The sequence below is a fragment of the Schistocerca serialis genome, chromosome 1, assembly GCF_023864345.2.
Source record: "Schistocerca serialis cubense isolate TAMUIC-IGC-003099 chromosome 1, iqSchSeri2.2, whole genome shotgun sequence".
Taxonomy (NCBI): domain Eukaryota; kingdom Metazoa; phylum Arthropoda; class Insecta; order Orthoptera; family Acrididae; genus Schistocerca; species Schistocerca serialis.
In genome coordinates, this window is record NC_064638.1 from 167,831,539 (window position 1) to 167,903,627 (window position 72,089).

Here is a 72,089-nt window from a genome sequence, read left to right on the forward strand (position 1 = left end):
GAGTAGGGGAAATCAACATGAAACTTTTTCAGTTACAGTCCACATGGGCTGTAGATACACATTGTATGTTTTTAGTGCAGTTGTTTCCACTCCCTGATGCATCGTTGCTGATTCATCAACATGATATCACTTGAACTAATTTTTCTTTTTTGTTTGTTATTTGATTTAGTGGCCCATCTTGACTGGACTAGTAAATATGCCCCTCATAAAAATGCAACGAATATTGAGTTAGATTAATTTGGAAACACTCTATTGCAGAACCAAATAAAATAATTTTGTTCGACGTAAGAGACAGACCCATGCTTTCCATTGCATTAAAGACACAATGAACAGTATTTGTCTGTGCTAAATGCAGTTACAAATTGAAAATATCTCTCGAAACACCCGACTAAATGCACCTGAAACTCCTACGAGGGAGAGCCTGCACCTCCGATCATTACAACAGTGGTACTGTTATTAGCAAGGATCCAGATATTTTTCATCAGACTTATACACTCACTAAGGCAAACTCGCTCGAACAAGTTTCTAGACGGATGGTGGTCTGTGTTAATAGGAAGGCTCAAATGGCTCTGAGCACTGTGGGACATCTAGGTCATCAGTCCCCTAGAACTTAGAACTACTTAAACATAACTAACCTAAGAACACAGTCAGGATTCGAACCTACGACCGTAGCAGTCGCGCGGTTCCGGACTGAAGCGCCTAGAACCACTCGGCCACCGCGGCCGGCTGTAATAGGAACGTTGTATCTGCTGCTCACCTGCTATGGTCGAGCTTACCTGAATGCGTAGGTTAGCAGATAGCAAGATCTCTCGTGATATTGACGTCTCGCGTCTTGTAGTTGGGGACCGCGAGGCCGACAGCTCGGATGTACCTCTGGACGGTGTGAATACTTTTACACTCGATCTCCAGGAAAGTTGGAGGGCGACTGCGTGCGGTGCCTGCCACTCTCTACACTGGATGGCCTCTGGCGCCGCTCCAGCTGGGTGACGCAGGGGTCGCGCGAATTTATGATGCGGATCACGGACGATTCTTCTTCTTCATTTTTTCTTCGTTTTTGCTTCTTTTAAATATAGTACACACTTCCTCCTTCATTCCTATCATCGTGTTTGCAGTTAGCAGCAGTGTAATTTTTTTCAAGTCATCAGTCTACTGATTGTTTTCATGCGGCCCGCCACAAATTCCTCTCTTGTGGCAAACTTTTCATCTCAGAGCAGCCCTTGCAACCCACGTTCTCAATTATTTGTTCATTGTTTCCAGTCTCTGTCTTCATCTACAATTTTAATGTCTACAGCTCCCTCTAGTAACACGGAAATTTTCCCTGATGGCTTAACAGATATCCTATCATCTTCTTCTTGTCAGTGTTTTCCATACATTTATTTCCTCTCCGATTATGCGCAGAACCTCCTTGCCTTATCAGTCCACCTAACTCTGAACACCTTTTTGTTGCATCACATCTAAAATGCTCCGATTCTCTTCCGTCTCGGTTTTCCCACCGGCCCTCACTGCCATACAATGTTGTGCTACAAACGTACATTCTCAGAAATTTCTTTCTGAAATTAGCACCTATAGTTGATACTGGTAGACTTCTATTCGCTAAAAATCCCGTTTCTGCTGTTGCTAGTCTGCTGAAGTTGTCCTTGTTCCGTAGTGTGTTATTCTGGTGTCTAGACAGCAGAATTCCGTAACTTTATCAATAATAATGATGTTAGATTTCTCGCTGTTCTCATTTCTGCTGCTTCTCATTACTTTCGTCTATCTTCGGCTTCTTATTCTCAGTCCATTTTCTGCACTCATTAGACTATTCATTCCATTCATTAGATCATCTAATTCTTCTTCACGTTTACTCAGGTCAGCAATGTCATCAGCGAATCTTATCAACGATATTCTCTCTTGAACATTACTTGTATTTCCATTATTGATTTTTCGATGTATAGATTCAACAGCTCAGGTGGAAGACTACTTCCTTGTCTCATACCCTTTTTAATCCCTGCACTTCGTTCTTGGTCTTTCACTATTATTGTTCCCTCTTCGTCCTTGTGCATATAGTATAATACTCCTCTTTCGCTACAGCTCACACATACCTTTCTCAGGATTTCGAACGTCTTTCACCACTGTCGAATGCTTTTCCCAGATCGACAAATCCTATGAAAGGGTTTAGATTTTTTAGAACTACCTGTCTGGTGCCTTCACCTTTTCCAAAGACAAACTGATCGTCATCTAAGGGATCCTCAATTTCCTTTCCCATTCTTCTGCATATTATTCTTGTCAGCAAGTTGATGCATGATTTGTTAAGATGATTGTGCGATAATTCTCGTCCTTGACAGCTCTTGCAATCTTCGGAATTGTGTGGACGATGTTTTCCGGAAAGTCTGATGGTACGTCGCCAGTCTCATTGATTCTACACACCAACGTGAATCGTTCTGTTGCCACTTCCAAACAGTTATTTTTGAAATTCCGATGCTATATCATGTGTCCGTTATGCCTTATTTGATTTTAAGTCTTAATTCTCATTCTAATACTGAATGCCGTAGCTTTCTCCTATCGATCCCTGTTTCTTCTTCTATTACATCAGGTAACTCCTCCCCCTTGCAGACGCCCTCAATGTACTCAACCTCCAGTCCGCTCTCTCCTCTGCATTTAACTGTGAAATTCCCGTTGCACTTTAGCCATCTCTGCGGTGCGGATGGACTACATGAGCCAAATAACGCTACTGCTCATGTGCTACATTATTCCACACAGCCCTTGCGCTCATCCTACTGAGGACCTTCCGTGGTCTGCCAGTGAAGTAACGATCTTGACAGCGGTATGGCATGTACCATGACACAGCTGCGGAAATTACCGACATGGTGCTTACATATGGCAATGCGGGTTGCAATGGGACAGCAGCTGCGGGGTTGTATGTAGAATGTTTTCGAAACAGACGTACCCCACATCATTCCACGTTCGTGAGAATCGAAGGACGCCTCAGAGACATCAATAAGTTGCATGTAGGTATTTTCTGAGGCGTGTCCATTGTACAGTAAAGAAACAGCACAGTCTGCCTAATACTTGCTAATACTATCCCCAATCTATCTTTTGTTCTCTGGTAGATGTCGAAATGTGGTTTGCCTCGTGCACACTCCAGTTAAACACTACAGTTGGAGAACGAGGTGCTTACAGTATTCGAGGAAGACACGGACACCAGCACTTGGCACACCTGGGTAAAAGTGTCACGTGGCCTGTTATCTATGAACAGTGGATCAATCCATACCATCTGCAGAAAGCCCAGGAATTATGGGAGGAGGACTACCCTTAATTGGTACAGACGTATTTACAACAATGCATACTCCAGCCACAATGAGGAAACTTCGTGCTACTCACAGATGAATGCATGTTTACTTGTGACAGCATATTAAGCTTGCACACTGCAATTCATGGATGAATGCACGTTTGCTAGAGACAGCATATTAAACATGCACGACATGCATGTTTGTGGCAGGTGACTCAAAATCACCAACACAGGGTCGATATTAATGTCTGGGCCGGGATAGTTGCTGACCATATCATTGGACCTTTTCTATTGACAAAGTAACAATATCGGCCAAGCTCACATTTATTAAAGATGTTTCGTCCATGCTATAGGATGCAGTGCCACTAAATGTTGCCGGCCGGAGTGGCCGTGCGGTTCTAGGCGCTACAGTCTGGAACCCGGCGACCGCTACGGTCGCAGGTTCGAATCCTGCCTCGGGCATGGATGTGTGTGATGTCCTTAGGTTCGTTAGGTTTAATTAGTTCTAAGTTCTAGGCGACTGATGACCTCAGAAGTTAAGTCGCATAGTGCTCAGAGCCATTTGAACCATTTGAACTAAATGTTTGGATAGACGCGAGGCTGCAACACGACGCAGCTACTGCACACTTTGTTGTCGATGTGGGGATCACCTCATCATTTCGTAACCCAATCGGAAGATAGATAGGGTTGGACGAGCTCCATGACCAGGAGGGTCCCTACATCTGACACCTTTCGACTATTTTCTATACGTTAGTATGAAGAGTACAGTGTATCAGTAATGTAAGTGGAGAACCTTACCGCTCAAGTTCACAGAACGATTAAAATAACTCAGAGAGAACTATTTGTCGTACAACTTTGTGCATAACGGTAAAGAGAGGTGGACTACAGAGTGCTGCAGCAACTGTCGTTTTAGGGAAGCTGGACAGAAGCAGAGATGGTTAGCAAACAAGTTAAGACAGTTAACAGCAGTTAACAGAGGATTTAATTAACTGTTACTTTCCCTAGCATACAAAGACTCATTACAAATAGTGCAGCAACACATGAAGTCCAGTTTTACGGTAGTAACAAGGATGAGGCTTTATAGACTGAGCACAAACGATGGTGTCAGGGCCATGACAAGTTGCTCTGTAGCATCACATAATGAAGAGGCTCCAAGCGCGAGTCGGGCGTGTGGCTGCCGCTGGCCGTCCTGTATCGTGGCAGCAGAGGCTGCTCATCGCTCAGAGCCGCTGGAGACGTGGCTAGCAGGCGTGCACCATTGGGTGCACCAGATCCCACACGACTGCTGTGGGCGTCTGGTGAAAACTTGCAATTCTGTTTCCATCTTTGAGACCTGTGCGGTGACGTCGATACGTGATACTACACCGCACATTTAGCTAACGTGTGTGTGGCTCAGTAGTGCAGATGGAGGCACAATACTGACATAGAAATACACAGTTGGAAACCCGTTTGTAATGTTGACAGCGCGATGTGCTACTCATATTTACTGACGTAATGTGGAATGCACAACCATTTCAGATTTCGACACTCTCCAGCGCCCAAGCTATGCATTTCTCGATATGGGTTTCTTCTTGAAAACCTATCAGTGTGTCTTCCCGCACAGCAGACTAAGCGTTGTTGTTGTTTCTGCAAGACCTTTTATATAGAGAGATTAAAGCAAATTGTTGCACGGCAGTATTGTCGTATCTCTGAGTATCCAGCAACGCAATATCAAATTCACAGATATTATGAAAATCTTTGTTTGGAATTTATTGCTGGATGGTGATAGAATCCTGTGGTGAAGATATTTCATTAAATAAACATTGAGACCAACATAAAAAAGTTCTGCATATGCAGAATTTTTCGTAATGCAGCGAATGAGAACTGATAGGATGGACAAAATGAAGTGAATACATCCAGCTCCTGATGAATGCATTCATTCCGGACTGAGTAAATCTGGACTTGGCTGTCCACCAAATGGAAAAGTTCTGTGATCGCGAGTATCACGACTGTGGTGACACAGTTTCTCAGTCGACACCGACATCTCTAACTGGGGGCACACTCACCGCAAAAGTTAGACGAATCTTACAAACGAGAGACACACGACTACCAAGAAAACAGTAGCACACAACACCATTAGAGTTCTAACCGAACCGTCCTACAAAAGAAAGGATTCCCAAGACAGCATTCGTCTGGCAGTTCGGTAAACTGAAGGACATCCGCTCTGCACAAATGACACCAGTGAAGGAAGGTTGGATGAGCTATGACTCAATACCGAATTCGTCATTCGACATACTAACGCAGGCTAAGAACTGTTTGAACACTGAATACATGAAAAGAATAGTTGGCAGTCTTTAGTGAATCTAACCGTTCACTGAGTATTTTCTGTCTTTTTAACCGTAATAAGCTTGTTCGTGAAAAAGACCTTCTAGTTAGTTTGATATAAGTTAGAACAGGAACAATTCCTTTATCAGTCTTTATAGAGCTCCCATCAGTAATACATTGAAGAGCCAAACAAACTGATACACCTGCCTAATATCGTGTAGGACGCCCAGGAGCACGCAGAAGTGCCACAGTGCGACGTCGTATGGACTCCGCTAATGTCTGAAGTAGTGCTGGAGGAAAATGACACCATGAATCCTGCAGGGCTGCCCATAAATCCATAAGAGTACTAAGGGGTGGAGATCTCTTCTGAACAGCGCTTTGCAAGGCATCCCAGATATGCACAATAATGTTCATGTCTGGGGAATCTGGAGGCCAGCGAAAGAGTGGCCAGCGGAAGTGCTTAAATTAAGAAGAGTGTTCCTGGAGCCTCGCTGTAGCAATTCTGGACGTATGGGGTTTCGTATTGTCCTGCTGGAATTGCCCAAGTCCTTCGGAATGCACAATGGACATGAATGGACGCAGGGGATCAGACAGAATGCTTACGTACGTGTCACCTGCCAGAGCCGTATGTAGACGTATCAGGGGTCTCATATCACTCCAACTGCACACGCCCCATACCATTACAGAGCCTTTATCAGCTTGAACAGCCCCCTGCTGACATTCAGGTTCCATGGATTCATAAGGTTGTCTCAATACCCATGCACGTCCATCCACTCGATACAATTTGAAACAAGACTCGTCCGACCAGGCAACATGTTCCCAGTCATCAACAATTCAATGTCGGTGTTGACGGGCCCAGGTGAGGAGTAAAGCTCCGAAAGCCCATATCGAAGATGTTGCGCTGAGCGGTTCGCACTCTGACACTTTCTGATGGCCCATTATTGAAATCTGTAGCAGTTTGCGGAAGGGTTGCACTGCTGTCACGTTGAATAATTCTCTCCAGCCATCATTGGTCCCGTGAGTGCAAGATCTTTTTCGGCTGCAGCGATGTTGGAGATTTGATGTTTTACCGGATTTCTGATATTCAGGTACACTCGTGAAATGGTCGCACGGGAAAATCCTCGTTTCATCTCTACCTCGGAGATGCGCCGACTATAACACTATTTTGAAACTCACTTAAATCTTGATAACCAGCTGTGGTGTGCGTACTGTAAGACCGTCGGTACACACACCGTCAGATTATTTGACTTGTCGCTCTAAAGAAGTAGGCGAGTGTCAGCAATATGTCTCGTGGTCTTATCGTGACGTGTTTATCTTCTGCCGTTAGGTCAGACGGTAGAAATGCCACTTGCACGCGTAGAGTAGCAGATTGACGGTGACCAACTTTAAACAGAACTTGATTAATTTTCACACACATTTATTAAAATAATAACAATCATAAACCTTACTTAACTTGATTCTGGATGCTATTTACAATTGACGATCTGAAGTTCCTTTGGTGTTGGTTCGTTAATCTCATTCTCACATATCTCTGATACTTGACAAAGTTTCTATACATTTATTTTCATGGCTATGTACAGGAATATGGTAATCTTATTAGGTGCAGACAAATGCAGACTAATGCAGACTGACTAATTGGAGGTCTGTACACTCGTTATAATACCTGGTGCGTTCAGGTATCGCTGCGCGAGTGTGATCCGCGAGGAGAAAAGGTTCTACGTTAGCAGCAATCTCATTGGCTGCGTTACATATTAATACGCGGATCGGCGGAAGCAGAATTTGGTCCGTCTCTATCGCAGCGCCATCTCGTAGTGCGGAGACGGACGAGCGCTGCGCCTGCGTTGTTGTGCTTAGCGGGGCGCGCTCTAGTGGTAAAGTTATATACGCGCTGACTACGCGGAATTATGTACACAACACCTGCCATTGTAGCAGCAGTTAACCAGTCTAACAACTGCCTGTTTACGTATCTCGGTATTTGAATGCGCATGGCTATACCAGTTTCTTTGGCGCTTCAGTGTGGATCTACAGCTGCATCACAGGCCGCAAGCCACTTAGGAGGAGAATGCTCCCTGTGCCACTAAATAACTTACCCCCTTTTCCTGTTCCACTTGCAAATAGCACATGTTAAGACTGTCTGTATTACCTCCAATTTCTCGAATTTTCTCGGTGTAGTCATTTCGCGAGACATATGTCAGAGGGAGAAATTCCTTGTGTGACTCTTCCCAGGAAGTGTTCTGCGAACTTTCAACAGAAAAACTTCCTGTGATGCACTACGTATCTCTTGCAGCTTCTGCCGCTGGAGTTTGATGAACATCTTTGTAGCACTCCTTCCCCCCCCGCCCCCAGACTAAACGATATTGTGATGAACATGCTGCTCTTCGTTGGGTCTTTTCTATGTATTCCGTCAGTCCTACCTGATAAGGATCAGAGACTGACGAAAAACACTCGAGAACTCGTCGAACAATCGTATTGTAAGCCACTTCCTTCGTGGATGAGTTACTGGAACTTGGTGTTGGTGGACTTCCTGTTTGTATTTTTCTCACAATGGTAGTGCTGTGGGTGATGCTGTGGGAATTAGTAAATGAGTTTTGCTATTTGGGGAGCAAAATAACTGATGATGGTCGCAGTAGGGAGGATATAAAATGTAGACTAGCAATGGCAAGGAAGGCGTTTCTAAAGAAGAGAAATTTGTTATCATCGACTATAGATTTAAGTGTCAGGAAGTCGTTTCTGATAGTATTTATATGGAGTGTAGCCATGTATGGAAGTGAAACATGGACGATAAATAGTTTAGACAAGAAGAGAATAGAAGTTTTCGAAATGTGGTGCTACAGAAGAATGCTGAAGATTAAATGGGTAAATCACATAACTAATGATGAGGTATTGAATAGAATTGGGGAGAAGAGGAGTTTGTGGCACAACTTGACTAGAAGAAGGGATCGGTTGGTAGGACATGTTCTGAGGCATCAAGGGATCACCAATTTAGTACTAGAGGGAAGCGCGGAGGGTAAAAATCGTAGAGGGAGACCAAGAGATGAATACACTAAGCAGATTCAGAAGGATGTAGGCTGCAGTAGGTACTGGGAGATGAAGAAGCTTGCACAGGATAGAGTAGCATGGAGAGCTGCATCAAACCAGTCTCAGGACTGAAGACCACAACGACAACGTGGTAATTGACTTCATTTCGTGGCAGCATTTTCCTAGCTTCAATTTAAAGAGTAACTAGGAGTCTTCCTATGAATCTCAGTCTGGTATCTGCTTTTCCCGCTACTTGTTGTATGTGGTCATTTCACTTGAGGTCGACGTGTATAGTTATTACTAGGTACTGATTCCAGCAATTTCTTATCGATAGTGTAGTTATACAGTAGTGGATTTTTTCCTGTGTATTCCAAATACGTTACATGTATTTACGTTCTGGGCAAACTGCCCGGGCCTACGTAATTCATCAATCCTCTGCAGCTCATTCTGCAAACTGATACTGTCTTCTGCCGTTGCAACTTTCTTATAGGCAACTGCATCATCTGCGAACATCTGGAATATAAAGCGTAAGCTTTATAAATATGTTTGTTACAATTTAAACACTTCATTGGTGTCTTGTAGCAAGGTTTGGAGTTTTGATTGGTACAGGTGGAGCTTGGTGTTGATGGAATTCCTGTCTGTATTCGTCTAACAGTTGCTCTGACTGTTCATGTGGTGGCAACAGTTATCTATTTACAATGTAAGGAGTCTTCCAAATTCATCGACAAATATTCTTTTTTTTTTTTTTAAAGAACATTTTTTCCACCCTGTATTTATTTCTCTCGACAGTACAAAGGTATTTGTAGGCAGAAGTATCAAAAATATTGTAGAAGATGATCACTGGCCATCTGTTGGATTTCCTCTTGAACGTATAGTGCCAATAAGCTGGTCCAATGTGTCAACTGCTCCCTTATTTGCTTTGTGGTCTAATATCATTTTTGGTTTCTTGTCTTCTCTGTTGCTTATTTCCTTACTGTTGTGCATTGTGCTCGTCATGACAACCAGTTTGTTCTTCCTCGGAACGTAAGATACGACCGTAGCATCCTTAATAAAACAGAACATTGTAGTTTGAACATCTGTGCTTGATGTATTATTTGGGAGTTCAGGCTTATTTTTTCTCACTGTTCCCAGCATGGTAAGCTGTCTTTTGATAACTATTTCAGCGACATTATAGCAGGAAAGGCTCTACATCTTTCTGGATCCCACAGACTCTTTGTTGCTTCACCATATGATTTATATACACGAGGTAATAATAATAGGCCAAGATAAGCTTCAAGTGTAATTTCACCTAATGCTTCCCAGCTGTCATACAATCATCGACCCTCAATATTAGTCATTTCCACCACAATACTCCGAATATTAGCGTTCGTTGTAACTTGAAAAGAAAATTTTATATCACTTACTTTGGCTATAGCGTATCTTGGCGGATGAGGAGTCAGTTTTATAATGTTTGCACTAAATATTCTTCCAGTTTCCAGAAAAGCTTCTAAGCTCTATGTGATTTTTTTTGTCTGTAGACAGAAACAGTTGAACATCTTTCACATTATAATTTGTTGTGTCAATATCGGAAATGTCTTCTGAATCAGATGAAGGATGAATGTGTAGCAAATAAAGTTTTACCAGTGGGAAGGAAAGTGATTTCAGCTTTAAGGTATTTAGATTGTTTGGACAAACAAAGCCATCAAGTCTGGAGAAGTAACATTTAAGTATTAAAAAGAAAAAAATTCCTCTTCAAGTCATATTGACCAGAATATAACAGCAAGGTTAAACAAACGGATTCGCAACAGAAAAAAATGGCAAGTCATTACAGAACTTTTTATTGCTTCCACTAGTGTGTAATTTCACGTATCACTTTTTTCAGTATGTTGCACCCTGTATTTCATGTTACACCCTATATATTTTTGGTGCACCACTTACGAGCCGAGTTCTTCTCCCTGTTTACCCGTCCAGCGAGCCATTAGACTACCAGGTAACCAGGAAAACAGCTCTGAGTGCCTGTAGTACACTCTTTAAACAAGTGGCCGCTCAGTTAAATCCGTTTATCGTCGACAGCCGTCGGGCGCAGTGTTGTTCCACATGTATAGAGGGTAACTGTCGACAGCGACACCTTGGGATTCTCGTAGGAGACGTGGGCCACTTGCAGACCGATGCCCTTGGGACGACCTGAGCAAATAGCGCGCCGCTCTGGCGCCAGTTTGCTCACCGAAATTGCCTGCGCCAGGGAAACATTAACAGCCTCACTAACTACGTGCACACACGAGACTTCGTTATGGCACACGTCTAAATTACTGGGTTCTTCTCTGCGGCCACACCGCGTCTTCTTTCACTCTCTCTCTCTCTCTCTCTCTCTCTCTCTCTCTTTCCACCTCTTCTAACTCGGTTTATTTTTTCTCTGGCGATCCTTCCATTCTACGTATGTTCTCGCAGTGGAAGTGAGCCTCGCTCTCTAGTAACGTATGAAAGAGAACAAACAGCGATGAACAGGAGGACAATTAATGCATGAAGAAACATTTATATCACCGTGATGGATATCAGGCATGGCGTCACAGCGATTTAACTGCAAAAAAATGAAAACCAAAGAATGTTTCGTCATAGGGGCGTCCCATTGTTAGGCGCCGTGACAGCTGAATCCCTTTTAATATTGATAACTACATTCTTCTTTTTCTTCTTAAGCCTTTTCCCATTTATTCTAAGGGAATGTTTGTAGTAACGGGTGGCTGGATGTCACTCCGGATGCAACTCTCCTAACCTCTACCTATCATCAATACAGCCTATAGGTCTTAACAACCAATTGGTCAATCGACTGATTTTTCGTCCAGTCGGTTTTTTCAATCGAATGAAGCAACCGAAAGAAACAAATCCCTAGGATCACGTCAGCTATTTGATATTATTTACCCTCCGGGCTCGAGTGCTTTTACTCAATGCAAGACGACCGATTCACACAAGCCCCTGACAGTTATGGCAGTTATATGAATGGTTTCACTCAGTCTCCGAGCTTTAGTGTTTTCATTTACATAATTTTTAATCCTTTTCGGTTTTACTCGTACGTGAACCATGACTAGGGTTGCCAACTGTTTTTAAAGACGACGTTACTTATTTCAAGACGATCTGAATAAAAAGTGTACGGAATTTATAAAAATCAGATATTTCCTAAATGTATGTGTTATTTTACTGAAACACGAATTTTTCGTTTTCCTGGCGTTAAATGTGTAATTTTTATCAGTTTTAAGAGGTTAATAATTCGCGATGCATTATTAATTGAGTTTAAATAAATGAACAATAACTTCTAATTTAATTTGTTAAAGGTCTGTCCCACACTTCCTGGCAGCTGTTACCCACCACCGACAATTCTGTTTTGGTAAATACTGAGGTGATGGAAACAGATAGCATACAAGATAATTATTTTAATTGTTTGGTGGTTAGGTATACTGGTTGATTTGATACTGCATACTACCAACCGCTCTCCCGTACCAACCTCTTCATCTCGTAGTAGAACTTGCAACCTACTTCCTCAATTATTTGTGGATTTGTTCCAATCTCTGTATTTCTGTACAGTTTTTACCATCTATGGCTCCCTATAGTACGATGTAAATTACTCCCTAATGTCTTATCATCCTGTCCCTTCTTATTGTAAGTATTATTTTCCATACATTCCTTTCCTCGTCGATTCTGCGGAAAACCCCCTCATTCCTTACCTTATCAGTCCACCAAATTTTCAGCTTTCTTCAAGATATTAAATGCTACTATTCTCATCTATTCTGGTTTTCGCGCTGTCCATGTCTCACCGCAATAATATTCTGTGCTCCAAATGTACATTTTCAGAAAATTCTTCCTGAAATTAAGACCTATGTTTGATATCAGAAGACTTGTCTTGGCCAGGAATGCCATTTTTGAATGTGCTAGTCTGCTTCTCATGCTCTCCTTGCTCCGTCCTTCATGGGTTATTTTTCTGCCTACGTAGAAGAACTCCTTAACTTCATCCATTTCTGCTAATTCTCATTATTTCCACAGGTTTTCGTTTTCCAGTTAGTCCATATTCTGTACTCATTAGATTGTTCATTCCATTCAACAGATTCTGTAATTCTTCTTCATTTTCACCGAGAATAGCAACATCATCAGCGATTCTTATCACTGACAGCCTCCCGCTTTCAATTTTAATCCCACTCTTCAACGTTTATTTCCCTAATTTGCTTCTATGATATACAGCTCAAACAGTAGGGGCGAAGGACCACATCGTTGTCTCACACACTTTTTACTCTGACCATTTTGGCTGTGGTCCTCCACCCTTACTGTCCCTCTCGGGTCATCACAATCTGCCCTCGGTCAAACTCAGATAGATAACGTGTCTTCCCCATTCTACACATGGATACCACGCTCACAGATACTGCATGCACCTTGCGTGTGCCTGACTAGCACTAATTTCTCGCCAGATGACGCTACTATAGCCTGAACGGGCTTATATTGATAGTGGGTCGGTGGTCAAAATGTTCTGCTGATCAGTGTAGATCCACTGTTCTCGCTCAAATCCAACAAGTTTCTTATGATTTGTTCTCTCTCTGGTCACTGTCCAGTATATTTTTTACTGGTGGGTAATCTTAGGCTTTCTTCCTTTGAGGAGATATTAAAATATTTCGTACTAAGTTCACTTCACCATATATATCAACGCCAGAGATCAGTGAACCATTTCAGTTTGGCATCGTATCAGTTTGTTGTTTTTAATTCTGGATGATCGATGACGATTGAATTAATCTTTCCGCGGATGTAGTGGAATAAAAAACATATTCAATAAAATATACAATACAAATACATTTCTATTTTATTTCCCATCATAGCGTACGACAGTCACCACCCATTAAAACCTTTAAGTGACGTTATAACTTTGATGCGCTACTACTTTTTAAGATTCAACGTATTTTACGGGCAAACAAGCATCATTGAAGATGGGAGCCGGGAATATAATTTAATACATCTTACAGTTCAGTGCGAAAGAGGCAGTTAATATTCATTCCATGTTTTTTCCCCCAAAGCCGCCTTCTTCCTCTGCTTTCGTATCAGTCTAGCGAACAAATTGGTCAATGTCACGTAAACTAATGGAAACTGATTGGTGCGAAGTATCTCAGGGACGCTTTAGTTTCATTTACAGAAATAAGTAACGAGATAGAAGGCGCTTAGCGTTCGGTCGTTCTGCCTACGGGAGACCGGGCACCTCTAATCTCACCCAACGAACAATTGGCTTCTGGAAATGAACTAAAATGGCCATTATGGAGAACCCTCAACCGCCTACGAAGTGGGGTGGGCAGATGCAACGTAAACATTTGTAAATGGGGATACCGAGACGGGACGGACACGTACCAGTGCGGACAGACTAAAACAATGGACCACCTCCTGGAATGCAGCAACATGGGGGAAGTGTGCAGGAAAGAAGATCTGGCAAACGCTACAGCAGTGGCAGTTAAATGCGCTGAATTTTGGCGGGACGTGATGTGATATATATACTGTGGTTCAAATGGCTCTGAGCACTATGGGACTTAACATCTGTGGTCAGCAGTCCCCTAGAACTTGGAACTACTTAAACCTAACTAACCTAAGGACATCACATACATCCATGCCCGAGGCAGGATTCGAACCTGCGACCGTAGCAGTCGCGCGGTTCCGGACTGAGCGCCTAGAACCCCTAGACCACCGCAGCCGGCATATATACTATGTTCGTCTGTATATTGTAATGTGACTCCCCATTTTGGGTTTGTTTTATTTATACATATGTGTATTGTTGTGGGTTGGCAGGAGAGCCAACACCGTGTTTCTAGAGGAAGCCGAAAGGCACGTGTTTTAGCTCACGCAGGCTGGCGTGAGGTCTGGAACAGGACAAGGAAATTAGAATTTAGAAAAAACGGACGTAGCTGGTGGAATACTTAACTTTAATCCGTAAATGGTGAACGTCGGTCTTGACGGTACATTATGCACAGTATCAATAGTAACTGGTAATGGCGCCTTGCTAGGTCGTAGCAAATGACGTAGCTGAAGGCTATGCTAACTATCGTCTAGGCAAATGAGAGCGTATTTTGGCAGTGAACCATCGCTAGCAAAGTCGGTTGTACAACTGGGGCGAGTGCTAGGAAGTCTCTCTAGACCTGCCGTGTGGCGGCGCTCGGTCTGCAATCACTGATAGTGGCGACACGCGAGTCCGACGTATACTAACGGACCGAGGCCGATTTAAAGGCTACCACCTAGCAAGTGTGGTGTCTGGCGATGACACCACAGGTATTGTATTTGTATGTATATGTAATATGTGGGCTGTCTATGGCTTGGACATGAGTAAATAAATAAATAATATAATGACCAATCTCTCTTGCTTGAAGCCTGAAATATAAATCTGAAAGCTCAACGAATATTTCTTGCTCGAGAAAAATTCGGATACTTGATGGAATTGAAATGACGAACACTGCTATATATGAGATACTATCTTAGCGTCCACTGTTTCGACTGTATGGCCTACACAAGTTTTTTTCTTGCTATCGAATTCCTATGTTGTTCATAAATTAAACGTCTCCTAAACTTCTCATACAAATTAAGGCCATAGAAGCATTGTCTTTTCCGAATGTGCTTCGGGCCAAAATGCGATTCTGGTAGCTGGAGTCGAAGGTTTCTGTTTATCAAGCATTTTGCGTTCTTGTGGTGTTACTTCCATACAAACTTTCATCCCGTAATGCACATTTCCTTACACCTAACCGGGAAGTGAAATACAGATTTCATAGATTTAGCTTTAAAATTTCTCTGAAAATTTTTCATACCGTACTTCACCTTCTTAGGGCTTTCAGTTCCAACAACAGTGAAATGCCTACTTTTTTAATTCTAACAGAGACGCCAAATACAAATTTTCATATAGGCAGTTATCAAACCTATTTCACCCCCTTAGAGGTTGAATTTCCAAAAACACTGGAACGGATATTTTCTTATTCCCAACCGAGAAGCTACATACCAGTTTTCATAGATTTCGATTGAAAACTGCTTTAGTAGCTGTTTAACAACGAATAATTTTCATAAAAATTTCACCCACAATTACACGCCCTAAGAGATTGAATTTTCAATTATTCTGAAACATGTATTTCCGAGTGAGAAACCAAATGCCAGTTTTCGTAGATCTATCTTAAAAATTGCATTAATAGCGACATCAGAAAGCCTTTCATCTCCTATTTCACACCCTTAGAAATGGTATTTCAAACAATTCATTGTTGAAATATGGCTACAGCACAAGATCCACACCGTCTCCAGATTTTATGTTTCTATCGTTAGTGGTTTGGGCTGGACGATGATGAGTCAGTGAATCAGTCTGGCCCTATTTCACCCCCCTATTGGACTGAATTTCCAAAAACAATGAAACATTTTTTCATTTTGAACCGAGAAGCCAATTACCAGTTTTCTAAGATTAAGGTCTAAAAATACCTTCACAACGAAATATGTTCATAACACTTTTCACTGCTATTTCAACCTCTTAGACACTGAATTTCTAAAAACGGTGAAATGCGTATTTTTTATATCTAGTAGACAAGCCAAACACCAATTTTCATAGATTAGGTTCAAAAATGATTGCATAATAATCTGTTCCCTAAAAAATCGATCCGCTATTTCACCCCGTTAATGGTTGAATTTCCAAAAACGCTGCAACACATTTTTTATTTGTAACCGTGGAAATAAACACCAGTGTTCAATAACATACACTTAAAAAAACTTTAGAAGTTACTGAATAATTTTTTTAATTTATGAAGACCATAAATACCTTATTTCACATCTTATGGACTGAAAGACAAGAGAAGAAAAGAAGTTTGTTAACATCGAGTATAGATTTAAGTGTCAGGAAGTCGTTAAGGAACATCATATTATATTCCCGATGTCGAAAATTAGTTTAGTAGTCTTGGCGATAACATTTCCCATATGCTAAACCTGCTGATGGGTTGCATCGCAAAGCCTAGCGTAAGACAACTTCTGTTGTAGTATTCTGATCGTACGGAGGCAAAGTTGCATGTAAAGGTGAAGGATATGTATGATAGAAACGATTAAACCTAATGGATCTTCCTCATTATACATTATGGAGTGTAGCCATGTATGGAAGTGAAACGTGGACGATAAACAGTTTAGACAAGAAGAGAATACAAGCTTTCGAAATGTCCTGCTGCAGAAGACTGCTGAAGATTAGATGAAGTAAATATAACTAATGATGAGGTATTGAATAGAATTGGAGAGAAGAGAAATTTGTGGCAGAACTTGACTAGAAGAAGGGATCGGTTGGTAGGGCATCTTCTGAGGCATCAAGAGATCACCAATTTAGTATTGAAGGGCAGCGTGGAGGGTAAAAATCGTAGAGGGAGACCAAACCAAGAGATGAATGCACTAAACAGATTCAGAAGGGGGGGGGGGTATCCGTGGTTTAGGGGTAGCGTCTTTGATTCATAATCAAAACGTCTTCGGTCCCGGGTTCGATCCCCGCCACTGCCTAAATTTTGATAAATAATCAGCATTGGCGGCCGAAGACTTCCGGCATAAGAAGTCAGCCTCATTCTGCCAACGGTCTTGTCAAAGAGGGCGGAGGAGCGGATAGAGGTTCAGGGCACTCTCTTGTCCTAGGAGTGGGAAATTACCCCTAAAGGCGGAAGAATCAGCAATGATCAACGACATGAGGATGCAGAAGGCAATGGAAACCACTGCATTAAAGACACGTAACGCGTATCCACAGGACATGTGGCCTGTAATTGAAAAAGTGTCATGATGATCTCTCCATTGGCAAAAGATTCCGGAATAGTCCCCCATTCGGATCTCCGGGAGGGGACTGCCAAGGGGGAGGTTACCATCAGAAAAAGATTGAATAATCAACAAAAGGATAACGTTCTACGAGTCGGGGCGTGGAATGTCAGAAACTTGAACGTGGTAGGGAAGCTAGAAAACCTGAAAATGTAAATGCAAAGGCTCAATCTAGATATAGTAGGGGTCAGTAAAGTGAAGTGGAAGGAAGACAAGGATTTCTGGTCAGATGAGTATCGGGTAATATCAACAGCAGCAGAAAATGGTATAACAGCTGTAGGATTCGTTATGAATAGGAAGGTAGGGCAGAGGGTGTGTTACTGTGAACAGTTCAGTGACTGGGTTGTTCTAATCAGAATCGACAGCAGACCAACACCGACAACGATAGTTCAGGTATACATACCGACGTCGCGAGCTGAAGATGAACAGATAGAGAAAGTGTATGAGGATATTGAAAGGGTAATGCAGTATGTAAAGGGGGACGAAAATCTAATAGTCATGGGCGACTGGAATGCAGATGTAGGGGAAGGAGTAGAAGAAAAGGTTACAGGAGAATATGGGCTTGGGACAAGGAATGAAAGAGGAGAAAGACTAATTGAGTTCTGCAACAAGTTTCAGCTAGTAATTGCGAATACCCTGTTCAAGAATCACAATAGGAGGAGGTATACTTGGAAAAGGCCGGCAGATACGGGAAGATTTCAATTAGATTACATCATGGTCAGACAGAGATTCCGAAATCAGATACTGGATTGTAAGGCGTACCCAGGAGCAGATATAGACTCAGATCACAATATAGTAGTGATGAAGAGTAGGCTGAAGTTCAAGACATTAGTCAGGAAGAATCAATACGCAAAGAAGTGGGATACGGAAGTACTAAGGAATGACGAGATACGTTCTCTAACGTTATAGATACAGCAATAAGGAATAGCGCAGTAGGCAGTACAGTTGAAGAGGAATGGACATCTCTAAAAAGGGCCATCACAGAAGTTGGGAAGGAAAACATAGGTACAAAGAAGGTAGCTGCGAAGAAACCATGGGTAACAGAAGAAATACTTCAGTTGATTGATGAAAGGAGGAAGTACAAACATGTTCCGGGAAAATCAGGAATACAGAAATACAAGTCGCTGAGGAATGAAATAAATAGGAAGTGCAGAGAAGCTAAGATGAAATGGCTGCAGGAAAAATGTGAAGACATCGAAAAAGATATGATTGTCGGAAGGACAGACTCAGCATACAGGAAAGTCAAAACAACCTTTGGTGACATTAAAAGCAACGGTCGTAACATTAAGAGTGCAACGGGAATTCCACTGTTTAATGCAGAGGAGAGAGCAGATACGTGGAAAGAATACATTGAAAGCCTCTATGAGGGTGAAGATTAGTCTGATGTGACAGAAGAAGAAACAGGAGTCGATTTAGAAGAGATAGGGGATCCAGTATTAGAATCGGAATTTAAAAGAGCTTTGGAGGACTTACGGTCAAATAAGGCAGAAGGGATAGATAACATTCCATGGGGGGAAGTGGCAACAAACCGACTATTCACGTTGGTGTGTAGAATATATACACTCCTGGAAATGGAAAAAAGAACACATTGACACCGGTGTGTCAGACCCACCATACTTGCTCCGGACACTGCGAGAGGGCTGTACAAGCAATGATCACACGCACGGCACAGCGGACACACCAGGAACCGCGGTGTTGGCCGTCGAATGGCGCTAGCTGCGCAGCATTTGTGCACCGCCGCCGTCAGTGTCAGCCAGTTTGCCGTGGCATACGGAGCTCCATCGCAGTCTTTAACACTGGTAGCATGCCGCGACAGCGTGGACGTGAACCGTATGTGCAGTTGACGGACTTTGAGCGAGGGCGTATAGTGGGCATGCGGGAGGCCGGGTGGACGTACCGCCGAATTGCTCAACACGTGGGGCGTGAGGTCTCCACAGTACATCGATGTTGTCGCCAGTGGTCGGCGGAAGGTGCACGTGCCCGTCGACCTGGGACCGGACCGCAGCGACGCAGGGATGCACGCCAAGACCGTAGGATCCTACGCAGTGCCGTAGGGGACCGCACCGCCACTTCCCAGCAAATTAGGGACACTGTTGCTCCTGGGGTATCGGCGAGGACCATTCGCAACCGTCTCCATGAAGCTGGGCTACGGTCCCGCACACCGTTAGGCCGTCTTCCGCTCACGCCCCAACATCGTGCAGCCCGCCTCCAGTGGTGTCGCGACAGGCGTGAATGGAGGGACGAATGGAGACGTGTCGTCTTCAGCGATGAGAGTCGCTTCTGCCTTGGTGCCAATGATGGTCGTATGCGTGTTTGGCGCCGTGCAGGTGAGCGCCACAATCAGGACTGCATACGACCGGGGCACACAGGGCCAACACCCGGCATCATGGTGTGGGGAGCGATCTCCTACACTGGCCGTACACCACTGGTGATCGTCGAGGGGACACTGAATAGTGCACGGTACATCCAAACCGTCATCGAACCCATCGTTCTACCATTCCTAGACCGGCAAGGGAACTTGCTGTTCCAACAGGACAATGCACGTCCGCATGTATCCCGTGCCACCCAACGTGCTCTAGAAGGTGAAAGTCAACTACCCTGGCCAGCAAGATCTCCGGATCTGTCCCCCATTGAGCATGTTTGGGACTGGATGAAGCGTCGTCTCACGCGGTCTGCACGTCCAGCACGAACGCTGGTCCAACTGAGGCGCCAGGTGGAAATGGCATGGCAAGCCGTTCCACAGGACTACATCCAGCATCTCTACGATCGTCTCCATGGGAGAATAGCAGCCTGCATTGCTGCGAAAGGTGGACATACACTGTACTAGTGCCGACATTGTGCATGCTCTGTTGCCTGTGTCTATGTGCCTGTGGTTCTGTCAGTGTGATCATGTGATGTATCTGACCCCAGGAATGTGTCAATAAAGTTTCCCCTTCCTGGGACAATGAATTCATGGTGTTCTTATTTCAATTTCCAGGAGTGTAAGTCTGGCGATATACCATCTGACTTTCGGAAAAGCATCATCCACACAATTCCGAAGACGGCAAGAGATGACAAGTGCGAGAATTATCGCACAATCAGTTTAACAGCTCACGCATCGAAGCTGCTTACAAGAATAATATACAAAAGAATGTAAAAGAAAATTGAGAATGCGCTAGGTGACGATCAGTTTGGCTTTAGGAAAAGTAAAGGGACGAGAGAGGCAATTCTGACGTTACGGCTAATAATGGAAGCAAGGCTAAAGAAAAATCAAGACACTTTCATAGGCTTTGTCGACATGGAAAAAGCGTTCGACAATATAAAATGGTGCAAGCTGTTCGAAATTCTGAAAAAAGTAGGAGTAAACTATAGGGAGAGACGGGTCATATACAATATGTACAACTACCAAGAGGGAATAATAAGAGTGGACGATCAAGAACGAAGTGCTGGTATTAAGAAGGGTGTAAGACAAGGCTGTAGCCTTTCGCCCCTACTCTTCAATCTGTACATCGAGGAAGCAATGATGGAAATAAAAGAAAGGTTCAGGAGTGGAATTAAAATACAAGATGAAAGGATATCAATGATACGATTCGCTGATGACATTGCTATCCTGAGTGAAAGTGAAGAAGAATTAAATGATCTGCTGAACGGAATGTACAGTCTAATGAGTACACAGTATGGTTAGAGAGTAAATCGGAGAAAGATGAAGATAATAAGAAGTAGTAGAAATGAGAACAGCGAGAAACTTAACATCAGGATTGATGGCCACGAAGTCAATGAAGTTAAGGAATTCTGCTACCTAGGCAGTAAAATAACCAATGACGGACGGAGCAAGGAGGACAACAAAAGCAGACGCGCTATGGCAAAAAAGGCATTTCTGGCCAAGAGAAGTCTACTAATATCAAATACCGGCTTTAATTTGATGAAGAAATTTCTGAGGATGTACGTCTGGAGTACAGCATTGTATGGTAGTGAAACACGGACTGTGGGAAAACCGGAGCACAAGAGAATCGAAGCATTTGAGATGTGGTGCTATAGACGAATGTTGAAAATTAGGTGGACTGATAAGGTAAGGAATGAGGTGGTTCTCCGCAAAATCGGAAAGGAATATGTGGAAAACACTGATAAGGAGAAGGGACAGGATGATAGGACATCTGCTAAGACATGAGGGAATGACTTCCATGGTACTAGAGGGAGTTGTAGAGGGCAAAAACTGTAGAGGAAGACAGAGATTGGAATACGTCAAGCAAATAATTGAGGACGTAGGTTGCAAGTGCTACTCTGAGATGAAGAGGTTAGCACAGGAAAGGAATTCGTGGCGGGCCGCATCAAACCAGTCAGTAGACTTACGACAAAAAAAAAAGTTGCAGTAAGTACTGGGAGAAGGAGAAGCCTGCACAAGATAGAGTAGCATGGAGAGCTGCATCAAACCAGTCTCTGGACTGAAGAAAACAACAACAACATGGATTGAATTTCCAAATATGCCGAAATCCGTTTCTTTTACTTCTTACCAAGAAGCAAAATACCAGTTTTCGTAGTTCCAGCTTCAAAATTGCCTTAATGGTGACATATCCTCACAAAGTCTCTCGCCGCCTATTTCACCCCTTTAGGGATGCAATTTAGAAAATGCCTTCTTATACGACGCCTACAGTATAAAATCAGCACCCTCTGCGAATTTCAAGTTGCCGTAATTAAGGGTTTGTCCGAGGCGATGAGTCAGTCAGTCGGGAGCTTTATACATGTAGGGATTACAATAGTTATTCAAGCAATTTAGTATACAGCGTTTGTATTACAGATAGCTAACAGAATCACAGGAATAAAAAGAAGAAGGAAAAAAATCTTAGACAGAAGAAGGACGGATCTTCATTTCTTCGCAATAGGTAATTACAAAACACCGACATAGATTATACACCAGCATGAGTCGATAACAATGCTACTAACGTCTCTTCACTTAATACAAGGTGATAATTATTGAACTATAGAAAACAAAATCGCTGTAACTTCTGAAGGGTTTGCTTTGGGACTTTGAAACTGCACGGTTGACCGTGGGGCATGATGGAGCTCTATGGTTTGGTTTAGCGATGAAGCCAATTTCCATTTGTATGGGTTCGTCAACAAGCTAAAGTGGCGCATTTTCTGGACAGAGTATCCGCATTTCGCGATCTGTAAGTCTCTTCACCCTCAACGGGTGGCTGTGTAGTGTTCAATCTACAGTCAAGGAACAATCGGTGCGATCCCTTGATGCCACGATGACTACCAAACGGTACGTGAAGGTTTGGGAAGATGATTTTACTCCCGTTACCCGAAGCGACGCTGATTTCGACAAGATGCGGTTCAGGCAAGACGGAGCTCGACAGCTGGAGGAGTGCTCTGGGGATCGCATTCCGGCTCTGGAGTACCGAGAGCATGTCATAACCTAAATCCGAATTCCTGTAGTGACGTTTATCTGTTGAATAAAGTGTGTGCACCCCGTAGTTTGTAACTAACTTACTTTTTTCATATAGTTCAATAATTTACACCCTGTGTATATACATATTTAATACATCGCCGAAATTGGGCACTGGCACTAATCTCAGTTTATTCCAGTGGTAATGTTTAAACAATTGTGCGAAAGCAAACGCGGCTCAAGTAGAGCTCAACTCAGCATGAACATTAAAAGCACTCCATCCGACCGCCGTGTCATCCTCAGTGGAGGATGCGGATAGGAGGGGCATGTGGTCAGCAAACCGCTCTCCCGGTCGTTAAGATGGTATCCTTGACCGAAGCCGCTACTATTCGGTCGAGTAGCTCCTCAATTGGCATCACGCGGCTGAGTGCACCCCGAAAAATGGCAACAGCGCATGGCGGCTGGATGGTCACCCATCCAAGTGCCGGCCACGCCCAACAGCGCTAACTTCGGTGATCTCACGGGAACCGGTGTATCCACTGCTTCAAGGCCGTTGCCAACATGAACATTAACATTAGCATTTTTCAGATTCATTTAGTTTTTTCTTTTTATAAACAACCGCTTTAGAAATGTTGTGTAGCGTTGGCCTTCTTGTGGCAGACGGCCGTCGACCCGTGAAGATTTAATCCGCAGCGCGAGGAACAGCCTTCAACTCTCTCGCGATCTCTTCGTCGTTCATGCTGCATAGAAACAAAAAGCAAATACTTTCTACATTTATATTAAACTGCTACCTATGTACAAAATCTTTAACGGGCGTAATATGAAAATCGTGGAGCGGTACATCGACGTATGAGACATGTGTTTGGGAATTTTGGGAATTTGTGGTAAGGTCTTATGCGACCAAACTGCTGAGCTCATCGGTCTCTAACCGTATGCACTACTTAATCTAACTTAAAATAACTTACGATGAGGACAACACACACACCCATGTCCGAGGGAGGACTCGAACCTCCGATGGGGAGAGACGCCCGGACTGCGGTTAACCCGCGTGGCATATGTTACGCAAACATTGCATGTGCCTAGATTTATCAGTCTAGCAATTCTGGAATGATCTTACATCTGGACGTATGAACTTAAGGCAGCATCGCCGACAGTAATCCACGGCGCGAAACTGGCTTAAACTCGTTGCTGAGCGTCCCTATACCAAACACACACACACACACACACACACACACACACACACACACACACACACACATACAACCGCGAGCGCGCGCACACGCAGTGCCCGAGCGTCGATGTGGTAGCATGCACTGTTACCGGTACGGGGGAACTTTTTTGACTGCATTCTGTAACGTTCTCATATTGTGAGACACATCATTCTGTTATCCCACAGTTTTATTTGTATCGACCAATTCAAGATCTGGAACTGGGGCTGCGAAAAGGGCTCTTCTATGACAAGATCAACCAAACTTGCGGAGTGCGATTTCTACTCCGAAATGCAATACCTACACAAAAATGCTTGAGCTTTTTTATTTGCTATTCGCTGTCGGCGGACAAGCAGGAAATAACGTACTACGAACACAACCTGGTTGATAAGGACCAGAAATGGCAAACGTTCTAATACATACCTTGTAACAATACAAGAAGAGGATATTAATAGCTGACTTAAAATGCGTAAGAACTGGAAATCGGTGCACATTAAAGGTCGGTGTTAATTTCGAATTAACTTATTTTTTTCCTTTATTTCCCTTTTTCTATGTACTTATTACATCTCTTAGCAAATCACTTTGTTTACTGGGCCCAACCGTTATTTAACTTTTGCGAACCTGGGGGGAACGGATACGTTACTGCCGGTCGTACTGGCCGTGCAGTTCTAGGCGCTTCATTCCAGAACCGCGCTGCTGCTGCGGTCTCAGGTTCGAACCCTGCCTCGGCATGGATGTGTGTGATGTCCTTAGGTTAGTTAGGTTTAAGTAGTTATAAGTCTAGGTGACTGATGACCTCAGATGATAAGCCCCATATTGCTTAGAGCCATGTGAACCATGTGGATACCTTACTTCCGCACGTTTCATATTTATAAGATTGGAGGAGCTGCTCGGCTTCATCATAAATCATCAGCCAAGGCATCTTTTGCCCTTGAAATAACCAAGGAACGTGAATATTTTAGTAAATCGACTTCCGAAGAGAGCTCTTTAGCCAAGCAAACCTGACGAGAGGAAGGTGAGTCGACAAGGGAAGTTGGAAGCCCACTGAACAACGACATCGTAATGTGAATCGTCGTTTGAATAGCCACACTAACATCAGAATGACACATATCGAAATAAGCGACCATGGGATCGAAAAGCAGCTGAGATCATTAAATCCACGCGGGATTAGCCGAGCGGTCTTAGGCGCTGCAGTCATGGACTGTGTGGCTGGTCCCGGCGGAGGTTCGAGTCCTCCCTCGGGCATGGGTGTGTGTGTGTGTGTGTGTGTGTTTGTCCTTAGGATAATTTAGGTTAACTAGTGTGTAAGCTTAGGGACTGATGACCTTAGCAGTTAAGTCCCATAAGATTTCACACACATTTGAACGTTTTTTGATATCATTCAACAGACGAAAGGTCGCTGGATATAACGGATACTAACACGATTCCACACAGCGTTCCTAGTGTTAGAAAAGAAAAGCAAAACTTGTGGGCCTATATCTGTGACGTCGGTCTGTCGTAGAATTTTGGAACATGTTTTTATTTCAGAGGACGGAAAACGTCCAGTGTAGGAATCATCATGGCTCCCGGTAACAAAGATCGTGTGAAACCCAGCTCGCTCTGTTCGCCCACGGGATTCCGGCACGCAGATAAATGCCGTGTTATTTACCTTTCGCAAAGCGTTCGATACAGTTCCACTCCACCGGCTAATGAACAAAATACGAGAATACGGGATATCAAACTAGTTGTGTGATTGGATTCAAGACTATCTAGCAATCCAAACACAAGCATTTGGTTCTCAGCGGAGATGGGTCTTCATATGTATAATTCCGCGCGTACGCCTGCGGAGTGGACCGTTATATTTCATAATGTTGAAACGCTAGAAATTGGAAGCAAAAAGCGGAAAGACCTGGAGAGGATCGACAATTCGTTAATTCGCTGAGAGTTTGGCAATTGACCCACAGTACAAAGAAATGTAATGTTTGCGTGCAAATGGGTAGAAAGGCCCACTGGTGTGTGATTACACATTTGGAGAACACTCACCAGAAGCAGTTACATCCATAAGATACATATGACTTTACGTACAGAGAAATTTAAAGTGTAACTAATAGAAAAGTAATCGCCAGACTAACATTCGTTGGAAAACTCCTCAGGAAGTGGAATTCACCGAGAAATCACATAGCTTACAAAGCACTTGTTCGAACAATACTTAAATATTTCTCGTCAGTCCCAAGAGATAGGATTGATAGAGGAAATAAAGAAGAGCAGTGCGTTTCGTCACAGGTTTATGTAGTAACCTCCATAGGGTCGCGGAGATGCTCAACCAATTCCAGTGGCAGCCGCTGCAAGAGATGTGTTGCAGATAACGGTGTGGTTTACTGTTAAAATTGTTAGAGGAGTCCGGGCTAGAGGCATACAAAAAACATTTGTTTGTATTTCAGCTCGTATTAAGCTTTATAACTTTGGTTGTCCAACATTGTAGATAGGAGCTCAGACATTTTTATGCATGTTGATACAAGTGTGCCCTGTCACTGCACACTCCATAATAAAAGAACCAATCGCACCATGTTTATGTAGTTCCAACCACACATTAACTTTTTGCTGCGTCCCTTTCGAACTCAGTCACTTCTACTGGGGTCTCACTTGCCCACATTCGACAGTTATCTCGGTTAACATTACCACAGTCGTGGAAGGTAGATTCATCGCTGAACAGCAGCGTACTGGGTAGTTGTTATTTTTCTATGAGATGCAACATTTCAACAGCAAAATCATATCTTCTGCGGTAATCCTCTTGTTTCAATGTCATAGAAAAGTTAGAGATTGTAAGCACGCAACTGGAGGCGTTTGTGCACAATCTCGTGGAGGATGGAAGTTACTAGCTCGGCACGAGCATTTAGCAAACTGCACGACTTGTCGAGTGTTCGAGGAGTGCTGTGGTGAGTGTCTTCAACACGTGGCGAAACAGACGTCGAGGGGTTGGACGGCCACCCCTCACTCCAGATGTCGAACGTCGTAGGCTGGACAGACTGGTTAAACAGGACAGGCGGCTAAGTTTGGTGGAGCTAACATCAGACTGTAATGCTGGGTAGAGAACAAGTGTGTCTGAACACACAATGAACCGGACACTCCTAACGATTGGGCCTCCACTGCCGACGACCCATGCATGTCCCAATGTTAACACCACATCGGCAACTACGACTGAAACGGGCACGTGACCGTTGAAATTGGACGTTGGCGCAGTGGTGGAGTATTGCATGGTCTGATGAATCCCGATACCTTCCTCATCTTGCCGATGGAAGGGCGCGAATTCGTCGTCTTCCAGGGGAACAATTTCTTGACACCTGTACTACGGAACGGAGACAAGCTGGCGGCGGCTCCATTAAGTTCTGAGGATCATTCACGTGAGCATCCATGTGTCCAGTGGATCTCGTACAAGGCAAACTAACGGCCAAAGAATATAGTACACTGGTTCAAACTACGTACACCTCTTCATAATGGTCACGTCACCCGACATTGTCATTTTTCAACAAGATAATGCGCCATGTCACAATGCCAGGTGTGTGATGGAGTGGCGGGTTCCAATTGATGTGCTGGTCCCCAACCTCGACAGATCTCAACCTCGACATTCCTGAACCCGATCGAACACGCCTAGGGATGCGATAGCACGTGGCGTAAGAGTTCATGTCCCCCTCCGCTTCCCAGAATTTACAGGACTTGTGTGTGTAGATGGGGTACCAACTCACTCCAGCGACCTACCAAGGCCTCACAGCTTCCGTGCCGCGATGGGTCGCCGCTGTTATCCGTGGACATCCGTGGACATACCGGCTATCAGGCAGCTTGTCATAATGTTCTGGCTGATCAGTACTTATTCAAAACTATAGCACTCCGTCTTCAGGCCACAAGTGGCCCATCGAGACCATCCGACCACTGTGTCATCTTCAGTTGAGGATGTGGATAGGAGGGGCGTAGGGTCAGCACACCACTCTCCTGGTCGTTATGATGGTTTTCTTTAACCGGAGACACTACTAATCGGTCGAGTAGCTCCTCAATTGGCATCACGAGGCTGAGTGTACCCCGAAAAATGGCAACAGCGCATGGCGGCCTAGATGGTCACCAATCCAAGTGCCGGCCACGCCCGACAGCGCTTAACTTCGGTGATCTTACGGGAACCGGTGTATCCAATGCGGCAAGGCCGTTGCCACTTATTCAAAAGTAATGCTTTAAAGATCAGCTGAATGTTCACAACAATAGCTCTAAGCAAGGGGGATCTCATTTTCCTATCACAGCAGACAATCCTACTTTCTGAGCTTTGTTACTACAATCACAATAGCAAAAAACAATACTACGGACTGGCATGCTCACCTCAGTTTCTCAAGAGTCCAGAATACTCACAAATAATCTTCACAGCTTCTTCATAATGGCCTCAAAAATACTCATGCTCCACTTCCTTCAGTCTCATATCACAATTACAAAGAAAATTTCCTAACTCTTCTTCAAAATATGTGTGCTACTCAACACTGCACAGCTCAGAATGTGTGTAACTTTGCTAGCGAGCCCAGGCAGAGGCGGTGCAAGACACAAAGATATTGTAGCAATAATCAAAGATTGCTGAGTGACATGATTTTGTTCTGTGTGAGCTATGCACATCGATATTTACGTAAGGAAAAGGATTTACATAGTTAACAAAAGAATATATGTATCTCACAACATCGCATCATTCGTTGTGGTGTCAGGAGTACGTATGCTTGCTGTACAGTTAATATATGTGTGCATCCGCAGACTTGCGCCTTACAACTCTACGCTATTCATTAAATGATGGGGATAACATCTTAGTGTCTCTACCGATTGCGTATTTACCCAGCAACATAAAACCTAGTTCTTTCGTTATAGCCGGCCGCGGTGGTCTCGCGGTTCTAGGCGCGCAGTCCGGAACCGAGCGACTGCTACAATCGCAGGTTCGAATCCTGCCTCGGGCATGGATGTGTGTAATGTCCTTAGGTTAGTTAGGTTTAAGTAGTTCTAAGTTCTAGGGGACTGATGACCACAGCTGTTAAGTCCCATAGTGCTCAGAGCCATTTGAACCATTTTTTTTTCTTTCGTTATAAGCATTTGTTTGTGTTTACCACTAGCCCTGTATATCACTTCCTTCTCCTTGTATTTCTTCGAAAGACCATGAACGTAAAATTTGACTTCACAGGGAGGTTTACTAACAATTGTTTTTCCTGCAACTGGAACAGGTAAGGATGGAAGTGAGTTGTGGTGATGTCCTCCTCGCCGTGTCCGGCGACAGCGACTCCGTCAGTCTTCTCTGTCCTTGTTGTGGTAGGCTCGGATGTGGCTCGCGAATCCGAATTTCGCTTTAAATATCCTGTTGCATGAAGCACAGTGAAGCTGACCAGCAGAGTTGTATGTATACGTGTAGACAGGCTTGAGCTGAGATTTTCGGAGCTCTCTTTTAGCATCCAGGTTCATTAGACACTTTTGCTCGAATTGTTCGATGCTCTTATGTCCAGTTGATCGCCACTCCGATCGGCGCAATGCTAGCTCCTCCCAACGGTTGCTTGGAATGCCACAGGCTGCAAGGTGGCGTTTAATGGTGTCTTTATATCGCAGGTGTTGACCACCTTTCCTCCTCTTCCCGCACGAGAGCTGCGAGTAGAACACCGCTTTAGGTAGCCTACTGTCATCCATGCGTACTGTGTGACCACTCCATCTCAGTTGATGTTTCATTATTAAAGCTTCAATACCAGCCAGTTTCACGCGGCGCAAAATCTCCGTGTTTGGGACGCGGTCTTCCCATTTGATGCGCAGAATTGATCTCAGACATCGAAGATGAAATTTATCTAGCTTCTTAATGTCAGCTTTATAACAGCACCAGGTTTCCGAGGCATAGAGTAAGGTGGATAATACTACTGCTTTGTAGACTGCAATTTTTGTTTGTTGTTTGAGATCATGTGATTTCCATACTCGGTCATTAAGCTTACCGAAGGCTGAGGCTGCGCTGGCTATACGCGCTGCGATTTCCGTTGTCAGGCTGTTGTCACTTCTAATTTGGCTTCCCAGGTATTTGAAATTTGACACATTTCGCAAGGGTTTGTTATTTATCTCAATACTGGAGTCATCTGCATTAAGACCTCTAAATGGCTGTTTGAGAACTTGCGTCTTAGTGATGCTAATGGCTAAGCCAAATCTTCTGCAGGAGGCATTTAGCAGATTTATGTAAGTCTGAAGAGTTTCGCAAGAATTAGCCATAATGCATACATCATCCGCGTAGAGAATCTCTAAGATGGATAGTTGGGTTACGCGACTTTTTGTTCTGAAGCGAGAGATGTTGAAGACACTTTTGTCTGTCCTTGTGTCGAGACTAATTTGATTACTACAGGCTTTGGTCGCGTCTCTCATAACAACTGCGAAGTAAAGTGAGAAGAGTGTGGGAGCCAGAACACAGCCTTTTTTTACACCACATGTCACGGGAAACTGTTCTGAGAGCTTTTGCTCATGGCGGAGTTTTGCCATCATGTTTTCATGAAACTGCCGGATCAAACTGACAATTTTGTCAGGGCACCCAGTTTTCTTTAGTATGATCCAGAGAGCTTCCCGTGGGACACGATCAAAAGCTCTTTCCAGGTCTACGAAGCACATGAACAAAGGCCGATGTTGCTCTAAGCTTTTCTCTTGCATTTGTTTGACAACAAATATGGCATCCACTGTGCCTCTGTTTGGACGAAAGTCACACTGGGTCTCTGGTAGCAGTTTTTCTGCAAAGTGTGTTAACCGGGTGTTAATTATGTGGGCAAGGACTTTTCCCGCTGCTGAGAGAAGAGAAATGCCCCTGTGGGAGCTGCAGTCTGATATGTCACCCTTGCCTTTATAGATCTTGGAAATACAAGCATCTTTCCAGTCTTGTGGAATCATTTTATACTCCCAAATCCTTAAGATCAGAGCAAACAATGGTTTCTTGATGTTTGGCCCCCCATATTTATATAGCTCTGATGGCAAGTTATCTAATCCTGCTGTTTTGTCATTTTTCAGCTTAGCCAGTGCTGAAATGAATTCATCGTAGGAAGGGGCATCCGCAAGTTGTTCCTCAACTGGCAGGTCTTCAAGTGCTTCTATGTATGGAATATCGCTTGTCTGATGGTCGGGTTTAAGAACGTCATTAAAATGTTCCACCCACCGAGACAGGATGTCACTCGTTGCGTCAGCCGACAACTTTTGTCTTTGTTATAGACTGCTGCTATGTTCCCAACTCTTGGACCAAAGATAGTTTTCAGGGACTCAAAGAATCTGCCCGTTTGTGGTGTGTCGGCATATAACTGTATTTCATTTGCTTTATTTGCCCACCAACTGTCTTTGAGAGCACGTACCTTCACTTTCAGATTGTAATGCGCTGCTCTACGCTTGTTATCATCAGGGGTGCGAAGAGAGGTCCTGAAATCATTAATTAGCTTTCTGATCTCTGGATCTGAGTCGTCAAACCAGTCCTGGTGCTTCTTCTGAGGCTTTCCCAAGGCTTCTGAAGCACAGCCACGCAGTCTGCTAGCGTATGCACTCCACTGTTCATCTACAGGGGCAGATTCAGATATCAAAAGGCCATCGACACCAAATTTTTCATCCAGTTTTGCTCTCATAGTCTGATCATTGGCCAAGATTTTGCAGGACAATTTTGTTGGTATTTTGCGTGAAGCTCGGCGTGGTGCCTTCAAAGTTATCTTTAATTTGGACCTCACGAGTCGATGGTCTGTCCATCCCTGAGCGCCTCTCATTGCACGTGCGACCAATACGTCACATAATCCAGAAGGTGCCAGTGTTTAGATCGCGGATGCATCCATGTCGTTTTATATTTTTCAGGCAGACGAAAATCTGAAAGTAGTTTGTTCAACATTTCAGCAGAGATTAGACGTGCGACTTTTCATGTAAAACGAAACCGTTTAAAACTCAATGAAACAGCACTGGTTTAGATGTTGCTAACCTGTTGATTTCATTACCTAACTCATCTGAGGACCGCATTCCTTGAGTGATTTTAACTGGCTGGAATTCTCGAAAGTCGTATAAGAGTCTGAAACGCGCAGGCAATTGCGTCTTTCACCTGTAGCACTGTCGCCTGTTTATGACGCTGCACCGTGCATTCACCTGGCACGAACGTTTCCACTAAAACTCTCAGCCAAAGTATCTGCGCGGTCATTCCAGCAGGCGGAAGCGACTATTTCCAGCGCTCCACGCGTTCCGCGAGTAATGGCGGCCTCTGGCGGAGGTCGTTGTCACAGTTTGGGGTCGCGTTTTGCGCGCCCGCTATCTGCGAATGAGCAGCGAGCGGCTAAATGCAGGGCAGGCCGGGCCGTAATGGCGGCGGTAATCGCGGGCCAGTTTATATCTCCTGCTCGGAATAGCCCGAGCTCATATCCGGCGAAAAACGGTCACGCCGCCACGCCGCCGCCCGTGCAACGAGTCGCCGCTCCGCAGCGGACACGAGGAACGAAAACAACTGCCGCCATCCGCATAGCTCCGTTTAGAGCCCGTTTCGCTCACATACTTCCACTCTAGTGATTTCGTGGTAAAGAATCTACTGCAGATACATTTCATATTAAACAGGAAACACTTTCCTCAAGTCATTTATTAAAACCACGAATGAGCTTTCGGCTTCTCAGATCATCGTGAGGTGACAACTGACTGTAGCAGCCACAGATGAAATGACGTGCGACTTACAGCGATATTACTGATACGAATACGTAAGATCCAAAAAAACCAGAAATATGAGAGGCGGAAAGCGACCTCTTCAAGGAGAAGAAAATTGTCAGCACAAGCAAAAACGTTCGATAATGTCTAAAATATTCATTTACATTTTTTTTGTGTTTTATAATAATTTACTCCATTCTGCATGTGCCCGTACCGATTAGAAAGCTGTTCGAACTCTACAGGAGTCAATAATGCCAGACTTCTGAAAACGGACCTCTTGTCGTTGTGAGTGAAATATCATTGGGGTCGCTTTTCAAATCTCGCACGTGTGGATGCAGTGCTTCACAAAAAACCATCTAAAATTTTAACGGCATTTTAAGGACCTGAATGTAGTTTTATACAAAAGAACCTTTTTGTGATTACAAAAAAGCCAAACAAGACAAGTTATCCTTTTTTTACATTAGACCTATAAAAATCGACACATGTAGCGATTTTGCAGTTGAGCACAACAGAGTACAAAAATAACAACACTTTTCCAAAAGAAAACAGCAGATGGTTTGATAATTTCTCCCAATTTGGGGCCAGTTTACTTGGTTTTACATTTATGAATACTGCAGTGTGCTGCATGTCGGAAGGTGGTAATCACATAACATGTAACTTAAAAAACTCTGTAACATTTGGGAAAGGACATTTTAGGGGTAATGTGTGTGCAGAATTTGTTTCTGGAGTACGTCCAGTTAAACATTGGTAGTAAAGAGAAACTTTAAAACGCGTTATCTCAAAACATCTCTTTCCCATCACAACTATTCAGTTTCTCATAACTCGCTCTAATTTATAGATACATTTTCATAGCGTATTCGGAATTTAATTCTGAACCTAAGAAATTCAATAACTCAGAACCCAAAATTTTCGACAATAGGACCCTTTCCTCACTCTGTCTCACACACAAATCGTTTGTAAAGCCTAGTACGGCATTACGTCACCGTATCGTACAGAAATCAATATGTTTAACTAGAAATAGAAAATATAGTTTTTTGTGGATACCATTACATTTAACAACAGACGAGAATAAAGTTGAATTTAAAATTGTGATTCAAAATTTTCAAGACTGAAAGTTCATTTAACGTGTTTCTGCTCGACATCAAATTGTAATACATTTCTTCGCAGAAGCGTATATCACCTTCTTTCACGCGTATTCTGTGTCTATAATATCTGTGTCACACATTATTTAATCTGTGGTTGCGACATTCAGTTGTCAATTGACGATGGATTAAGAGGTCGAAAGCTGGATCGTGACTAATTAAATAATAGTTTGCAGGATGTGCGGAAAATATTATGATGTGTTTATAGTAGTCTTTAGTCAGTAGATGTTCGCTAGATTGCAAAAAGACGAACAAAACGCGCTATAATTGAAAATACTACAGTTTTATCTTTAGGCGTACTAGAGGCAGACCAACACAAACGAAACATTGAAGTACGTAAAGAAATCCAACACGTGTGACATTTAAAACATGGCAGAAATTTTTACATTGTACAAAAAATGAAAAATCAAGTTATTTGAACGTCGTTACATTTAACAATAGATGAGACTAAAGTTGAATTTACTTTTGTAATAGAATATTTGCGTACCTAAAATTTAATTTAACAGGTATCTGCGTCGCATAAAATTGTAATACATTCCTCAGATGACACTCTAAATCTAATGCCGGCCAGAGTGGCCGAGTGGTTCTGGGCGCTACAGTCTGGAACCGCGCGACCGCTACCGTCGCAGGTTCGAATCCTGCCTCGGGCTTGGATGTGTGTGATGTCTTTAGGTTAGTTAGCTTTAAGTAGTTCTAGGTTCTAGGAAACTGTTGACCTAAGTAGTTAAGTCCCATAGTGCTTAGAGCCATTTGACCCCCTTTTTTTCCAAATCTAATCTTTTCATGCTTATTCTGTACCTGTATGAATTACGTGTGTTTAAATCGCACGCTGTTTAATCCGTGACCTCGACACCAGGTTATCATCTGACTGTGGCCTATGAAGCCGAAAGGCAGTTCGTGGCGAAATAAATACTAATAAGTTGCAAAACATCTGACTTTAACAGTTAGTCAATGTATATTTGTTTTAATAGTTAATGAAAATGTCCTCACTGAGTTGGAAGACTTGTAATCTTCTGTGTGGCAGAGCAACTGTTTAAAGTTGGAACCTAGAAAACTATTTTAGCTTCATCAATTTGCAACATGTAATAACAGTATATACATAGCATCAAAGATGAAACATTTGATATTTTGGTGACAGAACTACAAAACTATAAAAGACAGAAACACATTGCGCATGTCACTGGATAGAGAAAGGTTCAAAGCTCTGACACAGCTCCAGTTTTGTCTGTTTGTAGCAACATGACGGCTACATCACAAGAGAAATCACTTTTCTGTATTGGAATTTGCGCGAAGTCAATCCATTGTTCAAGTGCAACGTGTGTTCCGCCGTCGATTTAGCAAAAAACCGCCTCTGCGCAAACAGGTATATGACTGGCATTCAGAACTCTTGGGAGTTGCTTGGATATGCAAAGGGAAGTACACTGGTCGCTCACGCACGTATGATGCCGAGCGTATCCGGGATGCGTTTGCACGGAGCCCTTGGGAGTCCACAAGAAGGGTAATCCAGGAACTGTAACTTCCAATAGCAACGGAGTGATGTGTTCTGAAACAACGCCTGCATATAGAACCTTACAAGTTACAGTTACTACAGTAATTGCGTTCCGGCGATCATAAATGGAGGCAAGGATTTTGAATTTAAGTTCTGCAGGATATGCATAGGACTGTTTACCGATCGACTCATTCTCTCGGATCAATCTATGTTTCATCTATCAGATAAAATAAACCGACATCATATAAAAATCTGGGCGTCACAAAACCCTGGGGTCGTCGTCTTACATGAAAGAGACTCACCGAAACTGTAATTCGTGCCGTTTCTGTTAGCGATGTTTATGGACATGTCTTTTTTGCGGAGGAAACTGTGACAGGAATGTCATACCTGGACATGCTGCAGAACTGGTCGTTTCCTCAACTTCACGAAGTTTCGAGTAATTTCATTTTTGTGCATGACGGCACCACGCCTCACTTTCACCTTGACGTGCAGTGTTGTTTTAATAACACATTCCCACAACGTAGTATTGGACAAAATGGACAAGATATCGGTCATTGCTTTTGGCCTTCTAGGCCACTAGACGTCGCACCTTGCGATTTTCTTCTGTGGGGGAACATAAAATACAGCTGCCCCCGCAAGAGCTGAGAAGTCGAATTTTTTAAACAGTTGAGTCAATGAACACAGTGTGTGGAGTGAAATGAAACAGCTTTCAATGTTTTTCCAGCAACGTGTGGTGCTCATGTTGCGTTTATGGTACAGTGTCTGTGCGAACACGGCATCTACCCTTCAAGAGCTGAGAAATCGAACTTTTGAAGCTGTTGATTCAGTAAACAGGGACTTGTAGATCTTTGTGTGAAATGAAACAGCGTTTCGATGTTTCTCGAGCAACACATGGTGATCATGTTTTGTGTATGGCACAGTGTCTATGCGAACATAAAACTTTGATCCTTCATCTATCCAGTGACATGTGCAATGTGTTTTACACCTTTCATAGTTTTTCCTAATAAACAACTTAAATCTGTTCCTTCTTTTTGAATCACTGTGTATAAACAGACTGGAATCTTCGCTAAGCAAGAGGAGGATAATTCCTAACCCCACAAAAAGCTACCTGATGTTGTCCGACACTCACACATCACTAATCTGCAAGCAGAGAAACCACAAAAACTAAAAATTCGATTCTAGGGGCAATATATCATTCCAAAAGCACACTACAATAATTTGGAATTCCCTTATATGGACTGTTAAATTGTCAAATAAATGCAACACAAAAAATAAGAAAAGGACACAATAGATTGATTCTAATAAAAGTTGTTAAATATTAGAATGCGTGGTACGGATCCACCAGTGTCAATGTCAACACACAAACTTTCGCTTGTCCAGTATTTGAACATGGAATAATGTCACCCAGTCAAACTAACATCGTATTAGGAGTCAACTTGAGGTCACAAGGGCTTGTCCGAATATGTGGTGGGTGGTATAGGACCTTGATCTTACAAATCGGTTGCAATTTGTTCCATGTGTGCCCGAACATGGCCCCTCTAAATGTTGGGTGGGTCCTGCAGAAACCGTCGCCGCTTCTATGGCTAAGCTGTTCGTTTTGGGAATACAGCCCTCGAGCAGCTAAGAGAGAGAAGCGGCGACACTTGCTACAGGACATGCCCATCATTTCGCAGGGCAATTCTCGGGCGCATACACAGTAAATAGCGACTGATTTGTTCTATCGATGGGGCTTGGAAGAGCTGTACCACCCACCACACTCAGCGGACGTAAGTTCTTGTGACTTCTACGGGATTCCTAAGACGAAAGAAGCACTTAATGGCATTCGCTTCAGAACTGTTGCAGGATTCGTCAGGAAATAGACCGCTCCACTCAAAATATGAGCCCAACTGGCGCTGCTAAGATTATTCGACGATTTCCATTTCGCTGGCAACAGGCTGTATACGATGATGGTGACTACGTTGAAGGACAGTAAAAGCCTGAAACATGTCTCTACTTTGTACATGTTGTGGATATATACTTGCAACTATTGAAGTTCCAACGCTCATACATATAACCCCCCCCCCCCCCCACGCCAACCTCACATCATTGTAGAAGCTATATCAAATATATTCGACGAGAAGAAATAAACAAGCTCCTCATTACATCAAGAACACCTTCGAGAACTTTGGTTAATCTAGCATAAAAATAAATAAATAAATAAAATATAAAAGAAGATGAAGGAGAAGGAGACTCCACGACACTAGACATGATTAATAATACATTATAGGAAAGAAAGTTGTATGACCAGACTGCCATAACACTAGGCAAACATTCCAGCTGTTTCCTCAGCCATAACGTGTAAGCAGAGATTAAGAAATAATATGTGAACAGCTTTCTCCCTTCACCCATCAGTCTTGAAAACGAAACAAATAAACACGCAAATTCATACGAGGAAAACAAAGAGTGGCACAACAGAATCAAAAGTGAAAAGTGATTCGCCCTACTGTAGCTGGCCATTTTGCAACGTTTTTGCTTTAATTTGCTATGCAAGCGGTGCTGCTAGACAGCAAAATCGGGTTAAAAGCTGTGAGCTGTCTGAAGAAGTTAACCTTGCATTACTACGCAACTGTTTCACCAGGTATCCAGTCTAGCTTACCAAATTCCCAACCAGACTAACATTACTTATAATCTTTTAATAGTCATACGACGACCGGTGATATATATATATATATATATATAAAAGAGAATTTAAATAAAAAGAAATAAATCAGTTTATATTTGGAAATTTATTTTATCATTGATCATTGCAATTTCAGCATATTAAACTTGAGTCGTAACTAAGCTGGTGCCTTATTTAGGATTGTGAAAATGTGAGATTGTAATCTTACGGAACACATCAAATATGGAGCCAAGATTGGGAGACTGCATACAACACTGCATTCATAAAATAACACACAAAGGACGTTGAAACATATGCAAGAGATAATTAACCACAACCAACCGATTCAATTTTCACCCAAAGAAGTTACGTTCGTAACACAATCCTGTCCGTCATGTAATTCACACACACTGGTATACTAAATTCATACTAACTCTCTGTGAAATCTTCCCGAAAAGAATAGCTGAGGGCTACTTTGATGATTACACCACATGTTTCACGTGGTCAACTTGGTTTACACAAAGAGTGTAGCTCCGCAATAATTTTGGTAATTAAAATAAACTACATCGAAACTCAATTTACAAAATAAAAACCTCGAACTGGTTACTATCGTCTTACTATTAACCTGATGGGTCAAACAATTGTATAAGCACGTAGTACTGGTCTCACAAAATACACCCCACGTGGGTTGAACATAAAGAAAAGTTGCTATATTGAAAAATATTGTCAAGATGAGACGTTATAATCTCACGCAAATTCGCATTGAAGATTGATGATGCTAGTTAGAGTTACTGATCAAAACATGGTTCCACTTTACTCACAAAGTAGTGACAAATCAACTACCGGAATATATTCTGAACTTCACACTCGAATTACACTGCGTTGCAATTTAAGATAACATTAGATATTTTAGAGCTAAACCTGAAATAAAGGTGATTAAATTTTCAGTTAGGCTGAACTTAAGAAATCCATTGTCCTACAGACTTAGCAGACACGCGCTTAGCCGGAGATCTTACCACTTCAGACGCTCGCCGCGGACAGACTGACCTGGGCTCCTACGAAGAGTGCCTCCCTACACAAAACGGAAGTGACCAGAGAGGCAGCTTCCTATACCAACATGACAAGGGACAGACAGGACCATACTAAGGATAGAAACCTCTTTGCTTTTAGAAAGTGTAGCTACCTGTTCCGACGTTGGTCCTACTGTTCTCTAGCGGACAGGCTTGTCTGCTACCATTCAGCATGGAACTAGAAGTACATTTGCTCATTCATCCTGTCACACAGAAGGGAAGGGGATGACAGTATCTTATCATATACAGTATATAAAAGAAAGCGGATGTAGGTTCCATATGAGACTGTGTGACATGAATTAAATATAAACTGTGTTTTGAAGTGTAGTAGTGTTACAGATCGTTCTTGTTTATGTGTAAAAGTAACACGTTTCACTGCTCAGTCTCCTCCCAGATAGTCAGAAACACCACAGTAAATTTAGAAGAGGAATTTATGCCGTAAATGACAACAGATTTAGGAGATTAACATGAAAGGAATCCAACAGAGACCTTTCAATCAGAAAAATCTATCCGCGAGCTAGGCTAACAAATAGACGAAAAAGACTGTGCAGGGAACTTTCTGGCCATGCTAGGACATTCCCAACCAGGCTTCTCAGACCCAACTTAAATCAAAAATGTAAAGAAAAGGCAAAAGGTCACCAGCTACTTGCTAAAACACAATAATTTCAACACATCTTTAGAATCTCCGAATTTTAAAGAGAAAAAAAAAAACAATCTGTGACACCTATTTAAAAGATAGTGTAGACCTAATTCGGTCAGCAAGTAAAAACAATGGTTCCTGTGTCATTAATATGAAAACAATTTCTGATTGTTACCTTTATGGAGTTCACCAGTATTTGCTCATTGCAAGAGCCAACTGATCACAGGAAAATTTACGACTGTTTATTAACAAGAAAAATTTATGAAAATAGGAAAGGTGCCACAGCAATTAGAAAAACAGGAAAATAACATCAGTATTATAAAGCAGAACATTACAATGCACAATCCGTAAAGCAAAAAAAAGATAGAAAAAACATGTTTTACAAAGTGGTTATCGCAAGAAAATTCTATATCTTATAAAACTAATAATTTGTAGAATTGAAATAATTTTGTGGCACTAATTTAATCACTCTACTATATTTCAGTTAGTTAGCAAACAATGAGCACTGTGTCATTATACTGATACTACAATTAATTATGTGATTGATACTGTTATGGGGTTCCTCACTATAAATATGCCCCATGCAAAGGCTAATCGATCACAGTCCTATAGAACGAATAGCTATCTGACTGATAAAAGAAGCAATGCCACAAGAATGAATTTACGAAACAAAATATCACAAATCTAATACATCACACAAGAACAAACATTGATCAATAAAACAGCTCTGAAAGTACAATAGTCAACATCTAAATAAAAAAACAAAAAATCCATCAATAAATAAAACACCTGCAAAATACGAGAGTCAAAGTCTAAAAAAAACAATAAATAGAACACCTGTAAAATACAAGAGTCAGTCTAATAAACACCAATAAATCAATAAATTGAACCCCTGCAAAACACACGAGTCAAAGTTTCTCTGACAGAGACACACGTATATGCATTGAACTAAGAACCGTATAATCACTGTACACTGACACACTCAGTACTTCCACTGTTCCGTGGCACAATATAAGGGGAGGGGGGTTCGACGCCGCAGCTCACAGTAGGGATTTTTGTCCATCTGTTGCGTCCAATCCCGCCGTCTCTGCCCTCTCATGAAGTTTCTCTTGGTGGCCCGTGTCACGTACATCTCCTTTTGGTTCCATGTTTGTGTTGTCAAATTCGTGCGGTATCCTCGTTTGACACACCAGGTTGATATTCCTGGGCAAGGATGACACTTAATGGCTCTTCTTTGTGCCACCCTTAGCTACCAGAGAACATCGAAATATGATTTACTGTCGCTTGACAGTGGGCATCCGCCAGGAAATGTTGATAGGCGCGTTGAAGTCTGCCAGTTTCTCTGGACAGTATGTGTCAAAAGGCTCCACGCCCCTTGTGTTGTTACATTCTTGAGTTATCCTCAATTGGCTCGCCGGTTTGATATTCCTGGGCAAGGATAACACTTAATGGCTCTTATTTGTGCCACCCTTAGCGACCAGAGAACATCAAACCATGATTTACTGTCGCTTGACAGTGGGCATCCGTCAGGAAATGTTGATAGGCTTCATTGAAGTCAGACAATATCTCTGGACAGTACGTGTCAAAAGGCTCCACGCACCTTTATCCCCTGTCTTCCGTCATTTCACCGCGCCATCTCGTTACGGTCGCGTGCGTGTGGTGTGTTGCCAGCAGATGAATTTCCGCGCGGTGGACCACTCGCCCGTCTCAGGTCATCGCCTCCACGAAGGGTCGCACTGGTGCGGCCGCCCATTAGCTCCAGGTGCAAGGGAAAGTGTTTGTCGCGTGCCCTTCTTTTGTTGTCGACCGCGCTCCCGAAGTGGCCCGGTTAACAGTCTGTCCTGCTGGGAAACCCGCCAGTTTACAACTAGCCCTCCTCCTCGCTGCTCCCACTGTCTCATAAGAGTTTAGCTGGTTTGCTTTCATGTTCTCAACTGCATTCACAGAAATTGTTCATCATAGTTATGTGATTACAAAATGTCATACATAATACCACTTAGTATTGTCTTTCAGAATTTTTAAGAACAAAAGTGAGACCTAATTTTTATTTAATAAAGAAGTTAGATGAATTGAAAATATAAAAATAAAAGTTAAATGACTTGACAATATAAAAAATAAAAGTGAAATGACTTGACAGTAAAGAATAAAAATTAAATGAACTGACAATATAATACCTAAATCCACATCACTAATGTGGTTCGCTTGCGTTTTAAGAAATCAAATGCTACTTATTAATTTACTAAAATGAATAGGACTATGCAGTGTGGGCGTATAGGTCAGGACAGCATAGGGTTCACATTTTATTTACACACACACACATGCACACTTGTTGTCTATACTACATACTAACTACCCATAAACATGTATTACTCAAAATTCTACTTCATTCCACTACTAGTTAATCCAACAAGCTACTTCAATGCTACTTCAACACAGTGTTTATACCACTACAACATTGTTCTAATTCGTCCTCTTCCTGACGCTCACGGCATATGTCTTGTCACATGATAAATATGGAAAACTTTCCTTAAACATACACAGCAAACAATGGTTATTTACACGCCAAAACATTTATACCAGTTGACACACCTGATAAGAGACTCGCAATTATACATTTATCATACTCATGTGTTTATACATAAAACAGTAAGACAATTTCATCTAAAATTACGTTATCACAAGAATTAATCACATAGATGACTCTGAGCAGGGTAAAAATATTTTCCTTATACAGGTTATACTACATTTTCTTATCCATTTCGTTCCTTCTTTAAGTTACCTTTCGCTTCCAAATCAGTTATTTCGCCTGTGGTGGTTATTCTGGATTCATTTCTCATGAATGGCAAAATTGTGGTCTCCTCTATTCTGTAAAACAGTTTCATCTTAACATATTGAACTTACAACAGACACAAAAGACCTGAATCCTCCTGTAGTTTAAATGACAAATGTTTTGCTCCATCCTTATTACCTTAAACCAAGCTTTCCTTCGGTCCCATAATCAAAATTATTTAAGCTTCCTCTACCTTCAAGAGGGAAATTTCCACAGTACAAATAATATAGGCTGCAGTGCATCCCGCACCAGCGAAAACAGTAAGGTGTAATGCTCACAGCATCAGCAAAACACATAAACGTCGCTTTTCTAGGACGAAAATTAACGCAGAATAATTTTCCAGGTTTTGGCTCAACATCAATCAAGACTACAGAAAGGATCCATATTTCTGTTCCATTCTCCATTTGCTGAAAAACTGCTCGTATTTGACTACCACAATAATATTTCAGGGCCACGTAAATTATGCAAACACCAATTCTTCTTTCACCTTCAAGGGAATCAATATACTTACGAAGTCCACAGACAGCACTTTACATACTCAGCTATAAAGAATAAAAAAGATATATCATCAATATTAACATAGCATCGCATCTTGGGAAGCCAATGGTTAAACAATCGTATTATTGCATCCTGTTTTCAAGGTTCTAAACTTACTCATTCCTTTCTCAGAGTTCTCCTATCTTAAAATATTCATTCATCACGCATACTATAGTAAGAGATCCTCATTTATACTGACAGATATAGCTAGCAATAGATAGATAGTAGCACTGAAAGCAGAAAATCGGAAACAAGGCTACTAACAGCTGGGGACCTGGGTTTGCCAGACCCATAATACCCACAGATCGGATATTCCCCTGAGTTTTGCATTAATTCAACACAGATCTTGCTTCTCTCAGGAGCGGCTCTTTCCAATTTACACAAAAAAAACATAAACAGCATTTCACTCGTTCACAAAGAAACCTTTTATCTTCACATTTGAACCAACCTAAATCCTAATTGCACAAGAAAAAAAAAAACCGAAAACATCACTTCAATCAATCACATAGAAACATCTTTATCATTATTTTTACCAAAATATTATTCAAAATGCATACGTCACAAATTTAAACTAATCAATTCTTTCTCCTCATCGTCCTCTCTACTTCTCACTGTCCTTTCTACTCATTTGCCATGTCGCTCAATTGTTCCGATTGGGCGCCTTCTGCGCTGATCGTTTGTCATTGCCGGTTTTGTTCATTTCCATTTGCTGGATTATGTCTAGCGTTAGCCGGCCGAATTTCAACATCATGAGGTGCTCCGCCTGCAGTCCTATTCCCACCGTATTCATCGTAGTATCGATTCTGGTTGCCATACCTGTAGCGTTCACGATCCTATCCACGTCCTCGATCATTTCCATTGTTCCCCCTGTGTTCGCGACTGTTACGCCAGTTTCTATGTGGCCGGTCCCGAATATTGTTCCGTTCGCGTCGCGACGACCAGTCACGCCGTTGATTAGTGCTACGGCTACGACTGCGATCGCGCTGCTGTGCCCCGTAATAACTTTGTGCCTGATTAGGCGGGCATTCTGCTATATTATATTCCAACTCTTGGAGAAGTGTCTTAAACGTTTCCACGCTCTCTTTGCATCGTCCCGCAAGAATAACGTGGCGCAAGTGCATCGGCAACTTGATGATGCATATTCTAATTAGTTACGCAGGTCCGTATGGATCGTATAGAAATTGATTCGCCTGCAGCATGTGGTCGAATAGGCGTGTTGGGCTGCCGAAACCAGACTGGTTCAAATTTGGCAGCGTAATTATGCCATGCTTGACCCTATCTTGTGCCGCTTCCGACCAATAGGTGGAGAGAAAGGCTTGTCGAAAGTCCAGAGTGGAGTTGCAGTGACGCGCTGTTGACCTCATGCGAATCGCCGGTTCGCCTTCCAAATAGCCACACATATAGTCTCTCTTATGTGAACTTGCCCAGTCGGGGGGAAGACAGAACTCAAACTGCTCGAGCCATGCTCGTGGATGTATTCCTTTTTGCGAATTTCGAAACATCTCAAACTTTCTCACCGTAAGGAAATGTTTGAAATCAAATCCCCGCATTTCCTCCTGGCAAGGCCCTTGCATGTTTCTATTTTTCTCATGTCTGCCCCTCAAAATACATTCTTCCCTGTCGTCAAAATCTCCCTCGTGGCCAGAGTCCCTCTCTGCACTGTTCGTATAGCTATTTTTAGTGCTATTGGCGAGTTCGTAATCACACACCATTTGATTTTCCAGCTGCGCCACGCGTTCTTGTAATTCGCCTGTTACAGCTTTGTGCCGCCTGTTCACTTCGAACTGTCCCTTCTGAAATCTAAGAAGCGAACGCACTTCTTCAGTCTCTGCGGCCGCTACCGGTGTAGTATTGTTCTCGCTTTCCGTCACCTTCATCGTGCCTACGATGTCCGCTAATCCCGCAATCTTATCATGCATTAGTCTGTTGTCCTCCGCCCCAGTCTGGCTCAATCGTTCTACTTGCTGTTCCAATGCGTGAATCGCTTGACTGTTGTCCGCTACTGTGTTGCTAACAGACGTGGGACAATGTGTTTCCGCCTCTTGGACCCTCGAGAGTACCTGCTGGTGTTCTCTTTGGCATTCTTCTCTCAGTTCTTGGAAATTCCTAAGTAGCTGTTCTTTGCTCTCTTTAAATTCCGCATCGCGACTCCGCTTGCCCTGTTCTAAGGCTTGCAGACGGTCATCGATTTGTTCAAATGTACGGCCTAATTCTTTCATAATATCACTTTTTATTTCACTTGCTAGTTTGTTTATTCTTTGTGAGATATCATCGGACACTCTCTGCATCGACTTGTCGACTTTAATTGTCTGCTGGATTAGTTTTTCGTCTATTTGTTGGCCTAGCTCGCGGATCGATTCTTCTGATTGAAAGGTCTCTGTTGGATTCCTTTCATGTTAATTTCTTAAGTCTGTTGTCATTTACAGCATAAATTCCTCTTCTAAATTTACTGTGGTGTTTCTGACTATCTGGGAAGAGACTGAGTAGTGGAACGTCTTACTTTTACACATAAACAAGAACGATCCGTCACACTACTACACTTTAAAACGCAGTTTATATGTAATTCATGTCACACAGTCTCATACAGAACCTACATCCGCTTTCTTTTATATACTGTATATGATAAGATACTGTCATCCCCCTTCCCTTCTGTGTGATAGAATATATGAGCAAATGTATTTCTAGTTGCATGCTGGATGGTAGCAGACACGCCTCTCTGCTAGAGAACAGTAGGACCAACGTCGGAACAGGTAGCTACGCTTTCTAAAAGCTAAGAGGTTTCTATCCTTAGTATGGCCCTGTCCGTCCCTTGTCATGTTGGTATAGGAAGCTGCCTCTCTGGTCACTTCCATTTGTATTTGTGAGGCACCCCTCAGGAAGGGACCAGGTCAGTCTGTCCACGGCGAGCGTCTGAAGTGGAAAGATCTCCGGCTATGCGCGTGTCTGCTGAGTCCGTAGGACAATGGATTTCTTAAGTTCAGCCTAACTGAAAATTTAATCACCTTTATTTCAGGTTTAGCTCTAAAATATCTAATGTTATCTTAAATTGTAACGCAGTGTAATTCGAGTGTGAAGTTCAGAATATATTCCGGTAGTTGCTTTGTCACTACTTTGTGAGTAAAGCGGAACCACGTGTCGATACACAACTCTAACTAAATTCATCAATCTTAAACGCGAATGTGCATGAGATTATAATGTCTTGTCCAAAATTATTGTGGAGTTACACTCTTTAAGTAAACCAAGTTGACCACGTGAAGCATGTGGTGTGATCATCAATGTAGCCCTCAGCTATTCTTTTTGGGAAGATTTCACAGAGAGTTAGTATGAATTTAGTATACCAGTGTGTGTGAATTACATGACGGACAGGATTGCGCTACGAACATAACTTCTTTGGGTGAAAATTGAATCGGTTGGTTGTGGTTAATTTCCTCTTGGATATGTTACAACGTTCTTCGTGTGTTATTTTATGAATGCAGTGTTGTATGTAGTCTCCCCATCTTGGCTCCCTACCTGATGTGTTCCATAAGATTACAAACTCACATTTTCACAGACCTAAATAAGGCACCAGTTTAGTTATGACTCAAGTTTAATATGCTGAAATTGCAATGATCAATGTTAAAATAAATTTCCATATATAAACTGATTTATTTCTTTTTATTTAAATTCTCTTTATATATATATATATATATATATATATATATATATATATACAGTTGCTCAGTAATGCAAGGTTAACTTCCCCAGACAGCTCACAGATTTAAACCTCTTTTATTGTCTATCAGCACCGCTAATACAACAAATTAAAAATACAACAACATTACATGATTTTTGCGTCATTTGTTCGCCTAGCTCAAGGAACGACTTTTCAGATTTCTCTGTCATTTGTTCGCCTAGCTCGCGGATCGATTTTTCAGATTTCTGCGTTATTTGTTCGCCTAGCTCACGGATCGATTTTTCAGATGATTCTTTTTGTTCTCCAAACGATTTTTCAGATTTTTGCTTCATTTGATCGCCTAGCTCTCGGATCGATTTTTCAGAATTCTCTGCGTTTTCTCTATTTTGTTGCAATAAGGGTTTCATGAGATCTGCGAAATCAATTTGGTTAGTTGGAGGCAAATTAATTTCTGGCTCTGATGTGAGCCCGTTCGTCCAGTTTTGCATTTCCTCTGAAGTATTCCCCAATGCATTTTCGGGACCGCCCGACGCGTTAATATTCGAAATTAAATTATCCCCTTGGTCCATGATGCTTAAGTTATTGGACCACCTACTTTTAGCTAGGTTACGTGTCTACATTAGTTCAATTTATACCCGGTACGCAACACACTAATCAGAATAAATGTATCCCCCAAAAATTACGACAGTCACACGAAAGGTACCCAACCTAGTACGCACTTTTTCATACGCAAAACAAATTTATATCTTTGATCGAAATCAGTGCGATTTACAAGCGAGAAGAAAAACACATACAAATAAAACACACAAATATAGAAAACAAAACAAGACAAACAACACAACGCCGCTAAAGAACGCCGGGAATCTTTTGAAAGTCTGCTCAGAAACAACGCAGAAGTTGTTTAAGCGCTGCAGGGAAAAAATTAAGATTATACAACGCTCGCAATCTAACGTTTCAGAGATTCCAGAGACTAGCGGAATCACAGAACAGGGTCGCCATGTGTAACGTTTTTGCTTTAATTTGCTATGGAAGCGGTGCTGCTAGACAATAAAATTGGGTTAAAAGCTGTGAGCTGTCTAAGGAAGTTAACCTTGCATTACTGCGCAACTGTTTCACCAGGTATCCAGTCTAGCTTACCAAATTCCCAACCAGAATAACATTACTTATAATCTTTTAATAGTCATATGAAAACTGGTGATATACACATATACAAAAGAGAATTTAAATAAAAAGAAATAAATCAGTTTATATTTGGAAATTTATTTTAACATTGATCATTGCAATTTCAGCATATTAAACTTGAGTCGTAACTAAGCTGGTGCCTTATTTAGGGTTGTGAAAATGTGAAATTGTAATCTTACGGAACACAACAAATATGGAGCCAAGATTGGGAGACTGCATACAACACTGCATTCATAAAATAACACACAAAGGACGTTGAAACATATCCAAGAGGAAATTATCCACAACCAACCGATTCAATTTTCACCCAAAGAAGTTACGTTCGTAGCACAATTCTGTCTGTCATGTAATTCACACACACTGGCATACTAAATTCATACTAATTCTCTGTGAAATCTTCCCGAAAAGAATAGCTGAGGGCTACATTGATGATTACACCACATGCTTCATGTGGTCAACTTGGTTTACACAAAGAGTGTAACTCCACAATAATTTTTAAGATTAAAATAAACTACATCGAAACTCAATTTACAAAAGAAAAACCTCGAACTGGTTACTATCGTCTTACTATTAAACAATTGTACTGTTAAACAATTGTATAAGCACGTGATACTGGTCTCACAAAGTACACCCCACGTGGGTTGAACATAAAGAAAAGTTGCTATATTGAAAAAAATTGTTAAGACGAGACGTTATAATCTCACATTCGCATTGAAGATTGATGATGCTAGTTAGAGTTACTGATCAACACGTGGTTCCACTTTACTTACAAAGTAGTGACAAAACAACTACCGGAATATATTCTGAACTTCACACTCGAATTACACTGCGCTGCAATTTAAGATAACATTAGATATTTTAGAGCTAAACCTGAAATAAAGGTGAATAAATTTTCAGTTAGGCTGAACTTAAGAAATCCATTGTCCTACGGACTTAGCAGACACGCGCTTAGCCCGAGATCTTACCACTTCAGACGCTCGCCACGGACCGACTGCCCTGGTCCCTTTCTGAGGGTGCCTCACAAATACAAACTGAAGTGGCCAGAGAAGCAGCTTCCTATACCAACATGACAAGGGATGGACAGGACCATACTAAGGATAAAAACCTCTTTGCTTTTGGAAAGCATAGCTACCTGTTCCGACTTTGGTCATACTGTTGTCTAGCAGACAGGCTTGTCTGCTACCATCCAGCATGCAACTAGAAATACATTTGCTCATTCATCCTCTCACACAGAAGGGAAGGGGGATGACAGTGTCTTATCATATACAGTATATAAAAGAAAGCGGATGTAGGTTCCGTATGAGACTGTGTGACTTGAATTACGTATAAAATGTGTTTTAAAGTGTAGTAGTGTGACAGATCGTTCTTGTTTATGTGTAAAAGTAACACGTTCCAGTACTTAGTCTCCTCCTAGATAGTCATAAACGCCTCAGTAAAATTAGAAGAGGAATTTATGCCGTAAATGACAACAGATTTAAGAAATTAACATGAAAGGAATCCAACAGAGACCTTTCAATTTCCTCAGTGATGCACTGTAAATAAAAATAATGAAAACTATAAGAGAGTACAATTCTATTAAATCTGCATTGCTACATCTGAACGTTCTACTAAATAACAAATTAACTCATACTGACAGTATAATTGCGTAGGCTGCCGCGGCCAGAGTCAGTCGACATCATAAAAGTTTTCTGGATGCGGTACCGCGTCATAATGTATAAAAATACTCCTGCCGGAGTAAAAACCGTCGTTTCGGCCACGGTGGCAGCGGCACATTCTTCTGGGTCTTCCGGGCCAGTCTTTCTCATCAACAATCAAAAACTACAATTGTCAGCTGTCGTGAATTAAATGTGAATGGTGTTAGAAAATGCATCTGCTCGGTTATATGAAAATTATGCAGATCATTACCCCTCCCTAATTAGTTCATACAAAGTTCGTCTTGGCCCTACAGTTGTTCCATGACTGCACTGTGGAAAATTGTGCTATGCTTCGATCACTGATTTAAAATGATGAGTGGCTGATAGCCGTAAGATTTACTTTAGGTGCATGCCGTGTGGATTGAGGATTTATGTATCACCAATAATGTAGCTAGCTGATCATGGAATAATGAGAGGTATGTCAACAAAGTTACGTAATGTTTTACTTTCGAACAGTGGGAGGAAAGCTCAACGATTTAATGAAAAATAAATGAAAAGTTTTTTTTAGCGACATTTAACCTCACTGAATTGAGTTACATTAAATGAGAACTTTAATCTTCTTCAGGCACTGAAACAGATTCCCATAGAAACTGAAGAACAGTTAGTATTTAAATTCCATGAAATTTTCCTTTTCTACTTTTCTTTTGAAATACATATGACTGAAAAGCATGGATGAAGAATAATTATCAGAACTCTGAACACATTATTGATACCTCTGAAATTAATTCCCAGATGTATACTGTTCATCGGAATTTCTTCTTTACATTATCATAACAATCTGCAGAATGAATGCTGATACTAAATCAGGTGGCGTAGGTGTTATGATTACGATTAATGCTCATAGCAAATAAACGACCTCGCCCACATTACCTTATTCCAAACGAACAGCTATATCCGAGATCATCTCAAAAAATCATTCTCTATCCATTATGTCTGCCATCAGAACTACTCTATCCCCGACCACAACCAACAGACTCCCACTCGCCTCAGTGACGTCATCTCCTCCAGATACATCCTCTAGTAACTGAAGAGTTGCATATCACCCATTTGTTCAGGCACCCAGGGACGTTCCCTGTGCGGCAAACACAAAAATACACAGTCGCAAAAAATAGCAACACTAGAAATAATGTAGAGTAATGAATTTTCGATAATACCTTTGCCTCGGTTACATATTTAAGTGACTAACACTGCAACATCATTCTTTAATGTAAGCGCCAGGTCAGCCATTGCAAAAGTGAAATGCAGGTACATTAATAACAGGTAACTGCCAGAATGGTGAATGCAAACATGCAATCGTGGATGCATTGTGTTGTACAAATGCCGGATGTCAGTTCGTGGGAGGGAGCTCCATGCCTGCCTCACTTAGTCGATCAGTACAGGCGCGCTTAAATGCTGGTTACAACAGCTGTGTGTGGGCGAGTGTTATCCTGTTTGGAAACACCGCCTTGGATGCAGTTCATAAACGGTAGCACAACAGGTCGAATCACCGGACTGATGTACAGATACAACGAAAGTGTTCCTTCTCTCATACAAGTGCGCACCCCAGAACTCCAAGTGTAGGTACAGTGTGTCTAGCACACAGATACTTTGGCTGCAAGCCCTCAACGGACCTCATTCTAACCAACACATGGGCAGTACTGGCACCGAGACAGAACCAGCTTTCATCTGGTGCTGCAGATGCAGTACGATATGGCAGAGCATTACACAGAACACTATGACCTTCTCTTTTGTAGCACCACGTTGCCGTGTGGAACCCCTTCGCTTACGTGACTGCTGTTGCTAACAATCATACACGGTGGGTACATTCATGTGAAATGTATCTGCAGCATCGCGAAATGAACATACAGCTCTTGTAGCCCCATTAGACGACCTCTATGACTCTCAGTGACGTGCTGATAATGGCGTCTTTGTCGCCTTAATGGCATCTTGACTAACATCAACTCACCACGTTCAATCAGAAAGGTAACTAACGCTCACGACCATTACAACGTGTATTTAAAGTAAACCTAATTCCATCCTTACAGTGGCGCTACTAGCACCCCTCATATTGGCTCGAAATCTGAACAGACATCGTATTTCAGATGTAGAAATACGCCTTCCAACTTTCGTTTCTGTCACACAACTCCTTCTTGGGGCTACGACCTTTCTTTCCTTCGGTGTATAACTAATGAAACGGTCACTTCTCATAACATAGAAATTTTACAAATCACAAGTGCATTAATCTTGGAATTATCGCTTTTTAACCATCTGCTAACTACAACATCGTGCTGTGGTAGCCCTTCCGGATTTAGTGAACGTAACCGCTACTTATAAAAAACGTTAATGGTTTGGTAAGGGTTTATCAGTACACATTTCGCCCATTATAAACGTAAACACATTACCTCGAAATGAGGCTGTCTTATTTGCCATTACAATTTTTAAGAAGTTTTCACTAAAAATATGAAGGAAGTTGTCAATTTGAGAATTGTACTCAAGTTCTCTAGTATCGATACAACGATATTCTTTGAGACTCTGTTCTTGAGACCATAGATGTTGGTTACAGTGGTAACTTCTTTTTAAGAGAGTAGCAGAAAGTGTGTGTTAATCGGTATGGCTATGTCCACGGTTTGAAAGAGATGGAAGCCGTATATATATATATATATATATATATATATATATATATATATATATATATATATATATATATATATACGGTCAGGATCAATGGACGACCCTGCATATATATATATATATATATATATATATATATATATATATATATATATATATATATATATATATATATATGCAGCGTCGTCCATTGATCCTGACCGGGCCAAATATCTCACGAAATAAGCGTCAAACGAAAAAACTACAAAGACGAAACTTGTCTATTTTGAGGGGGAGACCAGATGGCGCTATGGTTGGCTCGCTAGATGGCGCTGCCATAGGTCAAACGGATATCAACTGCGCTTTTTTTAAAATAGGAACCCCCATTTTTATTACATATTCGAGTACAATGTAAAGAAATATGAATGTTTTAGTTGGACCACTTTTTTCGCTTTGTGATAAATGGCGCTGTAGTAGTGTCAAACATATGGCTCATAATTTTAGACGAACAGTCGGTAACAGGTAGGTTTTTTAAATTAAAATATAGAACGTAGGTACGTTTGAACATTTTATTTCGGTTGTTACAATGTGATACATGCACCTTTGTTAACTTATCATTTGTGAGAATGCATGCTGTTACAGTGTGATTACCTGCAAATACCACATTAATGCAATAAATGCTCTAAATAATGTCCGTCAACCTCAATGCATTTGGCGATATGTGTAACGACATTCCTCTCAACAGTGAGTAGTTCGCCTTCCGTAATGTTCGCACATGCATTCTCAACGCGCTCACGCATGTTGTCAGGGGTTGTCGGTGGATCACGATGGTAACTATACTTCAACGTTCCCCACAGAAAGAAATCTGGGGACGTCAGATACGGGGAACGTGCGACGACCAATCCACCTGTCATGAAACATGCTATTCAATACCGCTTCAACGGCACGCGAGCTATGTGCCGGACATCCATCATGTTGGAAGTACATCGCCATTGTGTCATGCAGTGAAACATCTTGTAGCAACATCGGTAGAACATTACGAAGGGAAATCAGCATACATTGCACCAGGCAGATTGCCATCGATAAAATGGGGGCGAATTATCCTTCCTCCCATAATGCCGCGCCATGCATTAACCCGCCAAGGTCACTGATGTCCCACTTGTCGCAGCCATGGTTCAAATGGCTCTGAGCACTATGGGACTTAACTTCTGAGGTCATCAGTCCCTAGAACTTAGAACTACTTAAACCTAACTAACGTAAGGACATCACACACATCCATGCCCGAGGCAAGATTCGAACCTGCGACCGTAGCGGTCGCACGGTTCCAGACTGAAGCGCCTAGAATCGCTCGGCCACACCGGCCGGCTGTCGCAGCCATCGTGCATTTTCCACTGCCCAGTAGTGCATATTATGCCGGGTTACGTTACCGCTGTTGGTGAATGATGCTTCGTCGCTAAATAGAATATGTGCAAAAATTCTGTCATTGTCTCGTAATTTCTCTTGTGCCCAGTGGCAGAACTGTATATGACGTTCAAAGTCGTCGCCATGCAATTCCCGGTGCATAGAAATATGGTAATGGGGGCAATGGATGTTGATGTAGCATTCTCAACACCGCCGTTTTTGAGATTCCCGATTCTTGCGCAATTTGTTTGCTACTGATGTGCGGATTAGCCACGAAAGCAGCTAAAACACCCACTTGGACATCATCATTTGTTGCAAGTCACGGTTGCTGTTTCAGATGTGGCTGTACACTTCATGTTTCCTTAAATAACATAACTATTCGGCGAACGGTCCAGACACTTGGATGATGTCGTCCAGGATACCGAGCAGCATACATAGCACACGCCCGTTGGGCAGTTTGGTCACAATAGACATACATCAACAAAATATCGACCTTTTCCTCAATTGGTAAACGGTCCATTTTAACACGGGTAAAGTATCACAAAGCAAATACCGTCCGCACTGGCGGATTGTTACCTGATACCACGTATTTATACGTTTGTCCAACTTAAACATTCATATTTCTTTACATACTACACGAATATGTAATGAAAATGGGGGTTCCTATTTAAAAAAACGCAGCTGATATCCGTTTGGCCTATGGCAGCGCCATCTAGCGGGCCAACCATAGCGCCATCTGGTGTCCCCCTTCAAGCTAGACGAGTTCCGTTCTTTGTAGTTTTTTCGTTTGACGCTTATTTCGTGAGATATTTGGCCGGGTCGCGATCAATGGACCACCCTGTATATATGCTGGAACAATGTGTGTGGTTGAAGTTCACTGTAGAAATACTATACTGCAACATATGGTTTTTGACTTATAATTGAAACAAGTGTCAAGAAAAGTAACTGTACACATGAAAATTATTAAAAAATCTTTTGGTGACTTGTCTTTTTGTGAAAACTTTATGAAAGGGCGTATTATTGTTATGGCTTAATGAAGCATTGTTGTACTTGGAGTCATTGTTCTCATTTACCAGTTTTTTAGTTCGTCATTTTTCATTCTTTACCATTATGAATGTGTTTGTGTACTGGCACTGCACATCACGAATTGTGTCTGCTTAAGCATTTTCGTGAGAACTGGTGAGATACAGTCCTGCATTGGACATCGCAAGTACGCTAAATGAAATTCAATTTTCGACGGTCACATCGTTATAGTTTGTGGCGAAAGGTTGCAGAGCAGACAAGCTTTCCGTGCATAAAAGTAGGCCACCAAATTTAATTATCATCAAACTTCATGTCCACTGTAATGTACAGTGTTCGTCGGAACGTATTTGTGAAAATATAGTAGTTCAGAGCCTTAATACCAGTAGAAGGTCTCAGTAAAGTGCTATTTTGCGAGTTTTCAAGCAGTTCTATCAGAGAGTCAGATGTGTCAAATTTTATGTTCATTTGCTCTGTAATTACAATAACAGTTCTGTGGTGTGCGTACTGTAAGAACTTCGGTGCACACACCATCGGATTATTTGACTCGCTCCAACGAAGTAGGCGAGTGTCAGCAAAATGTCTCATGGTCTTATCGTGGCGTGTTTATCTTCTGCCGTTAGGTCAGCCGATAGAAATGCCACTTGCACGCTTAGAGTAGCAGATTGACGGTGACCAACTTTAAACAGAACTTGATTAATTTTCACACACATTTATTAAAATAATAAAAAGCATAGACATTATGTAACTTGATTCTGGATGCTGTATACGACTGAAAATCTGACGTTCCTTTGGTCTTGGCACATTAATCTTATTCTCACATATCTCTGATACTTGACAAAGTGTCTATTCATTTATCTTCATGGCTATGTACAGGAATATGGTAATCTTATTAGGTGCAGACTGAAACTTGACTATAGACTGGTACAGACAAATGCAGACTGGTAAAGACTGGTGCAGAAAAATGCAGACTGAGTAATCGGAGGTCTGTACACTCATTATAATACCTCGCACGTTCATGTATCACTGCATGAGTGTGATCCGCGAGGAGGAAAGGTTCTATGTTAGCAGCAATCTCATTGGCTGTGTTACATATTAATACGCGGATTGGCGGAAGCAGAATTTGGTCCGTCTCTAAGGCAGCGCCATCTCGTAGTGCGGAGACGGACGAGCGCTGCGCCTGCGCTGTTGTGCTTAGTGGGCCGCGCTCTAGTGGGAAATTTGTGTATGCGCTGACTACACGGAACTATGTACACAAGAAGTTCTGATACAGTGATCGCTTAGAAGACTAAGATAAAGATTAACAGTATTCAGGGACAAGATTATGATGTGAGTTATTTGTTTTGCAGCCTAATAGCGTATGTAGATTTCATTGAAAACGGATTGCTTTCTCGCGGGCGATTTGTTTGATGTTCTGAGTAGTCTGGATGTTGAATCGTGTAGCGTGAGCTTCACATACTTCCGTACGAAATTCAGTATTGACACAGTTCTGTTGCCCCGCACTGAGATTTACGTGTTACGATATCAGAATAAGTTTTATACATTTATCATATACAAATATGGCACATACAGACAGGAGAGTAAGTATTAACATGAGAAACTTTCATCCTCAGTATAATCCCATTGTTGTTAACAACGCTTTATTTGTACTGCATAACATTACTACTACTAAACCTAGTAAGTCCAGCAGTGCTATCAGTTTCTCTTGGCTTTTTCTCTCCGATCTGAGGATGTCCTTCACTTCTTTCATGTGGTGTCAGACGTACAATTCCAAAGGTAGACGGCTCAATTAATACAAACGTCTCTCCTCTGAGCTCCCGCCTTTGTTACTGGCGCCAGATGCTCGTAGACACTGTACTCTAATGGTGGCCCTCCGCCTCTGCGGTCGGCCCTTTTCTACTCGGGGCGTCGGACACCTTAACCCCTGCTGCCGGTTACACAGTGCGACCAGAAACGTCTCCGGCAGGGGGGCGTCCGGAGAACTGGAGACGAGTCGCCCGCCGCCGGCAACCAATTACGGCGCCCGCCGCCGCCGCCGCTGTGCCGTCCGGTCGGATGTCGGCGGCTGTGGAATTGGCTCCGGCTTCCCGGCCCTCTCTTTTCCGCTCTCGCACGCCGAACTGTAATATTGTTACGGCGGCCGAGGTGGGCCCGGCGGTAAGGACAGAGGACGAGGAGCGCGCGGGGTCAGAAGACGGCGGGTCGCACACCTCGGCTACTCTAGTGTAAGTTCCCCGTCACTCTCAAGTTTTCTGCACGGGAACAGCTGCTGTCGACACTCTGTGCGACTTGGAAGGAAAATAATAGCCACCGATGAACTTGTCGCTATTAACTCGCTTCACGTTCCAGTAACTAAGACAAGGACTGGGATTAATGTAAGGAAAACACGCCGGAAGGTGGCCCAACTTGATGCGTCATTTATCATTCCCAAACCAACACTTTTATTTAATAACAGTTCTTTCATGACCCAAATGCTATTTACCAAAGTTCTTCTGAAATACAAACAGTTATGGTTCTTTAATTAAATTTAAAATGTATCAGGACATTTTCATTATACATCAAATTACAAATAGTAGTCATCTACATCTACATGGATACTCTACAAATAACATTTAAGTGTCTGCCAAAGGGTTCATCGATCCACCTTAACAGTTCTCTATTATTTCAATCTCGTATAGCGCGCGGAAAGAACGAACACCTATATCTTTCCGTGTGAGCTCTGATTTCGCCTGTTTTATCATGGTGATCGTTTCTCCCTATGTAGTTCGGTGTCAACAAAATATTTTCGCATTCTGAGGAGAAAGTTGGTGATGGGAATTTCGGGTGAAGGTTCCGCAGCAACGAAAACGCCTTTGTTTTAATGATGTCCATCCCAAATCCTGTATCATTTCAGTGACACTCTCTCTCCCTTATTTCGCGGAAATACAAAATGTGCTGCCCTTCTTTGAACTTTTTCGATGTGCTCCGTCAATCCCATCTGGTAAGGATCCCAGACCGCTCAGCAGTATTCTAAAAGAGGACGGAATGCGTAGTGTAGGCAGTCTCTTTAGTAGATCTTTGGTTAGCGTTCCCAGAACGTTTTCTATGTGTTCCTTCCAATTTAAGTTTCTCGTAATTGCAATTCCGACCCCTTACTTCTCATTATTCACGGTCACTTGCCAATTTTCGCACCATACTGACAATCCAGGCGCTGTTGCCATTTTTCGGGGTGCACTCAGCCTCGTGATGCTAATTGAGGAGCTACTCGACCGAATAGTAGCGGCTTCGGTCAAGAATACCATCATAACGACCGGGAGAGCGGTGTGCTGACACCACGCCCCTCCTAACCGCGTCCTCCCCTCAGAATGACACGGCAGTCGGATGGTCCCGATGGGTCACTCATGGCCTGTAGACGGAGTGGTTCTCTCCTAAGACGGCTGCTCAGATTGTCTCCCAAATCGTTTATGTGGATAAGGAACAGCAAAGGGCCTATAACACTACCTTGGAGATTGCCAGAAATCACTTCTGTTTTACTCGAGGACTTCCCGTCAATTACTACGAACTGTGACCTATCTGACGGGAACTCACGAATCCAGTCACATAACTGAGACGATATTCCATAAACAGGAAATTTCTCTACAAGCCGCTTATGTTGCACAGTGTCAAAAGCCTTCCGGAAATCCCAAAATAAGGAATCAATCGGAAATCCGTTGTCAATAGCACTCGTCACTGTGCAACACAATGGTGGCCCTGTTACAAACAGTTAATTAATGAAATAAACCCGTGGCGGTGCTCTGTCCCCGTAACTACATCACAACTGCGGGCTAATCCCACAACAGGACTTGAATATAAGTTCAACAAACAATAAATTTAAAAAAAAACATTAAAATGCATACATCTCCACTGGTTATTCTGTTCTCATATAGACAAGGTACGGCCAAGCTGCCCAAAGGCGGCGCACATAATCACGTTAAGTACATAAATAAACCACTGAGCCCCTAAAACATAATTTAAATAATCATGACACTTAAACTCTTATTTTTTTTAAAAAAATCAAGACACTCAATGCTCAGTTTTCCCACAGACTTTCATCAAACGCCCACAAGGGCCTTACAATAACAGAAATACTGAGTCAATTACTTCCTAATCCGGCAACACACCCGCAGTGGCATGATACATCTACATCTACATCTACATTTATACTCCGCAAGCCACTCAACGGTGTGTGGCGGTGGGCACTTTACGTGCCACTGTCATTACCTCCCTTTCCTGTTCCAGTCGCGTATGGTTCGCGGGAAGAACGACTGTCTGAAAGCCTCTGTGCGCGCTCTAATCTCTCTAATTTTACAATCGTGATCTCCTCGGGAGGTATAAGTAGGGGGAAGCAATATATACGATACCTCATCCAGAAACGCACCCTCTCGAAACCTGGCGAGCAAGCTACACCGCGATGCAGAGCGCCTCTCTTGCAGAGTCTGCCACTTGAGTTTGTTAAACATCTCCGTAACGCTATCACGGTTACCAAATAACCCTGTGACGAAACGCGCCGCTCTCCTTTGGATCTTCTCTATCTCCTCCGTCAACACGATCTGGTACTGATCCCACACAGATGAGCAATACTCAAGTATAGGTCGAACGAGTGTTTTGTAAGCCACCTCCTTTGTTGATGGACTACATTTTCTAAGGACTCTCCTAATGAATCTCAACCTGGCACCCGCCTTACCAACAATTAATTTTATATGATCATTCCACTTCAAATCGTTCCGCACGCATACTCCCAGCTATTTTACAGAAGTAACTGTTGTGTCTAGACAAGACAGCCTAGACACAATGAGAGGAAGCCGAAAGGCACCCACTACGCTCACGCAGATGGGCGTGAGGTCTGAAACAGGATACGTAATGAATGCTATAAAGAAAAGTACGTAGCTTCTGGCATACTTAACTTTAATCCATCCTTGTTGTATACATCGCTATTGACGATATAAGTGAGACTCCATAGATACATTCAATGTTACTAATGGCGCCTTGCTAGGTCGTAGCCATGGACTTAGCTGAAGGATACTCCAGTAACTGCTACCAGTGTTTGTTCCGCTATCACATAATCATACAATAAGGGATCCTTCTTTCTATGTATTCGCAATACATTACATTTGTCTATGTTAAGGGTCAGTTGCCACTCCCTGCACCAAGTGCCTATCCGCTGCAGATCTTCCTGCATTTCGCTACAATTTTCTAATGCTGCAACTTCTCTGTATACTACAGCATCATCCGCGAAAAGCCGCATGGAACTTCCGACACTATCTACTACGTCATTTATATATATTGTGAAAAGCAATGGTCCCATAACACTCCCCTGTGGCACGCCAGAGGTTACTTTAACGTCTGTAGACGACTCTCCATTGATAACAAAATGCTGTGTTCTGCTTGCTAAAAACTCTTCAATCCAGCCACACAGCTGGTCTGATATTCCGTAGGCTCTTACTTTGTTTATCAGGCGACAGTGCGGAACTGTATCGAACAAACTACTGAAACTGAGGCTGGAATGGGAGATATGCAGAATCGCGTGTGACCTGCCAACACTTAGGCTTCGTGCGATTATGGGAAAGCCGCTGAAGCAGAAGGAAAAAGCGGCCCTGCCCCGGACCAACAGAACAGCAACGCGTCAACCGCTGTCGATACATGGCTGTCAACATAAACCAAACAACAAACAGCAAAACAAGTTTGATAAAAATTAAACCTACACTGCAATAGTTAAATGGGCAATTAAGGAACCAACGACTGAAACTTCAGTACGAGAGTTGATCACTCATAGCATTGCAGTTTAACCTTCCCAGCAACAACAAGAAGCAATGTACACGGTCATTGAAACGAATAGTTACATAATAATTCAAACAAGATTTATAAGGTCGAGGTATACCTTTACTAGCGCCTCTTATGGGCTAATAGAGACTGTAATTCGGATACGCACCAAGTGACAGAAGGACGGTTAAACTGTACACTTGTAAGCCGAAGGGTTCCTCAACACGGTAGGAGAACGGGAAAAGCCAAGCACGCACACACACACACACACATGACCGACACGTGCGTACCTTTATGCTGAGAGCACAGAACTTAAGTTACAAATCAAATCCAATAACTCGCCCCAGGAAGGGCCATGAGGTCTACAACGAACAGAAATTACGATCAGTAGTATCAAATACTGAGTAACAACAAGCCATGATTTCAGGTACAATATTAACATTACAAAATACTAGCTTGGCTCATACAGAAACCTCCAGGTTGAGACACACAGTGTCAAAGGGATCATTGAAAGGCATAACGAAACTTGGTTCTTGGCTAGCTCACACTGGGCAGACTTAACAATTTTTAACTAAAGTACTTGCTAAACAGTCTTCATTGATAGTTTCAAACAAACACCAAGGAGACCAATAGCTTCAGGACTCGAGGTAACCGGCTAATGTTGCTCTGCTGCTCCTAACTGCTAACAAGTTGTTCATTTCATCTTGGAGTATTTAGCATTCCACAACTGACTGACATACGTCATAACCAGGTTCCACGCGAAGAGTGTCTCTCCTTGCCCACTAAACTCACCGGTAGCAACGGAAAACGCTGGTCCACATAGCCCAACGGTCGATGGTGTTAACTCATGGCAATTGCAAGGACGCCGAGTACTCAGGCACGCCAGTCTTGCTCCGTGTCCAACACACTACTCACCACCACACAGCCTCAGAGGGAACACATAACCCATTAAAAAGGGTCGAAAGAGGACTAGAGTCTATGGTACGTGCGCACAAGTGGCGCCAGTAGGATCACATGCGCACCCCCACGGAAGCCGTCACGGCTCAGTAACGAGCCCGATACTTCAATGAAAACAGTATAAAGCAGCTTCAGACGTCCTACTACAGACCAGTTAATGTGTTACGTATACTTTTTACCAAATGCGACAATAGCACAATCTAACCAACACCACCTAGAAACGATGCCAATCAATCGTATCGTGACATCATAGCCAAGTAGAGATCGTAATATAAGGTATCCAAATGAATTGTGTGCCTCGAATAATTAGTAATTTTTGAATTAATACTTGAATGAGGTTAGTTAACAGAAAAAACATGTATACAATAGAACCTCTCTAATCTGTCCCGTACGGCAACAGGAGCATAGTCAGAACGTAAATTACGGCAGACAGTCAGAGGAACACTTTATTGACCTGTAACATCATAATACAGTACGGTACAGCTTTAATTTTCAACTGTAAATACTGTCTGAAATATTTCTCCGTATTAAAACAGTAAAAAAAAACGAAACGAAAACGTGGACACACTAGAAAACTTACGCGAAAGTATAATGTAGAGTAGTGCCGGTGTTGTAAAATACACCTGTATGTACAGTACGATATTTTTACTGTGGGTGGAAGATCAGCAATTGTACATACCTTATTACATTGTAAAATACACCTGTATGGTACAGTACGATATTTTAACTGTGAGTGGAAGATCAACTATTGTACATACCTTATCACAGAACTGTTTTGACACACAACTGACCAATACTGTGCAGTACAAGTTCTTGTAATAGCATTTTGTAGTTTAAGTCAACTCATGAATGTTAAGCACTTGATCAGGGAACAACTTAAGTCCTTTAATTAAGTTTTAAAATTAATTGGCAGCTGTTTCAACACCAGAGAGCTTCTCATTGGAAGTAAATTCAATTCGATCTCTTTGCCTTTTCATTTTCATTGTCTCCATCTAACTTCTCTTACAAAATCAGTGTCTTTTTTTTTATAACTGCTCCAGATGACGGTTTCCTTTTTCTCCTCTCCTGCTCAAACCACAGCCACAAATCATTGTCTAGAATTTCACTTTTAGGGTTCTTCTTGTGTACTGTACGAGGGTCGTTCAATAAGTAATGCGGAACGCCGAATAAGGGCAACCAGTCCGCAGGTGGAAAACCGCCTAAAAACCATTCACAGACTGGCCGGCTCAACGGACCTCGACATAAATCCGCCGGTCGGATTCGTGCAGGCACCAGGCGCTCCTTCCCGCCCGGAAAGCCGTGCGTCAGACCGCACGGCCAACCGAGAGGGCTAAACACAAGTTAGTAACACACAATATGATTTCTTAGTACTTAAACAACAATGCCGTTACGATCATATACCACAACGAGTTTTTGCAAACCCAACGCGTTCTTTATAAAGGCAGATGTTGGCTTTTGCCGCTTCTCGATGACGTCACAATTTCGAATTTTCGCAGTTGCTCGGCCTTACAGTCCAGGTGGTGTTAGTGTGGCACGTATAATACGTATGTATTTGGATAGGGTCCGCCTTTACCAAAACAAAATTTTGTTTTTCAACCCAAACATGTTTTAGTGCAGTTGCAGTATCTTCCGTGGGCTTTAATTTTTCAGGTAAAGAATGTTCTTTACTGTTTGTATACATGTAACTATTAGTTTTTAAATCGTAATTACAGGTATTTGGAAAAACATATAAATTTACCCCATGGTGTGGTTTTTCTGATGCGTTGTGTTTCTACGGTGACTGTTTTGTTCCACAGTTTGTCATCTGCAACCACTTGCATCTTAAAGTAGATAAATTGTTTAAGTCAAAATTACGATTTGAAAATTATTATTTCTATGCCTGAAATTATGTAGTTCTATGTGTTTGTGTTTGTGTGTGTGTGTGTGTTCGTGTGTGTGCGCGCGCGCGCGCGCGCGTGTGTGTGTGTGTGTGTGTGTGTGTGTGTGTGTGTGTGTGTGTGTGTGTGTGTGTATGTGCTTGTCTGTTTACATAAAGCCCGCTGAAGATGCTGCAACTGCAGTGAAACATGTCTGGATTAAAAAACAAAATTGTGTTTTGCTAAAGGCGGACCCTATCCAAAAACATACGTATTGCTAAAGCGAACACGGAAAGAAAGAGATTCAACCCCTAGATGATTATGTGACACATGTATTTGTACTACCCCTGCTCATTTTTGTTGCACACTGTGACAACAGCGCTCCGAGCGGATAGTTTTCTACACTACACATGTATTTGTACTACCCCTGCTCATTTTTGTTGCACACTGTGACAACAGCGCTCCGAGCGGATAGTTTTCTACACTACAAAATACGATATCGTATGCATGCATGTAGTATGGTATATATTGCTTTCTAACATAGATTTTACAATAGGGGGCGTACGTAGTGCCATAAAAATCGACACTGCCACTTTCTTTAGCTTCCTGAGGATACTGGGAGGTATTAAACGGTATATTACAGGACAGCTCATTTATGTGTCTGTTCTAACGTACAGATTTTATTAAAGATGTTTTCTTTAGAATAAAACAATATAAGGAAACATGGTCAGTAAACAGCTGAAGTCTGGACCTTTTGTAGAAAGACGTCGCACTCTTAGTCAACAACATGAAGGTTCCTTCACTACATTTCCAGATAAACCATTGAATGTGGAGCATAGGAAACTTATACAGAATGCAATACCTAGTTATTTATCATACCAAATAAGCCACCACATCTTTATCTGAAGCGAAAAGTACACAGACGCTTTAGTCATGGACTTGGCGTTGGTGGGTCATCATAGATGCAGACCCACTGTAGTCCTTGTAGAGATGGCCAGCAGCCATCTGTTGCGATTGTGCAGGTGCACATTCACCATCAAAGAGTCTTGCAGAGAATATAGCAAGTCCATAAACCACCACTTGTGCACTCACAAAGTTTTTGGAATTGTCCTTAGAACGAGCAATGCTGTTATCCAGTCCCTTGCTGAATCATTAACACACATGCAAACACTATCAGTCCCTACTTCTCACATATTGTCCATATACTATGACCAACAGAAACGTGTGCAGTGAAATGTAACTAACAAGTTAATAATATCATGAACTGGTGACAATTACAATTTTATAACATAAGAATACAATTACAAAGGTACAAAATACATCATTAAAAACATAATAATACAGATAAAATTTGTAGTACAGGCTTTACAAAAGAATAGAAATAGACATATACATCAGTGTTACAAAAATAGTGACATAAGTACATACATAAAATAATGAGAATAGTTTTCGAAACATTAATTTCACACATGAACATTGAAACAGAACAGAATTGTAAACAACTTTACAAAGAAAATAACATATTATTAATGCAACTTATATTTGAGGATAACAGTATTCCTCCTCATAGTGAATGTAGCTTAATATTAAAAGAAAAAAATTCTATGAAACAGTACACAGAGACAGGAAGAAAACAAATACTCAAGGGTACACAAACACATAGTGGGATAACACCAATAGGAAAGGACAGGGTTCGTTTTCAGTGTAACATTTGGTACTGCAGTCCAACCCAAAACTTCATACTATAGATCTTTCGTCTTATTTCAACCTTTGCTTCCACCAAAAAAATCTTATCCAAGCATGCTTTCTGTATTCCGTTCATATTTCTTTCAAAATAATTATTTCTGATTGTACAATACTCATTTGGGCCCAAATCCTTTTTATATAACTTCGCAATGCATTCTTTACCTATTCTCCATAGTCAGTTTCTCATATAGTCTACCCCCTCTTAAGCTAACTTAAATCTACTGAGCTCAGATGCTAAACTAAGGGACGAGGCAATGCAGCAGCACGTAAAACAATTATTATAAACAGCAATAAAAAAATGGAAAATTGCAAAGCAAGCTACAGTATAAATTAGCAAAAGTCAAATTCAATAACACTATGCCTGGCAAACAGCAGCAACTTATACCTAAACATGACATAGCGCAAGCAGAAAAAAATATTACACTAAAATGGCCATGTCTAATACCTATGTCACATCTTAACATTAGAGTGATGCATCACGAGAACTTACACTAGCAGATAAGTTACCAAATGGTAAAGAAATTATTTATGCAATTCCTGTGAAGGGAAATGTCTATTTATGTGCCCTCGTTTTCTTGTAAGTAGATCATAAATTTCTTATTGACTGGATCTGTAGGCATAAAATAACTATATTAGTACATATATTAAATTTTATTTTAACCAATGCTGCAGTGCAGCTAGAAACTTGATATTAAACAAAATGTGTAAATAAATACATAAAGCAAGCCATATGGCATTTTTCTTAACTAGCAAGACAATAGCTGTGAAATGTTTCTCATCGTTTCATTAGGCATTTCAGTAAAATATCATAAATTACGAGCTCCACAGTATGCTTTCAACAAGGAGATGTCAGTAGCGCGGACAATGGCCTTCCCTTTCTGTTTTTTTTACCTGTGCTTCTGACGAGGCACTCACACTAATGGCTTGTTCTCCAGGTGTCTGACACACCTGGGTGCCCACGACGCATTATGTGCAGGTGGTCACTTAACTTTCGTACGGAAATATTTACGACAGCAGTTTCTGCTACCGTCTCACATAGAAATATTTCACAGGTCAAGAATTAGCGTTGCAAATCTGTAGAAACAAAATGCTATAGATATAACAGTGTCCAAAAAAATTTTCGTCTGCATTGTAATACATTCACGAATATACACACACATTTCATAACTCTTAAAGTACGATTCTTGGTTTCCAACATCCTTTTCATAAATCAGAGTCCCTAAACACTACGCATTATTCCTTACCTCATTATACATATACATATTCGTCGACACTTCTTCAATATTTCATCATGAGAAATACATAGCATAATAAACATTCCTCAACAACATAATACACATCGTCGTCGTAATAATAACATCATAACACCTCAGTCAAATCTCAAAATCGTCGTAACTTCCTCCAATAATTTCCAAGCCTAAAAAAATTCTCTGCTCATGTCAAAAGTGTCAGCTGCCTCAAACGTACTTTAAAAATCATGAATCCATACCAAATACATCATTCAAAGCTCTCATAGTATCACAATGGTTCCAAAAAAATATGAGCAGTTTACAAAGTACAGATAAAATACAGTTTCATAAGTGTGAAGTTATCCAACTGTGTAATTACGTAAACATCTGTCACTGATATAGTAAAATAAATGTTTGTCTCTCTCAGTTAAATGATCAGATAGCTGTGTAATTTGTGTGTTAGAGAAATATGGTACCGATGTGTAAAGTTGTATAAGCAAATACCATATTAGCTAGGGTTCCTTGTGGTTGCCACACACATGGTACACAAAGTAGGCATGTACCCCCCTGAGGATTAATGTAATTATACCCTCAGGTGTTACAGATTACAGCAATGAAATGAAATGTATCACTGAAAACTTTCTTTGTAATTCAAAAATCTTTAAAAATAAATGTTTTAAGTACAAAATTAATCACTGAAATGCGTGTCCTGTAGCGCTAAATGTGCATAATCTCTGTGAAAGTGTCGTAGTTATTTTCCTCCAAAAGCTAAGTTCTGCAGAAGCCAATGTACTTACCTCATGATAAACAAAAGTGAAATGCTTTGCGTAGAGATATCTTAGTTATTACGCTTATTGTTGTGATGATGAAAGTACTGTGCTGTAACGTATTGTTGTGCTATGGAAAAGGCTGTCTCCTTGTAGCTATACCACAAAAGTTACTAATAAAACATGTTTTGATTTCCAGAAGAATTCAGAAAACTGTGCAGATATAAAACAGATACACCGCAAAAGCAACATTGTAAATTGTCACTCCTTAGTAGCGTCGTGATAAAAATCGTGTAGCTGTTACATAAACTAACCTCTGTGTCATCTGGTATCTCTCAGAAAGCACTTTAAATTCAGAATGTATTTTCAAATAAACCAAAATGTTGCATTAAAATCTCGTTAGTAGTACTGGTAAATGTTCTAAGTATGTGAGCCTTATAGTCGTTACGTAATCGTGCAACAAACAAGCAAGAATGTACACACACAATAACACTGTGACGTCTGTTTACTATAACAATGCATTCGTCATTTCTGTTTAAATAAGTTCTCTTGGTTCTTGATTGGATATTTAACTTCAAACATTGTTGCATGGTAACAGTTTCTAAAGCATACTAGTAACGTGAAGTGAAACGTTTTATGGCAAAGACAAAGTTAAAAGGCAGATTATCTGTCAATAAATGGTTTTACATGAGAAATGTGGTGTAAACCTTTACTCTTCCTAGTACGCAGAGTTTCAACTTCAACGCAATTATCATGTGGTATACGTCGGATTCTGTAAGGTCCATTGTAAACTAGAAAGAATTTGTGACTCAAGTGTTTCTTCTTATGTGACAATGAATGAGCTTTAATGAGAACTTTCTGACCAATACATAATTTCTTTGCATTTGATTTACCGTTTAGTTTTCTCCGTTTGTCTGCTGCAGATTTTATATTTTTAAGAGCCAAATCAATTATGTCTTTGTGTCGAAGTTTACGTGTATTCGGGAAAGGTACAAGCTCTCTGATTCTGTTCGGAGGTTCCACATTCTTCAGTACAAGAGTAGGTGGTAAAGCAGTGGAATCATGAGGCATTTCATTCAGCACATTTTGAAATAAGTGTAAATATCTGTCCCAATGCTGATGCTTTCTGTGACAATAAAGTCTGCAAAGCTTATTGATTTCTTTCATAATCCGTTCAGACGGGTTGCAATGTGGTGAGTACAATGAAATAAAAACAGGTTTGATTTTATGGTTGCGAAGCATGCGTGACCAAACAGCAGATCTGAATTGCGGTCCGTTATCTGAAATGACTTTACTAACGTGTCCAACTTCACGTAAGAAATTTTTAACAAAGGCGTTGGATACAGATCGTCCAGTGGCTTTACGTAACGGAGTGAAAGAAACAAATTTTGAAGTAAGTTCAACAGCGACTAGAACGTACGAAAATCCATTGGATGTTCTGACAAGCGGTCCCAAGAGATCAACAGCAGCAAATTCTTTTAATTTAGAAGGAATGATAGGAAACAACGGAGCACGATGTGAGACAGTAGATGGTTTCACCTTTTGACAAAGTTTACAAATAGACAAGACTCTTCGAATTCTTTTTTCCATATTGTTAAAATAACAAGTCGTTCGAAGAATATGATAACATTTTCGTGGACCAAAATGTGCGTAGCTGAAATGAATGTACCAAATGAGCTTATTAACAAAATCGTCAGGAATGCAAAGTACCCATAGCTTGTCATCAACAGTGCAGCGTTTGAACAGTATATTGTTTCTAACCAGATAATAATGCCGAATCTGTGTGTGTGTCTTTTCATGCCATTTGCTCTTGATGTCTTTCCAAATCGGATCTTTATCTTGCTCATGAGCAATGTCCTTTAAAGATGTGGTGATGAAGTTTTCAAAGGCGACTTTCTGAATGTAAAGAATACTGAAATTTTTCTCGAGGTTGCCTTCTGTGGTACTTTCCTCAAGCCCAGCCGGTGCGCGTGACAGTGCGTCCGCAACAATGTTCTCCTTGCCGGGAATGTAGACTATTGTGAAGCGGAATTCTTGCAGAAACAATGCCCAACGTTTTAACCTGTCATGATTTAATTTTGAAGACATAAGAAATTGTAATGCACGATGATCACTGTATACTTTTACGTGCTTACCAGAAAGAAAGAAACGGAATTTGTTAAATGCCCAAACGATAGCTAAAGCTTCTAATTCAGTAACGGAATAATTTTTTTCAGATTTTGTTAGCACTCGGCTAGCAAAAGCAATGGTTTTCTGAATGGTAGTGTCATTTTCTATGGCTTCTTGAAATAAATGGGCACCAAGACCGACTTTAGAAGAATCCGTGCTAAGGCAGAAATCTTGTGACAGATCTGGATGAGCTAAGATTGGCGCGTGAAGTAACGCTTCTTTCAAAGAATTGAATTCCAACTGTGCTTGTTCGTCCCAGTTCCAAATAGTATTTTTTCCAGTGAGAGAACCAAGTTTTGGTGTAACTAGAATTTGCATATTCAGAAAACGACGGTAAAAATTTACGAGACCTAGAAAACTGCGGACTTGTCTTTTTGTGGATGGAACTGGAATGGCTCTGATTGCTTCTAACTTTTCAGGATCCGGCTGAATGCCTTCAGAAGAAATAATATGTCCCAAAAACCTCACCTTTGACCTACCGAATTCAGACTTTTCCAAGTTAACTGTAATTCCAGATTCTGCAAAAATACGTAACAGACTGTTGAGGATGCGATTATGTTGTTCCCATGAAGCTTCCGCTATTAGAATATCGTCCACATATAAGGTGATGTGACGTTTTAAGAACTCAGGTAATATGGAATTTAGCCCGCGAATAAATGCTGCTGAAGAAATGTTCAAACCAAAGGGAAGTTTCCGAAACTGATAACAAACGCCGAAACAAAGGAAAGCTGTGTATTTTCTGCATTCTGGATGAAGTTCGATCTGATAAAAGCTGGATCTGAGATCAATGGAAGACAATACTTTTACACCATTAAAATTTTGAAGAAGTTCTTCCATCGTCTGCGGCCTGTCTGTTTCAGGAATAATGATAGTATTGATTTGTCTCGAATCTAAGACAAGTCTGATCGATCCATTTTTCTTTTCAACAACATGTAATGGATTGTTGTATGAGCTTACTGCAGGCTCAATAATGCCCTCGTCAAGCATAGATTGTATTTCTGTTCTAACACGGTCCCTATAATGTGCTGGAATTACATATGGTCTAACACAAAATTTAGTATGCTCACGAACACGAAATTGGTATTGAAATCCCTTGATTGTTCCTGTTTTATGAGTAAAAACTGTGGAATGTGCTTGTAAAATCTCAAAAAGGTCCTGCCTATCAGTGTCATTACAATTCTCAATTGTTTGAATTTTATTCTGAATTAACTTATTAGTGTCAAATGCGCCGTCGATATCATCCCTGTCAGTACTTGCAGAGTGATTGTTAGTGTCAAGTTCCGTAGAAAAGTCCGAACTGTTGTCTAACAGAAGGTAAAGCCGATTAATTTCCTCGTCATGGTTTGAGAGCCAATCTTCAAATTTCAAAGCTATTGACTTACCTTCTTTCTCTAAACTTATTTCAGCATCGTGAAAGTTTAAGATTGCTTTGTATTCATTCAAAAAGTCTACTCCCAATATAATTTCCGTCGACAATAATGGAACAATGAGAAAGTTCATAGAGAAGCTGTGGCTTTGACAAAAGAATTCTAAATTGGTTTGTTGGCGTACATCTACACTTTTTCCAAAGATTGCACCTTGTAATTTAATCTTACGTAACGGAAGTGTGGGGCAATCGTTCGATTTGTTGCATTTGCTAAAGGCTGTTTCACTGATTACTGAGATGGGACTGCCAGAGTCAAGTACTGCCGTAAATTTTACGTCATTTACTGTAATGTGAATCACAGGATATGCAACGTTGTTATGTTTTACGTCGTGTTCTTGGAGTAAAATGTCCCTAATGTCTTCCATTTTTACGTAATTACTAGCTACGGCAGCTGCGTCGTTAGTTTCATACGTGCGTTTTGTGGCTGCCTGCGGTATGAGTCATTGCCTATTGTCTCTTTGTTGGCGCGCGTCGTTATTGGGATTTGGAGACCTAACTTCTACAAATTCACCGTGACGAGAGGGCCCTGCTCTGTTTGAATCCCGCCAGTTCTGATGCAGTTCAGGTCTATCGTTACGATCATATCGTCTGTCGTCATGTCGGTAGATGTCATAGTTTCTTTCTTGTCGGTCACGTGGTGGAGAATTTCTCCCTGAATCGAAACTGCGCGCTGGACCGTTGCGTCTAAAGTTATTCTGTCTCCCCTGATAATATTTACTTTGGTTCCCATATTGTCTGTTTCTCTTATTATCTCTGTGATAGTCACTACCACGGAGAGGTGATCTTTCCCTGTAGTTATTACTACCCTGCCAACGGTTGTCATACGGGTGCTGTCTGTTTTGGTCACGATTTGTGTTGTGAGAATAGTCTTGTCGTGTAAAGTTATTACTTCTTTCATCGCGGAATTGCGACGGATGTGACCTGTAATTGCTGTGTTCCTGGTTTCGCGTTCCGCGATTGTCAGTGTCAATTTCTAATTCTTGTAAGAGTCCCTGAAATGCTTCAATGTCGTCTTTGCAACGTCCTGCCAAAATAATATGTCGTAAATGTTCAGGCAGTTTGATTAAGCAAATGCGGATGAGTTCTGAGGGGCTGTATGGGTTTGAAAGATACTGATTCTTATGCAACATGTCTTCAAAATATTTCATAAGACTGGAAAATTCAGATTGTTCGAAACGTTTCATCATTATGATGCTATGTTTTACACGGTCTTGTGTGGCTTGAGACCAATATGCTGAGAGGAAGGCATGGTAAAACTCTCCTTCACTGTGGCAATCGTGAATTACCGATCGCATTCTTACAGCTGGTTCATTCTCTAAGTAGCCACACATAAATTCTAATCTGTGTTCCAACGACCAGTTGGGAGGAAAACAATGAGAGAATTGATGGAGCCATGCTTGTGGATGAATGTCGTTGCCAGAATTCTTAAATGTTTTGAATTTACGTGTAGTAATGAACAGCTTATAGTCAAAATCATCATGTCGGCGAGTCGCATATCGGTCATTGTTAGGTCGTGTCGGCCGTTCCCTCTCAAAATTCGGTGCACATTCCCAATTTCTTTCATTACTTCCGAAATGCCCTGTGTTATTTTGTGTCTGTTCCGTATTTGTATGTCCCTCTTCCCGTATTGGGGCGCGAGTGT